This window comes from Tachysurus vachellii, chromosome 1 (assembly GCF_030014155.1).
Source record: "Tachysurus vachellii isolate PV-2020 chromosome 1, HZAU_Pvac_v1, whole genome shotgun sequence".
Classification (NCBI taxonomy): Eukaryota; Metazoa; Chordata; class Actinopteri; order Siluriformes; family Bagridae; genus Tachysurus; species Tachysurus vachellii.
Window position 1 is genome coordinate 7,789,848 of NC_083460.1, and position 72,089 is coordinate 7,861,936.

At 36.5% G+C, this 72,089-nt stretch overlaps 1 protein-coding gene, 2 long non-coding RNA genes and 2 pseudogenes across 3 annotated transcripts; all 5 read right to left on the reverse strand.

Moving 5' to 3' along the window:
* Positions 1-4,680: 4,680 nt before the first annotated feature.
* LOC132843151 (semaphorin-4E-like) lies at positions 4,681-17,541 on the reverse strand (annotated as a pseudogene).
* Positions 17,542-31,243: 13,702 nt separating this feature from the next.
* Positions 31,244-39,151, reverse strand: LOC132843158 (semaphorin-4E-like). Its single transcript, XM_060866294.1, has 14 exons — positions 39,052-39,151; positions 38,242-38,387; positions 37,602-37,661; positions 36,748-36,846; positions 36,496-36,595; positions 36,144-36,254; positions 35,838-35,989; positions 35,152-35,324; positions 33,697-33,850; positions 33,234-33,453; positions 33,025-33,140; positions 32,407-32,576; positions 31,869-31,921; positions 31,244-31,707 (listed from the first exon to the last, which is right to left on the reverse strand). Exons 1-14 carry the CDS (start codon positions 39,149-39,151, stop codon positions 31,244-31,246), a joined length of 2,118 nt encoding a protein of 705 aa, XP_060722277.1.
* Positions 39,152-52,802: 13,651 nt separating this feature from the next.
* LOC132846340 (uncharacterized) lies at positions 52,803-58,228 on the reverse strand. Its single transcript, XR_009648502.1, has 5 exons — positions 58,078-58,228; positions 57,554-57,634; positions 55,557-56,587; positions 53,275-55,053; positions 52,803-53,182 (listed from the first exon to the last, which is right to left on the reverse strand). It is a non-coding gene; the product is annotated as an uncharacterized LOC132846340 (long non-coding RNA).
* Positions 58,229-59,185: 957 nt separating this feature from the next.
* Positions 59,186-61,835, reverse strand: LOC132863017 (uncharacterized). Its single transcript, XR_009650088.1, has 3 exons — positions 61,726-61,835; positions 60,888-60,965; positions 59,186-59,311 (listed from the first exon to the last, which is right to left on the reverse strand). It is a non-coding gene; the product is annotated as an uncharacterized LOC132863017 (long non-coding RNA).
* A 3,049-nt stretch (positions 61,836-64,884) lies between these two features.
* The window catches only part of LOC132843163 (semaphorin-4E-like), an 8,091-nt pseudogene continuing 886 nt past the window's right edge, over positions 64,885-72,089 (reverse strand).

Below are 72,089 nucleotides of genomic sequence, written 5' to 3' on the forward strand. Positions count from 1 at the left end.
TTAACAAAAGAACAATCCCGATATCTTCTCAATATTATTTATTTGTTTGTTCTCATCACAACGCACTGGCACAACATCAGCGCACGAGGGAGAAGTGATACTTCCGTATAATTAAGTTTTTCCGTATGCGTTAATCATGTTTCAAAATAAAAGTTCCATTTGTTTACACATGCGCACAATGAACTCTTGCACATTTTTAGCATACAACAGTCAGTATTATAATCTAAAATAGGATAAACAGTATAACATAATATAAATTATATGATCAATGAGAACATATAACTCAACAGATACAATGATAAAACAGATGCAAAATTGTTTCTTTTTCCTGACCACAAAATTCGCAAGCATAAGAAATATTAAGCTTAAATCTTTCCAAAACATGTTTAACAGGATAAATTCTATGTAGAATTTTGTAAGACACCTCCTTAATTTTATTGTTGACACAAAACTTCTTCAGTATTTTCCATGTTTTATCCCAGTATATATTACCAAATAAGGAAGACCAAAAAAACCTTGCTGCAGGAAAAGAAACACTACAAATTATTTCTTATAATATTATTGCTACACTTTTGTTTCAAGATATTAACAATGCCGATGTATAAACTACCACAAAAGTCATCTATATTCATTTTCAATGATTTAGAATTCTTTGAAAAAGACAATACAACACTCTTTGGAATTGCATCAAGAACAATAGCAAAATCTCTTGGTTTAACTGGTAATTGGATTTTTTTCAAGAAACTGTGTAAGACAACAAATACCCATCAGAATTTAACAACTGTTTTACCAAAATAACCCCTTCATTAAGCGTCTCTCAGACTGATCGATTAGCCAATGGAGGGCTACCTATAACGTCACAAAAGCGCGCACGCTCTCCTGAGCAAACACGCGTACACGCGCAGGGCCGTCGTTAGTGGGGTGAAAGGTGGTGACAATTACAGGGGCCCAGTGGTGTAGTCGGGGCCATACGCACGTATACGGAGTATGCTTACTTTTTCCCTAGGGCTGTTTGCGTATAACGACTTTTATGGCTTAATATTAGCGTATACCCTCGGTATACCCACTTGTTTTGCTGCTTAAAGCATCCATAATTTTGCCCTCGTCTTTTCTTCCCCTTTAACGGCATCGCATTTTTTATCTCGGAAAACTTCGTTGTAATTGGTTAATTTTTATTTGAGTTCCGGCCCCTTTCCCCTTCACTTCACCGGGCGTTTACAGGGAGGAGTTAACTTCATCATCAACAGAAGCTGGTGTCATGCTGAAGCACACTTAAGTTGGCTGCATATTCACAGATTCGAGATTCCCGAGTCAATAACTCCTGAGCTAAACGCTGTTACTACACAAATAACACCTCTTTTCTATCGTAGTAATGTAGAGAGGCAGCCACAACCCAATTTTCCTCAAAATCAGCTTTCCGGTGGACAAAATACACAAGTCTCTATGTGCGGACAACTGAGAGACATATTCCAAGGGACCGTCTGCAAAGTGCAAAACCCGAAAAGTAGAGATGAGCCGGATAGTCAGCTGAAACGAGTATCCGGTACGGATAAAGCACTTCTGCTGAGTACGAGTATTATACGAGTAATACGAGTCAATATCTGTGCTCGGATTGAATGAAAATCATCATTGGGTAGCTGATTGTGTCAGCGTTCTGTGATAGGCCAGTCACAGCGCCCCTCCCCTACACACATACAGATGTATTGTGTTGCTGTGTCTCGCTCTGCTCACTCAGTCACACACAGAACAGCTCTCTGTCTCTCCCTCAGTCACTCTGGTTCGCGGGTCTTTTCCGTTAACGTTTAGTGTTTCTTCAGCTTTTTACTTCGGGTTGTAACGTTAATAGTACGTACTTACTAACCAGTAGAGTTCTGGTAAACGTGTGTTCGTTCAGACGTGGTGCTTGCTTGGTAGAATGCGACTCGCATTGCGTCTCTGCCTGTCGGAGATTTTTTTTCTTTTTTAAACCTTCAGCTGTCTCTAACCAGTAACCAGACACTGTGTGTCTGACACGTTTTTGCTGTATTTCATAAAAACATAAAGGTAGTAAGCTAGTGTTATAAATATTACAAATTAATTATTACCGGTTAAAGCCCCGCCCATTTCAAGGCAAGCCCCGCCTACCGGGTTAGGCCCCACCCACTCCGAGTACAGATACAGATACGGATAATTCATATGATTAACAGATACAGATAATGCTGTACTACAACACTTACTTGGGAGAAATGTCTTTTTGTATCATTTTTATGATTTTTCATAATAAAAAAAACTAACTTCACTGTAATACACTGTGCTGTCACCAAATTCAGCTCACACATCACTGATGTCCTGGTAGTTATACTATAACACTTATTTTGAGAAACCTTGCTTTTTGATTATTTTTATTGTTTGCATTATAAACAATATACATTTCACTGTGATGTAAACTTCAATGTGTAAATCAGCTTTTGTCAAACATATGTAATCCTGCTGTTTATATAAGAGCTATTACAGATATTGGTAAACTCTATGGTCCCTGTACTTGCTTTAGCTCAATACACAATGCACAATACCAAGGGCTATATCCGCTCGGTATTTGTGCTTCTGTCATCCCAAGGCATTTTATGTGGAACCATTTTGTGCAGGTTACACTGAATCTATAAGGGGGAAATATGTAAATTATATCTATAAAATATTTGCTTTAGGAATCCTGTAATGCATAAACATATTGAAATATTTAATTACTTTAAATTTATCCATACACTCCCTGACAAAAGCGTTGTCACCTATCCAAGTTGTAGAAACAACAGATAATAACTTGACTTCTAGTTGATCATTTGGAATCAGAAGTGGCACATATGAAAGGCAAAGGCCTCTAGATTAAGTGTATTTTACCGAAATAAAATCCAATCATGCCTTGATTTTTAATTATTTAATTAGGACAGAAAGGTGGAGGCTGAAGTAGGCCTATGAGAAGGAGCACCATCCTGCTGAAGAATTTGCCCTTTCCTGTGGTATGTAATGGGCAACAAGAATGTCTTGATGCCTCCCTAAAAATGGTTTAGTCCGATACGAGGTATTTATTAATTATTCAGTCAATGACAAACATCTGAGGGACCCAATAAATAGTAAGTCCTACTCTAGCTTGTGAAAAGGACCAATCAGTGTTGACGCGGCAGCTGAAGTTTGAGATGAACTTGGTGGAAGAGACGGAGACTGACCGATTGAAAATTATATGAAAACATAAATCAGGGTACCAGAAACGCCATGGAAAGAAGGAGAGGAAGGCCAAAAGAGCTGCTGTATCCCAGTCGATCAAGACATTCTTTATGACAGGTTAGTGTTGTCATTTCGGTGCCCGATTTACTTTTGTGGGAAAACTGCTGCCGGGCGGGTGGGTAATGTCAGGTTTTTTTTATTACCGGCGCGCAAAAGAAAAACTGGATACGAGTCATGACGCATGTTGCAAGCATTATATTGTATAAAGTGCTTATACATATAAAAATAACTATATGTCACGGTCCATCCAAGAGCATATATTTAAAATATATTATGCAGTACCAAATTATCTTTATTAAAAATTAAGACAATGAGTAATTTTAGTGGTTTTATTTAATGAATTAATTTATTTCTTTATGTTTACTTTTTGATTTATGAGTTATATCAGACTGATGAGAAACTTTTAAATTGCTGGTCTTTATAAAATTTTTATATTGGTATTTTTATATTGGTATTATATCTTTATATTGGTTTTACTATTTAATAATTTCTTGACTTTTGTTAGTTTTTTTTGTTTAGTTAGGGTTTTTTTTTTTTTTTTTTTTTTTTTGGATTAGTTCAGTGCGCATCTTCTGCAGTCTACCTGTCTCTGTTTCTGGTGTCGAAAGAGCTTTCAGCAAGTTGAAGCTTGTCAAAAAGTTGAAGCTCATCTCAGGGCTACGCAAACTCAAGAAAGGTTTAAGAGCCTTGCCCAACTTTCAATTGAAAGCCAACTAAGCAGACAGCTGGACTTCAAAGTCCTCATAAGTGACTTTGCCAAATAAAAGGTCAGACAATGGGATTTTGGTTCATCCTAGGTGAAGTGACGTAAAAGGTCATGAAGGGTTTATGATCAAACCGATATACGTATAATTTTCATAGTTGTTTTCAAAGTTCATTACTGATTGAAATTTGTTTGTTTTTATATATAATGTTATATTTGAATATTTTGCTTTATCTGATGTTCAGTAAAAACCTTTTATTTATATTATTTATTTATATTTATTTATCTGTTTAGTGCAGCATTTTGTTGTTGCGTAAACAGTAATCTTTGCACCAGGCCTCATGGGAACAAAAGTCATTTGAAAGATATGTGGATGAGGTTACCCTGTAATTAAAATGATAGTAAAGCAATTTCTGGATATTTTTGTATAACTGAATTGTTGACTCTCCTCAAATGATTAGATTTTAATGGTTGTCTTCCTATTATTTTGCAACAATACAAATCTTTTTTTAACAACTTAAACTTATTTGATTTTCCTCATGTAGACTGTAAATAATGGTTCTGTACACAGAAGACATTACAAAAACACATTCACAGTTTATTTTACAGTAAAAAAAATTCTCACAAAGTTAGAATTAAAAAAAAATACATTTAGAGAGCAGTAAAAAAAAAAAATCCTGCAAATTTCAGTGAGCTACTGCCCTGGAACCACAGTGCTGAATCTGGAAATGTATAATGCTCTTCAGTAGTCCATATACAATCTTCAATACATCTTCACATCTATATTGGCCTAAACAAGCCTCCAGGTTTTTTTTTTATTTCTTTGTTTTTAATTGACAAACAATGTACTGTGCTTAAACCCATTTCAGTGCTTTAAAGTTTTACGAAATACTGAAGTCTAATAATAACACAATTATAAAGTCTAATAAAACTGTAAAACAGTCTTAGTCTGTTTTTAAATCTCCAATCAGTTCAGATTGTGTGGTTTGAGCTATGAAACTGGATTATGTTGGATTTGTCATTGAGGTGTCTGCAAAATAAAAAATAAACTTCACTGGAGCAATTTGTCTCCATTATGCTAGTTTGTCATATCAGGGGATTCAGCTACTCTGTTGATTGTTATTTCTGTTGAACTTTCTTGAACAATTTGCAGTGGCCCCCGACAGCCAGACACACTCTGTGGACTTTCCTCAGCTTTTTTCGAGCTTCTCTGGACAGCAAAATGCCCTTTGTAGAAGTTCCATACCACAAGAACTAATAATATCAGTGTTGGTATGATGACCAGGATCTTGAGGGCCAAGAGAATGTTCTGCTGTTCCTGGACTTGCAGCTGAACTGAAGGATGCTCCATGAAGTCCGCCAGCCTCAGCTCATATGTAGCATTTCGGATGACATAGTCTTTACCATTGGAGGACTCTACAGAGGTGCAGGTGTAGAATCCGGCATCGCTGTCCGAGGCATTGAGGATCAACAGGTTGTTGTGATGAATGTTGTATTTGTTGGAGTTTTGAATTGTGTGATTGTTTACGCTCCACTGCACTCGGGCCAGGTTTGATCCTGGCTGGCACAGCAACCTGACCTCGTTACCAGGATAGAAGGTTTTAATGATCGTAGTACTTTCTGTAACACAAAAACAACAGTCCTTGAGAGTCTTATTTACTTTTCGTGACAAGCCATAATGGACTTAAACCATTTCTGCACATATATTTACCCATACAAATATTGCCACACTTGACTTGACAAGACATATCAGTAAACACTGTACTATCTGAACCAGTGGGCATAAAAAGCCACCTGTTCACATACCAACTGCAGGACAACGTGCAGCATTTCCATCTCTCAGACTCTGAACCACCTCACTGCAGGAGAAAAAAATAGATGGACATGACTGAAAATTCAATATATCTAACATTCCCACATGTGCACAGTCTATAGTTGTCATGAACACGGAACAGAGCGGACCCAAACGCAGGATAGCTAAAACAAACGGTTTAATAACTGAAAACACGAAACATGACATGGACTAGAGACAGGACAAAACCACAGTAGATGCCGCGCTGCACGAGGCAACGCGGCACAGTTAAATACAAAAAGACAATGATAACACAATAAGGATCAGGTGTGACGACAGGGAGGAGCAGACGAAGGTGGGGCAGACACGTGACGAGAAACGTAAATAAATGCACATGGCCAGAGTCCGGGCAAAGACCTGACAATAGTACAGTCTCTAGAGTAGTCAATTCAATATATTAGACCACAGTGATGTTTGATTCTTGATTCTGATTGGTCAGAAGGTGATTAAGTGAAATTTTCATGCCCTATAAAATTTTTTTAAAAAGTGTTAAATGTTTTTCTATAGTATGCGTTTTATTTATTTTCATTGGTGTAATGTCCGCAAAATTGCAAAATTTGTTAGTTTTGAACTGGAGTACCCTCAAAAAGTCACTTAAAAATTAGCTTAAAACAGCTGGGACCAGCTCTACAAATATTGCTAGGCTTTTGTTGAAGGACAACACATCTGATTTGTTACAAGCATTAGTGACATAAAAATAAACCAATCAAATTTTGACATTTATTGACAGCACGTCCTCGGGTCTAGCTACATGCCCAGCCCTACCCCTAACGTCTGTCGAAAATTTCTCAACTATTTCTCTTTTGTCTGCAAAAGTGCACCTTGAAAAAGCCGTTTTCAGTAGATCGGCAACAAGATCGGGTGTATCTGCAACAGCGGATGTCATTTTCTTTGAAATTGCTTTTTCAAGGCGCACTTTTGCAGACAAAAGAGAAATAGTTGAGAAAGGAAAACCTACACCCAAACTGGATTCACTAACAAAGGCCGGCAAAGGTTTTGTGTGCCATTTTAAAGATTGCAATTATGAGCGCTATGAGTGCCTAACAGCTAGCACCCAGCACAACAAGTTATTTTGTTGGTCGTGTTTACTTTTTAATGTGAGTAAAGGGACATGGAATGATTCTGGCTTTGACAGTCTGAACAGCTTCACAAAGGCAGCTCTTAAACACCAAGGCTCCGAGCGCCATATACTGTCAGTCGTGCATTTAAAAACTTTTAGCACAACTGGACAATGAAGGCTGTCTTCTTTGGCCTCTCTCTCCATTGAGAAAGAATTGCTCAATCAGCTGAAGCAAAGAAGAGGAAAGGACAACTGCACGATGACGTTATTGAGCGCTATGTCAAAAAAGACAGACGCATGGATTTTATTTACAAGGTGACAGGTGAGTGCTTTACTATTTGACGAGCATTGTATCATGCAGATTGTGGCTCGCATCTGATAATAAGCATTATTAATGGCTTATGCACATTGTTATTGAGTGGTTCATGTTGCATTGATAGTAGCCTACTGTGGCATGTGGATGTGAATGTGACACTATGCACACAGTGTGCATAGGGGGATTACATTTATTGATACATGCAGGGAAATTTAGTCTGAATTCAGCCCACCCTTACCTAGCATACTGTTTTAGGCTAATTGTTGATCAGCTGTCATGTTGCTGAGTGCCTGTATGTGCAGCCAAATATGCGCATTATTTGCATATGGCTGCGTTAGCTGTAACAGATGAGTATGTATGTGGTCTACATGCTTACTGAAGGCCCTGACTGAAACCCCATGGCACGCCAATGGTAAATAATACTGAAAAATACTGATGAATGAATAGGTTAATGTGTTATTTAATTAAAAAAATCTAATAATTAATCAAAGTTAATAATTAAAAGTTATTAATAATTACTAAAAGATAAACTTCAGGTCACATCACACCTATTGTATTTTTGCCTGTTTTCCTACAACAGCACACCACATCATGATTTTTTCCTTACAGCACTATATTACAGCAGCTGAGAAGTATATGCTGAGTACCTGTGTGTATCTGGATGAATGTTTTTTATAGCAATGCAGTGTTCAGTGCTGAGGTCCCAGCCACAGTACGGGTCTCTGGCCAGCACACAGTCCATACAGGAAGCGTAATGGTCACATGTACTAAGTGGCATCTGCACCGTTGCTTCCTCTGAGACGGCATACAGCTGACCCTGAAACAATATGTGCAGCAGTTATTAAAAAGATGGTCAAACTATAACAGAATCAAATAACTGATGGTCAAACTATAACAGATGGTCAAACTATAACAGAATAAAAATAAAACTGAATCACAAGTAGAAATAATGAAATGAATTAGATGGTTACTGGGATAGCCATGATGGGAAAGTTTTACTAGTGTGAATGATGAGGGAAAAAAATGTTAGATTTGCATGTTCCCTAAAATGTGTTAAAAGCAGTAGGAGTATTTTATTTATAAAATATTTTTTAAAATTATCAAAAAAATAAAAACAATTCACTCAGGTGAAAATGCATTTTATTATTTTCCCAAAGTAAACAGATAACTATTTTTCCCCTTAATAAATCAATTAATTAGTGTAATATAACACACAGTTAAAAAAAAAAAAAAAAAAAACTTAGACACGGCAGTCTCTGACTGATTTTCACTAATGTCATAAAAATGAGCAAGTATTGACATTGTCAAATTTTGCTTTAGTTTGTTGCTTGTGCCAAAAGCAGCTAAAGTCCATAACTTACCCATCAGCTCCATATACTACATACTATAATGTAAAAAGAGCAGCTACACATTTTCCACAGCACAGAGGCATTAGCAGCCTAGCTAATAACTTGCAAACAACATATTTCACATCAACTTCAAGAGCTAAGACAAATATTTGCTAAGTGAATTTAAATAAATAGGCTAAACATCAGCAGAACATCAATAAATGGCTTTCCACATGCAAGTATACTGCTGTTCAAATTTTCATTACATTGTTGAATGCTTCGAACATGCCTTGCTGATCGGTCACAGCTGCTAGCTGGAAAACTTACTGAAAAATAACTGAGTGAAAGAATGGTTATAATAATAATGGATAAAACTGGTGACTATCACACTGGGCAAAATAAAGTTCAGGCTTGTTTGGAAACAAGTCATATTTCTAATCTCTTGGGAAACATAAACCTCCCACAACAGTAGCAGTTAGGTGCAAAATGTTTGTTGAAATTAGCTTAGAGATAACTGCTAAACTAGCTTACCTATCATTAGAGGGATTTAAGGCATTTTTTTTTTACAGGATTGCAGCAAGGTGAGTCCTAGTTGCTTACTTATATACAAATAATATGAGCCACTTTCATTGTACAATACAAGCAGGAGGCACTCTGACAATATCTATAATATCTATATCAATATCTATATATCTATCTGCTATAATGAACGTTAAAACAGGACGTAGGATGATTAACCGCTTAAACCACTTTAAACATCATCCGGCCCTGAAGCAAAGTTTAGTCCACCATTCCGTTTGACCAGGGTTCAATTCTGGAACTGCACTCAAAGAAAAATAAATAAAAAATATAATATAATAAAAATAACCTATAATCTTTTGGTGTAGCTTCAAGGAGGAAAAGAAATCTAATGTAAATGTGCTCTGAGGCTTACCAGGGTAACGGAGAGCTGCAATATCTTCACTGGGTCAGACTGCTTAAAGAGCTGCACCTCCTCTATTATCACCATCTTTCCATCATAGTTGACTGCTTTCAGCACTGAACCGCTTGCTGTTACAAAGATTGTACAGTTGATTGAACACTAACACATACATGCATAAGTCTGTATAATGATGTAAACTGTACACTAAATATTTATCTACCTGTGCCAATAAACATGACCTGATGGCTGCTCCCATCCAGGGCAGCAGTGCTGGCCACCACTATACGAGTAAACGCAGCTCCTTTCTTCACCAGTAGGGGCTGCTCAGAAGGCTTCACTGTCTGATCCATCAGTGGGTGGTCTCGGATGAACATGAGGGTTTTATCAGGGAGGTCCAAAGACTTTGAAAACCCTTTCTCCCTTGTCTTACTGTTAATACACTACACACACACACATAGAGAGAGCAACACAAAGCGAATAATTAACTACTGCATAGGTGCTGTTTTTGGAGACAAAATATACAAATTAAAATGTCATTCCCCATGCACATCACTATGTAAGTTATTACTCAGGAAATGATAACAAGAGCATTAATAGTAACTGGGAACATAGTTTCTTGCACCTGGAACTACAGTCAAAAATTAATCAAGACCCTCTGAGTATTCAGCTGCAGTATAATTCTGTCTATTATATTCTGATGTAATTAAGTAATTTTTCCATCACTTATTTTTTCATCAGCTAACAAATAAAAATGATTGTTGTAGAATATTTTGGTAAATGTTGAACTCACAGCTCCGGGACGAGGGTCAGGCACAGGTCCATAGTATGTCACCCATTTATTAAGTGAAGTATCATCGTGTAGAGTTTTGAATTTGCCTTCAGAGAAGACTTCCCTAATGTCCTGTATCCTGTAAGCACACACTGCTGAGTACTCCGGCATGTCCTTTTTGGTAAATTCACAGCTATGAAATGAGCATCAAGTTGGTTGTTAATAAAACGTCTAATTAATGTTTGAATATGCTACAATTATGATTTTTTACAATTTTTTTTAAATGGATGTCACAGCCTTACTCATATGAAAATAGGAAGAAAAAACAGGAAGAAGCATTAACCTGATTTACATGATTTGACTCCCTTAGGTAATTTTTGAGTACACCTTATTGCATCATGTAACCTCCTAAAGTTAATTCATTTCATATCAGAGTAAAAACATTTTACACAAAAATAAAGTAGTTTCTGAGGCAGTTGTATGCATGATTAAATTTGACTGAGGTTTTCTATGAGTGTGTAGTACTAAATAATAATTCTCATATTATAATAATGCATATTATGAAGATACTGGTGTATGCAATATAAAGACCACAAGGTGGTGCAGCATTGCCACCTCATACTGCCAGGGTCACCAGGTTGATCCTGTGCATTTGTGTGGAGATTCTCTCCATATGTTCTCTCTATGTGCCTGTTTCCATCCATAAACATGCCGGTACTTGGATGGGCTGCACTAAATTGCCCGTAGATGAGAACAAGTGTGTGAATCTGCGTTTGTATGGTGCTCTTTGGTCTATGGGTACATTATTTATCCTCAATTACATTAAACAAATCATATGTAATGTCTGAATCAGACATAAAAGGCTAGTGCAATTTAAAATGCTTTATAATGAGAACATATTGCAAATACATCCATTGTTTATAGCACTTACCCTACATAGGGTTGTGGGGAACCTGGAGCCTATCCATTTATAGATACTATTCATCAGCCTACAAAATTTAGATATACTATTTAGAAATGGGCAAAATTTAGAGATACTATTCCTCAGCCTACAATGTTTTGGACTGCAGGAGGAAACGAGAGTACCTGGAGGATATCCCCAAAGCACAGGGAGAACATTCAAGCTCCCTCTACACAAGGCAGAAGAGAGAATCTTACCACAAACATTTGAGGTGTGAGGCAAGTGTGCTAACCACTAAACCACTGTGACAATCAAACTGTGTAATGTGTAATTCTGAAGTTAATGGCAAACAATTATTGACTATAAATACCATGGAGTTGTTAACCTAAAGCCTGTTAGGTTTCCCATTTGACCTAACCATATTGATCTTCACATGCCTTTGAGCTCAGGCTGATCTAACACAAATGGTAAGGTTTAAGTCCTCTGCCTTAAGGTTTGACTGTATTGTTGGTCTGGTATTCAACCTCAATCCTGATTACATTCAAAATCACAACTTGTCTTCTTCACTGCAGTTATTTAAACATATTCTGCTGGCATTGTTGAACTGAACATTACTCACCCCTGAGGAGTGAAGACACCGTAGAACATACAGGTTTTCCAAGTGTCTGGGCAGAAGAGGAACACATCTTGTATGAGAAGTGGTAGTCTGGTTTGAAGGACAGGACAGTCCAGGTGAGTCTTTAGAAATGACGTCCACTTCTTCTGCAATGTCCTCTGTCCTCCCACATCCCCCTAGCAAGGAGAGATTAGAGGGTATGAGAACAATGCTGCAAAGTTTTCTATTCATGTATAAAAGCATCAAAAGCAGGCTGGTAAAGCTTATAATATTTGATATATAATAGTTTCTCATCTTGATGATTAGCCAATCTTTTGCATTTCTTTAGTAACACCTGGTTTGTTAAGTCCTGATGTGGAAGTAGGAAGCATGTGCTTATATTTCCCCACCCAGGTATTTTGTCGTCACCTGAGGTTCTTTGTTTGAACAAATAAGTGGTGAGGACCACACAACCATTATTTAGGTCCTGATGAATAAAAACATAGAGATGTAGAATGGTGTACTGTAATATCAGCAACATCCTTTTATAAGGAAGAGTACCTTACAAATGCGAGCCACCCTTGACACCTCCATCTTACTGTAGGCATCGTACTCCACAGCTTTTTCATTAAAGAAAATGTAAATCTTGTCATCATCCCCCTCTGGGTTGTCATCTCCCTCAGCCACATGTTTCATGCCAATGAAATTGGGCTCTGAAATAACAAAACTAATCAGTGACTCTCAACTACTCAATCACATGATCCAAAATTAAAGAAAGGTATGAGATGTAAAGTTGAGTTTTAAATTATATCCAATATCAGAAGACTCATCTTAGTCCCTTACTTAATGTAATAAAATTTACACATTCTAGAATACATTCTTACCATTAAGCCATGAAGTCTTGTCTTCAGTTCTTATGGTGCCATTTGAGTTGCGCATCACAGTTGGTTGTGAGCCCAGGAAATTTTTATATGTAGCAGAGTACAGCTTTCCATCTAAACAACAATCAGAATTATATTATTAAAGCATAATGATGGTATCATTGGGTTACTTTCCTTTAAAGCATTCAGAATATCATATGAGATATCATAAGTATCACCTATGACTAAAGAATTGACCTTCAAAAAGAATATAATGCATGAACTAAACTGGAAAAGAAAAAAAAAAAATAATAGTAAAAACTAGGGCTGTGCAATTAATCGCAATCGCAAAAAAATCGCGATTTAAGAACATGCGATTTCTAAACCGCATAAGGCTGTGATTTTATCTATTAAGATGTTAACCAATCAGAGCTCACGCAGTGCACGACAAAGCTGAGCCGAAGAATCGAACAGGCAAGCGGGAGGAAAGAACATAAAATATGGATGCAGGTCAAAATAAAAATGATTTGGTGCCAAAGAGAAATTCAACGTCAGTCGTTTGGGAGTATTTTGGATTCGGGAGAGAGGATGTGTCACAGAGCAAGGTAATTTGCAAGACTTGTGAAATGATTATTCCAACGAAACGGAGCAATACAACAAATCTGTTCCAACACTTAAAACAGTGCCATAAAATCTGCATGATCAATGCATGTCGACAAAGTCCATCGAAACAAACAAAAGCACACATCAAAGCCAGCCCGAACAGATTGAACAAGTATCCATTGTTCAAGCATTTGCAAGCGCCATGCCTTATGAGAAAGGATCAAAACGGCACAAAGAAATCACCGACGCGGTCACCTATCATCTATGCAAAGATATGATGCCTGTGCACATCATCAGTAAAGACGGCTTCCGAAGACTAATACAAACACTCGACAAAAGATACCAGCTGCCATCTCGCACTCATTTCACACGATTTGCTATTCCCGAAATGTATGAGAAATGTAAGGCGGGTGTTGAATACGAGCTCAAGCAGGTGAAATACTATGCCACGACCACAGATATGTGGTCCAGCAGAACGATGGAGCTGTACATGAGTTTAACGGTCCACTATATTAATGACAACTTTGAAATGAAAAGTCAATGTTTGCAAACAGCATTCTTCCCAGAAGATCACACTAGAGAAAATATATCTGAAGGGTTAAAAGAAGCTTCAGCATCTTGGGGACTTTGTGAAGAGCAACAAGTGTCTATCACAACAGACAATGGAACTAACATAGTGAAGGCTGTCACTTTGAACAACTGGACACGATTGCAGTGCGTCGGACACAGACTGCATTTGGCAATTCGTAAGTTAGATTTTATTATACATTTATTCTACTTTACATTAAGTAATGTATACTTTACATTAGGGCACTTTGTAGGGCATACTTTTTTTATTAAGAAACAAATTGCACAAAGATGTTTAATATGAAAACGTATTATAATGTTTTGTAATAGTATTTTCAACTTGTACCATAGTTGGTAACATTTTACAATAAGGTACTATTTGTTAACAGTAATAAATTGCAGTGTTTTCCTTACATTTAATTATTTGTGGAGTTATTTCTGAAGAAAAAATTTTTGGATGTCATTTTCTTTTTATTTTGCATGTAATGCCTGATAAAGCAGCCGAGCGTTGCTTTGTATACAGCGTTACCAAGAAAAAAGCTCTCTGTCCCGCTCTAAGCACCTCCTACTGGCGGAGAATGAATTTGCATATATGTCGCCACAAATACTAATCCATTAGCTAACAATAAACAATTTTTTCCAGCATTTATTCATTCTTGTTAATGTTAGTTCATGTCAATACAGCTATTCATGTTAGTTCATGGTGCATTATCTAATGTTAACAATGACAACGTTTGATTTTAATAATGTATTAATAAATGCTAAAATTAACATGAGCTAACATTAATACTATATTAGTATTGTTCATTGTCAGTTCATTTTAGCTAATGTATTAACTAGTTGTTAACAAATAGCACCTTATTGTAAAGTGTTACTCAATAATTTTATATTTAAATGAATGAAATACACATTCATCATGTTTTGCGATTTTTTATTTTTTTGGAAATTGCAATCAAGTATGAACCTCTCATTTCCCGCGCTAACGGATTATGCAAAAAGCTAGTGGGACATTTTTCCCACAGTTGGAAAAAAAAGATAGCTGAAGCCCAGGAAGAACTCCAGCTTCCCCAACATGCCCTCATAAAATCATGCCCAACAAGATGGGGCTAATGCAACAAATGATAGACAGGGTTTTGGAGCAACAGAGGGCATTGTCTCAGGTCCTTTCAGCTGACCGTAAAACAAGACACCTAATACACCAATGGCAAGACACAGATGTTCTAGAATCTGTAAGTAAGGCATTGGGTCCACTTCAGGAGTTCAGGGATGCCCTTTCCAGTGAAAACTACATCAATATCTCGTAGTGAAACCGGTTCTTCACCTTCTGAACACCAAGATTCTTGCAGTTGATGATGAAGATACTGACTTGACAAAGACTATAAAATCAAAAATTCTGAACTACATCAATAAACATTATGAGGATGAAACTACCCAAGAGCTTCTGGATACAACAACATTTTTGGATCCCAGATTCAAAACCAGCTACACTGATGAGGATAAACTTCCAAACATTAAGGCCAGTGTCATGTCTGACATGGAAATGAGTTCACACAAGGTGAGTTAATTTATGTAATCTGGATGAAACTGTCATCTCCTTAGATAAACACTCTTTTATATGGCTTTTTAATCTTTTCTTTCTGTTCTGTATGTCAAAGGATACATCTGAATCTGTGAGTAACACATGCAGAGAGAATCCTGGCATCAATCTACCTCCACCATGAAAAAAAGCACGGAAGTCCTTAGGAAGCTTCTTCAAAACGACATCAGCCATGCCAGCAGCTCTGCGACTTGAAGAAGCCATAGCCTCTGAGTTAAACAGCTACCTGCTTTCTCCATCCATTGACAGTGAGGAACATCCTCTGAAATGGTGGAGACTCCATCAGATAAATATCTTTGTATTCCTGCCACCAGCTCATCTTCAGAGAGAGTGTTTAGTACTGGGGAGAATGTGGTGACGTCACCGTTCATGCTTAAAACCAGAAATGGTGGACATGCTGGTTTTTCTTGCAAAAATCCTTTAAGAGAGCAATCTGTTTTTTGGTTTTGATTTCTGTTAGTTTTTATTTATTGTTATGACTGGAGTTCACTCACTCACTCACTCACTCATCTTCTACCGCTTATCCGAACTACCTCGGGTCACGGGGAGCCTGTGCCCCCGTGGTCTCAGGCGTCATCGGGCATCAAGGCAGGATACACCCTGGATGGAGTGCCAACCCATCGCAGGGCACACACACACTCTCATTCACTCACGCAATCACACATTACGGACAATTTTCCAGAGATGCCAATCAACCTACCATGCATGTCTTTGGACCGGGGGAGGAAACCGGAGTACCCGGAGGAAACCCCCGAGGCACGGGGAGAACATGCAAACTCCACACACACAAGGCGGAGGCGGGAATCGACCCCCCGACCATGGAGGTGTGAGGCGAACATGCTAACCACTAAGCCACTGTGCCCCCATGACTGGAGTTGAGGTTAGTTAATCTTAATTTATTTCATGTTGTCTGTTTTTAAGACAATTTATTAGTTTTGTTTATCAAGCAGTTAGTACAACTGTACAGTATGTTATTTCATTGTGAAATGTGTGCACTGAAAAACAGTTTAGAAATTAATTTTTTATGACTGGAATTTAGTTTAGTTAATCTTAATTTATTTTATGTCATCTGTTTTAAAGACAATTTTACTACAGTTTTGTTTATTAAACTATTAATACTATGTTATTTCATTGTGAAATGTTTTGTTATGCACTTCTTGTGCACTGAATACATTTAGAAAAAGCATGTTTGAAAAAGTTTGAAAAAGCAAAAACAATTGCCAAAATCGCAAATAAAATCGCAATCGCAATATTCATTCAGAAAATCGCAATATGATTATTTTGTTCATATTGCACAGCCCTAGTAAAAACTTTAAAACTTAAAGTGACTTAAAACTTTTAATCAATCACTAACTACACATTGTTTGCTTTGTCTGTTACGTCATGGAGAAGTTTTCCTAAAGAGAGATGAAGCACCCACCGACAAATTCAGAGGCACATCTCTGGAAAGGATCAAATGGACACATTCCTCTCCCATCTTCTTGTTTACCTTTGAGAGTCAGCTTGCCATCTTTATAAGACTGGAAGAAAGAACACAGCTACATTAAAATATCTACATGGTGTGATATAATACAACAAAACATGCACAAAGGCTGAAACTCATGTTAACAAATGTCTACAATATCATAGCAAGGACATTTTACAGTAAAATACAATACTTTGTCAGTCAGGTTTAATTTAAGTGATTTCTTGAATGCGAACACGTGTGGCAGTAATCAGGCCTGAGTGTGGTTAGAGAAACTGATCTCAGGTATGAAAAACCACAGTTATGTTTTAACAGCTTTTTCACTCAGGGCCATGTAGGTTTGCATTTTGTTTTCCCTTAGTATTAAAAACTGTCATTTAAAAACTGCATGTTATGTTTACTTGTGTTGTCTTTGACTAATATTTAAATTCGTTTGATGATCTGAAACATTAAAGTGTGACAAACATGCAAAAAAATAAAATCCAGAAATGGGCCAACACTTTTTCACACCACTGTATGTGGAGGAATTTTTACTCACCATAATATCACAGGTTGGATTAAAAGCGTTGGTACCACAAACGAACATGGTGTCGCTCGACATTTTATGAAGAATCCGGATGTAGTTATGACAATCAGTCTGGAAAGGAAAATTACAGGTAATACAAAGTCCAAGGAAATTATTCGGAAGCCAATCAGGAAGAGACAGAAAAAAGATCTGTTCACAGAACAACACAAGACAGAAGAATAATGGGGAATAATTTCATAGGCTAGGTGAGGACTCAAAGGGGATAAGTTGCAGATCAGGGCTTTGTATAATAGCATACCTGTTCCTAATCATATGATATATTTACTGCACAAAACTGTTGAATCTAACCAGGGTTTGAAAGTTAGACATGGCTTAGGGGTGTAACATCTATGTCTGGTTCTTTACTGTATTAGGAAATAATTTTTTTTTTTTTTTTTTTACCCTTATTTGAGAATTTACATATTTACATATAAAGACAAAGATATACATATACATTTCTCGTTTTTACTCTTTAGACTTTCCTGTACTGAAATTAGTGTCTTATTTGTACACCAGTCATAAGTACAGCACGTACAGTCTTCATCTTATTATGATTTTAAAGTCTAGTTACTACCGAAGTGAAAGAGCAAATGAGGAAATCATCTTTAAGTAATTAATTTCAGTTCCACTGAAAGATATCCCACTTCTCTTTGTGTTTAAAGCCTAATTTATGTACTGTACATAAAAAAACATGATTACCAAAGTCAACTTTAGAAATAGGTTCCCAACTGGAAGCAAGTTTATTATTATTAAATATCTTGTTATTAATCAATAATCAATTATTATTAATCGATAATTATTAATAATAATGTATCAAGTTTAAACTTTCATCATATTTACAGTGTGTGTAAGAAGACTATTCAGTAATCTGAGGATGATGTAACAATTTGGGAGTAGTGATATCATTTCGACAGCTATTGTCTGATTACGGCCCAAAGTGATTAGGTCCATTAAGTTGTTTTAATGTTGCTGCAATTTTATATGAAGCTGTTGGATGGTAAATAAAAATATTGTTTTATTATTTTGTATATATTTTTGAAGTAGAGATGACAAAGTATATTACTGGTAATAAAACATTTGTTTCTGATTTTTGGCTGTTTTCCAGAATTAAGTCACAGCATCTTCCAGTGGATTTCCTCTTGAACGCAGCATCAACATCATTAAACTCAGATTGGAGGTTCTCCAAGAACAACACTGTTAAGAGGCTTGTCCATGATTAGCCAAGATAAAGCTTCAACCTCATTCAAGGACCAAGCTGTATTGTAACCCAAATGAGTTGTCTAGAGTGCAATAATCACAGTGTAGTGTCTTCAAACCTCTGGCTGGATTTTACAGATACAGTAGAGGTAAAAGTTTCAGTTAATGTTTGCATCAAATATAAAGAAAATGTATAATCTCTGTGATCAGAGAGCTGGTCTGACAAACTGTCACTCAACGGTACAGTTTTCTGTTTAAACTGTAAATTGTGGTTACCTAAAGCTCTTGACCTATTCCTTTTTTCCACATTGTGTAGGTGCGACATTATTAGGTAACATCATGTGCTGGTGTACACTTGTTCCTAATATAGTGGAGAGCAAGTTTATTTCTTAGATTCCTTTATTCATTCCTTCATCAACATAAACCACTTCATCCTAGTCAGAGTGTTGGTGATGGTGGTGTGGTCTCTTGGTTTGTGAAAGGATTTTAATTACTAGATGGGCAGCTTAGAGCATTTATGAAACTGCTGCTCTCCTGTCAGTCACACACATAACAGTCTCTGGATTTTACACAGAATGGTCACACACAACACCCCTCACCTGTGTTTTTCCTTTGAAAATACAAGTACGCTGCATCTCTGAAGTCACTGCCCACTTAACCTACAAAAAAGAGAAGAGAAGAGAATATATTTCTTCACTGATGTACAATTAAATAAGTACAGTGCAGGTGAAAACTTACTTTATTTTAACTATTTAAAACTATTATTTATTTTAACAGTTATTACTATCTGAAATGTAAACAAACTAATAACAGAATGAATGTTTGAAACTAGAATAAAAGTACAATCATTAAAATAATATAAATAGGTAAAATGTAAAAATGATAGAATATAAGCAAATAACCCTAGTTATAAGTTATATTGAAACAAAAAAACAACCAAAAAAGTTGAGGCTGTGAAAAACAAACAAACAAACAAACAAATAAATAAATAAATCTATTATTATTATTATTATTATTATTATTATTATTATTATTATTATTATTATTCAAATGAAATCTTTTCCCTGACCATAGCCTTCTTGTATGTGATGTTCTTGAGGTCCAGGGCAAAGATGGCCTCTCGAGCTCCCAGGATGAGCACACCCTCATCTTCCATCAGGAGCATGGTGGTGTAATTCCACACTCCCTCCTCTTGAAAGACATGTCCTCTGTTACCTAGCAACAGCAGAATAGGCTTTTAGTGTCCACTGTGTTGGAGTAGTTATAAGACCTTTGGTGCTCATAATAAAGAAAAGTACAGAGAAGTGAAGTAGAAGAAAGACAACACAACTGTAACTTTTGACCTCAGTAACTCAACAATTATTTGGTTATTTGTATCAATGCCCTAAAATGGTTTATTTCTATTATTTTTTATGTATGTATTTATTTACATACTGTGGATCTTTGATATTAAGCTGTGAGCAATTTTGACAGAAGTAAGAATTTAAATCAGCACTTTTTAACCATTCAGCTGCAACAACACATCAACATGCTTTTAATATTTGCAAGGCTTACCACAGTAACATTAAACAGCAATGCTGTGCAGCCAAGTCACAAACTATATATATATTTAAGAAAAAAAAAAAACAACAAAAAATAAAGCAACAAAAACAGCTCACTTACCCAGAGTAACTGTTTTCCGTGGTGTGCTGTTCAATGGCCAAACCTGACCCGAAGTCAATACAGCTGGAACCCAAAAATACAGGACAAGGAAGAACAGCATGTCCTAAAGTTCTTCAAGTCTCTTCTACAGAGCAACGTCAGTCTCAGTCTCTCAAACAGTCACACTGTAAAACATTAAAAATATATTTTTTCAGCATGAAGAAAAAAACGTAACATTTTTCTTATAATAACAGATTATGTTTAAATTGCTGTACTTCAGAAGAGCAAAGTGAAATAAGACATACTGCACATGAGCTGGATTTTTAATTGAAACCTTTTAGTTTTCCATACAATTACCTTGTAGAAATATTGAGAAAAATCTGTCATTCACGCTGAAAAATTGTTCATTTAAAGATAATAAATTCATTAAGAACAGCATAGATCACACACTACAATATTATAGAGAACAAAGTCACAGTTTCCTGTCTTAACATTACAGTAAAACAAAGAGTAAAACTTATGAAGACATATTCATGTTGTTCAAAAGAAGAACTGAATATGTTATAATAATTTCAGAATCTCCGTTTAAAGGTCATGGATCGAGTTGTCATTTTTTTTAGATCGATGCAGCACTGAGGATAACTGAAGCAAAACTCACATCCTTCCTCATAACAGCATCGACTGCCAATTATCCAGTGGAGTTGCAAATTTATCACATGCATCATGTCATTAAACGCCATTTCCATTAGTTTATTTTGTTCATATGCATATTTGAACAACACATAACAACACGGTGGGGGCACGGTGGCTTAGTGGTTAGCACGTTCGCCTCACACCTCCAGGGTCGGGGTTTGATTCCCGCCTCCACCTTGTGTGTGTGGAGTTTGTATGTTCTCCCCGTGCCTCCGGGGTTTCCTCCGGGTACTCCAGTTTCCTCCCCCGGTCCAAAGACATGCATGGTAGGTTGATTGGCATCTCTGGAAAATTGTCCCTAGTGTGTGATTGTGTGAGTGAATGAGAGTGTGTGTGTGCCCTGCGATGGGTTGGCACTCCGTCCAGGGTGTATCCTGCCTTGATGCCCGATGACGCCTGAGATAGGCACAGGCTCCCCGTGACCCGAGGTAGTTCGGATAAGCGGTAGAAGATGAATGGATGAATAACAACACAGGGCATGTGCACCTCTTGCGGTGAAGTTTATATTTGAGAACATTTTGAACATAACAGAATTTCTGCATTAATTACACTTATAACACAGTGCTGTTACAGGCCTGACTGTGCTTGGTGTTGTTTATTGTCTATAACAGCAGCTACAGGGAAAACAATTGTTGATACATTCATTCATTCATTTTCTACCACTTATCCGAACTACCTCGGGTCACGGGGTGCCTATCTCAGGCGTCATCGGGCATCAAGGCAGGATACACCCTGGACGGAATGCCAACCCATCGCAGGGCACACGCACACTCTCATTCACTCACACAATCACACACTACAGACAATTTTCCAGAGATGCCAATCAACCTACCATGCATGTCTTTGGACCGGGGGAGGAAACCGGAGTACCCGGAGGAAACCCCCGAGGCACGGGGAGAACATGCAAACTCCACACACACAAGGCGGAGGCGGGAATCGAACCCCCAACCCTGGAGGTGTGAGGCGAACGTGCTAACCACTAAGCCACCGTGCCCCCCTACACAATTGTTGATGATTTTATCAATTGTACAAATGTGCAAGTTTAAATATCTTATCATGTCTGTAGTCGACATTATAGTAGACGTCACAGTGACCTTTATGGAAGATGCTCCACATGATTAAATACTACTACCAACAATAATAAACAGATTTAAACATGTTCTTTTACAAAGTATAATTGCTGATTGTGCTTTGTTTAAGATATGTATTTAATATTTAGGAATATTAAAATTTCCCAGTGTTAGCAATTTTCTTTTTAATGAGCTGATGTAAAGCTGTTGATTTGTTGTTATCTATAACAAGATGCGTTTTTTCCCACTTAGTAACAGGAAGGTGAAGGAATGATAGTTATAAGGTACAGTAAGTGCTAAGTTTGACTTGTTTGACTTGTCGCCGCCGCTGTGGAGTAGCATAGGACCTGAGTGACTCGTCCATAGTCATAAACGGAGAGAAGTAGCGCCGGTTACAATGTTCTTCCGCAAGACGCATGCAGTTCTGTTTATTAACTGCTAGAGCATGAAACAAAAACAGCAGCGCGACAAATAAACTGCGTACCTGTGTAGTGTGTACGTGTGTCTCTGTTGTTAAAGTTTATCATTAATTTGATACTCATTTTAACAATCGGGAGTCATGTAAACATGACGTCACGTGCGTCTTTTCTGGTCAGTCGTCATGGAAACATGAAGCCCAGAGTGGACCAGAGTGAAAACAAACGCCATATCACTGTATACCACCAGTATGTGTGAAAACACTCACTGTGGCTTTTTAAATGAATTGTTATTCATTCCTAGATTTAGATCTGTTATTTTTCAGTTGTGGGTGACTATCAAACTAGACAATAAAAGAAAGTTTAATGTTTTTCTTTTGCTGTATTTATTCATTCCTCACACACACAGGATTGAACGCCTAGCATTACTTACTCTCTCTCTCTCTCTCTCTCTCTCTCTCTCTCTATCTATCTCTCTGTGTGCGTGTGTGTGGCCTGCCAGTGAGTAATGGACATACGGCAGTTCTTTAAAAGAAAAAAGACAGATTCAGGTTAGAGACTAGAGACAGTCCATAATGATCTTGTGAAAGGAATTTGTAATTTAATAAAAAGTTAAAAGCCCAATAATAATAAAGACATTTAAAATGACACGCCTCTGTGTGCCTTTTGATCATATCCTTAGCTTCAGCACCCCTTAAAAGGAGCTCAGCAGCCCTAAAGCTCTGACCCTAGAATCGGCCCTGGAGAAGAATATAGGAAACAAAGGCCATAAAAGTTGACAGAAACGGTGACATTCCAGATAAAGGGACTAAAGCCTGTGTTTATTATTATGCTAATACGCTAAATGTAGCCTAATCTGGACACAGAGCAACCTTTTGTTTTATAAATAGATTAATAAATAAATAAATAAATAAATAAATAAATAAACAAACTTTCGATTAAAAGCAGCATCTATCCAGAGTATTATGTTACGTGTTGATCGCTCTAACTGCACAGAATGAGGTTTTAAAGAACCATCCATTGCCCATATCATGATGCTGAAAACTAAAAATTAGTATAATTGGAATGGGACGATCGGGTGTGGAGATTTTATACAGAGAAAATGATGGTGCTGGTGGATTCGGATGATGTTTGAGCTGATCAGTGCATCTCTATTGTAGATCATCTAAATGATAGCAGATGACATTAAATATTGAATGTGTCAATAAATGCTTAAAATTATGACACGATGCGCTTTGATTAATATATCATTCAAACCATTGGTGGTTTAAGAGGAATAAAAACTCTTCAGGATGTTCAGTTATGAAAAACTAATCCACTTCACCAGCCCACTGTTGAGTATTTTCTGTTACTTAAACCTAACACACTTAAAATCAATTACACATTTTTTTAGCCTAATAAATATTTGTAATACTCCATCTAATATAAATTAGCAGGCCAGGAAAGTTTAAGGTATACAGTGTATCAACTATATCTAGAAATATCTGGAGCACCAGATTGTACAGAAACACAGAACACACTGTTCTGAGTTGTAACTTACACATCAGACACTTCATCACTGTTATTATTTTGTACTAACACAAGCATAAGCTTTGAAGATGAACTTACCTGCTGCAGCTCCTGACAAAATGCTTTGAATAATAATGTAATGGCTGTCTTTCAAACAGAAACATATGACAAGAGATTCCGGAACTTTCATGGCAGTTCCAGATTCAGAGTAGAAGTAGAGTATTTAGTGGAGCTGCAGCTTCTTTGAAAAAGTCCAGGATCACAATAAAGTCATTATGGCTTTTGTGGAGAAAATCGATTATTAGTATGGAAGGGTCTCTGCTTTAACAGTGGGATTATGCAAAGACTAAAACACAACAGATTGTGCATATATGAAATTACTGTGGATGGTACCACTGAGAAACCATGAAGATCGCTTGGACTGTAAGTAATACAATCCCTTTGGCTATGATGGTTTAGGACTAAAATTGCTGTGATAGCATTAAGACTGCAATTACCAAAAGAAGTGAAATGCTGATAATTTCAACAAAATACACTTTATGTTAAAACTATATTTTTTCTGGTTGCATAAGTAGAATTCTTTAAATAAGGGAAATTATATATAATTGCACTATTACATGTTACCCAGATGAAGATTTCAAAGATGAGGTTTCAAATTTTGATCCTGGTTCCTCTCAGTGTTACTTCCTTATATCATCTCAGTCAGTTTTTCCTTATTGCTGTTATGCCAAGCTTGCTAACTGTGGATAATTTTATACCTTTAAAACTGTTAAAGGCACTATATGGAGAAAACTGAATTGACTTGAGCTGTAAAACCAAAATAAGGAGTGATTCAAAATAGGGAAACCTGACATAGTAACTATGCTACATTTTTCTAACACATGTGTGGGTGGTGTTAGTAGTGACCTGTAACTTTGTTATTGTTTATTTCCTGCAGTGAAATGAGAAACTTTTTATATCGGTCACACCTGTGTTACATAAAATTAGGTTCAAACACATTTATAGTGCAGCTTTTCATGTACAGTTCTCATGCCTTCACCAATGAATTGTTTTATGTCTGACAAATAGTGAAAATAGTACCAACAGAATCACTCTTGTCTGTCTAATTAGCTCAATGCTTGATGACCATGGTAGAAAAAACACAATAAGAAGAGTCAAAAGAAGGAGAAATCAGAGCACAGGCAGAGCAGGAGTTCATCTTGTTCTAGCACATGCTCCAGTGCAGAGAGACGGCATGTGAGAGACAGAGACAGCAGCGACAGAAATAGGAGAAGGAGACAGACGAGTGCTGAGCACAGGAGCAAGAGCTCCAGCAAAGAGAGAAGGCGGAAGCAAGATGAAGAGTGGAGGAGGACCAGAGGGAGGGAAAGGAAGAGCGAGGACAGGAGCAGGAAGAAGAACGATCGTGTTGACAGCAGTAAAGAGTAAAGCTCAGTTCTTACTGGTCTCCGAGCAGCATTGCTCAATAACATAGGATAGAAGTCAACATTTGCAGAGAAAAGTTTTTGTTTTAATCACATGTTAAATGTGGACTGATCTCCGTCCCAGTCATAATATAAACACAGGCCTATACTAAAAAACAATTCTGACTTTTTTCACTTTATTGAATACATAAAGTCTCTTTAGACGCACTATAGATTTTTATCTGAACGGATAAAGAGTACATGGGATAGACTAATGCAGACAACCTGCTGGGCACCTTCAAATGGCATAATTTGGAAAATGTCTTATAACACCTGGTAATGATAGATATTGCAATTTAAACATTAATGGCATTTAAACATTAAATAATACAAGATGGGGAAATAGTAAATGACATAGCAACAAAGGCATCTCATCACACTGTGCATTTATTGTGGTAGCTCAGTGGTTAAGGCGTTCGACTCCTGATCGGAAGGTCATTGGTTCGAATCCCAGGTCCACCAAGTTGCTACTGCAGGGCCCCTGAGCAAGGCCCTTAACCCTCAATTGCTCAGGTGTATAAACTGAAAAATGTAAGTCACTCTGGATAAGAGTGTCTGCTAAATGCTGTAAATGTAAATGTAAAAGAATCAGCATTAATATGAGTTTCACAGTAAAAACCTTAACATGAATGAATAACTCCTCAAGCCATAATAATGCCTGGGAAAAGTTATGCTACTGTTCATTTTGTTTCACTTTAAAAATGACTGTTTCATAATAATGGGCCATATTATCCTTGCCAGTCTTGGTGTAAGTTGTTACTATAGAAACAATAAGGTATTAGATCCTTACAGCTGGCACTAGTGTAATGACGGAGCTGTTCTAATAGAAAATTAACAGCTTCTGACCAATCAGAATTATGTGTTCCGTCATAAGCAAATAGAACTTTAAATTCTGTGAAATAAACATTTTGCAGAGAGAGAGGGAAGCTGTCCATAAATATCACTGATCGTTATAGACAAAGTTACTTGATGTTTCATCTTAGAGACATCAGTCCACCAAAAAAAAGAAATAAGAATAATGGAATAATTATAAATATATTGAGTACCTTCCAGAGCTGCTAATTCCCGATTCAAAGTTACTACAGCTGCTTGAAACGTGTCAATTACGGGTTGTAATTTGTTGCTTTACACGTGCAGGTTGTTACGAACTCAAATTGTCTAGGGGTTATTGAGAACAGTCATTCATTCATTCATCTTCTACCGCTTATCCGAACTACCTCGGGTCACGGGGAGCCTGTGCCTATCTCAGGCGTCATCGGGCATCAAGGCAGGATACACCCTGGACGGAGTGCCAACCCATCGCAGGGCACACACACGCTCATTCACTCACGCAATCACACAATATGGACAATTTTTCAGAGAACGTGCTAACCACTAAGCCACCGTGTTTGTGTTCAGGTGACGCCAACAAGAGCGCAGAGGACGCGTTTGCACCAGTGGTGTAGTCGGGGCAATACGCACGTATACACAGTATGCTTACTTTTTCCCCAGGGCTGTTTGCGTATAACGACTTCTATGGCTTAATATTAGAGAATACCCTCGGTATACCCACTTGTTTTGCTGCTTAAACGTCCATAATTTACCCTCGTCTTTTCTTCCCCTTTAACTGCATCGCAAAACTTCGTTGTAATTGGTTCATTTTTATTTGAATTCCGCCCCCCTTCCCCGCCCCCGACAGCTGTCGTGTGCCAACTTCACCGAGCGTTTACAGGGAGCAGCGTTTACTTCATCAACAGAAGCTGGTGTCATGCTGAAGCAGACTTAAGTAAAGTTGGCCGCATATTCACAGATTCGAGTTTCCCGAGTCAATAACTCCTGAGCTAAACGCTCTTATTACACAAATAACACCTTCTTTTCTATCGTAGTAATGTAGAGAGGCAGCTACAACCCAATTTTCCTCAATATCATCTTTCCTCCGCGGTGGACAAAATACATAAGTCTCTATGTGCAGACGACTGAGAAACAGATTGCAAGGGACCGTCTGAAAAGTGCAAACCCCGAAAACTTCACTGTAATACACTGCACTGTCACCAAACTCAGCTCACACGTCACTGATAGTTATACTACAACACTTACTGGGGAGAAATGTCTTTTTGTATCATTTTTATGATTTTTCATAATTAAAAAAAAACAATAACTTCACTGTAATACACTGTACTGTCACCAAATTCAGCTCACACATCATTATTTTGGGGAAATGTCTTTTTGTACAATTTTTTATGATTTTTTTTATATGAAAATAATTCCATAACTTTACTATTATGGAAATTATATTCAATAACTTCACTGTAATACACTGTGCTGTCACCAAATTCAGCTCACACATCACTGATGTCCTGATAGTTATACTACAACACTTATTTTGAGAAACCTTGCTTTTAGATTATTTTTATTGTTTGCATTATAAACAATATACAACAATATACAATATATAACAATATATATATTTAATTGTGATGTAAACTTCAATGTGTAAATCAGCTTTTGTCAAACATATGTAATCCTGCTGCTTATATAAGAGCTATTACAGATATTGTTAAGCTCTATGGTCCCTGTACTAGCTTTAGCTCAATGCACAATACCAAGGGCTTTATCCGCTCGGTATTTGTGCTTCTGTCATCCCAAGGCATTTTATGTGGAACCATTTTGTGAAGGTTCCACACTGAATCTATAAGGGGGGAAATATGTAAATTATATCTATAAAATATTTGCTTTAGGAATCCTGTAATGCATAAACATATTTAAATATTTAATTACTTTAAATTTATCCATACACTCCCTGACAAAAGTCTCGTTGCCTATCTAAGTTGTAGGAACAACAGATAATAACTTGACTTCTAGTTGATCATTTGGAATCAGAAGTGGCACATATGAAAGGCAAAGGCCTCTAGATTAAGCTTATTTTACCAAAATAAATTCTTATCAAGCCTTGATTTTTAATTACTTAATTAGGACAGAAAGGTGGAGGCTGAAGTATGAGAAGGAGCACCATCCTGCTGAAGAATTTGCCCTCTCCTGTGGTATGTAATGGGCAGCAAGAATGTCTTGATACCTCACTCTATTGATGTTGCCATCCACTCTGCAGATCTCTCGCACGCCCCCCTACTGAATGTAACCCCAAACCATGATTTTTCCTCCACCAAACTTGACTGTTTTCTGTGTGAATCTTGGGTCTATGTGGGTTCCAATAGGTCTTCTGCAGTATTTGCGATGATTGGGATGCAGTTCAATAGATGATTCATCAAAAAATCAACATGCCACTTTTCCACAGTCCATGTTAGATAGAAAAAATGTTTGGAACATACTGTAACTGAACAAACAATGCATAATTGAATGACAAAATATTTTTTATATAAGTGTATGAGTGCATTATGGTAGAGCATTACGTTAGCATCGCAAAGGTTGTGAGTTTGATTCCCAGGGAACACAGAAACTGATAAAATGTATGTAACTCAAATGCACTTTGAGTTTCTTTGGATAAAGGTGTCTGCTAAAGGCATTAATGTTAATGTCATGTAAATGCAAACATTGACTTCTGTGTGTTGTTTTTGCTTTTCTTGTTTTGGCAGCGTGGCAGGGAACAGGGGGTTTAAGAGGTCGGTGGGTGTAGTAGTATACCACTTTTTTGAAGACTACACCACTGGTTTGCACGACGCGCAAAAGATGGAATGGGGTGACGAGGCCAAGTTCAGCGTCAAGATGCCCCTGACTGGGTACATGTGGGCTGACAAGTACCAGCAAGGCTCGCTTATTTAACCGTGTGCACACAGGCTTTGGAAGGAACAAGCACAGACAGATGCACTGCGATTATGGAAAACTCGCCCTGCAAAATTGTCCAGGGTTATTAGTTAAACATATTCAGAAGCACTTCCTGTTAAATTTTTGTGTTTATTTCACTCATATAATTAAGATTTAAAGATGTTTGTTTAATTTTCAGTTCAATTCTAAATGTTCTGTTGATTGTGTTTTGTTCAATTGTTTGTGTATGTTTCTAGTGTTTCTAGTGTTATTTACATCCTGCAAAATGGTTTATATTCCTGAAAGTTGTCTTGATAAATAGTTGGTGCTCATAAAGGAGCTGTTGTATTTTTTTTTTTGTGGTGATTGTCTAGCAATAAGTTAGTATTTTTATCTATTTACAGATAAAGGAGGAATTTATGTCCAAATTAGACGGCTATAAACCAGGAAAACATTGTTTTCTACATTTGAACAGTGAAGAATTTTTTTAGCTAAAACTGCAGTCCCCAGTGATTCAGATAATGCAAGTTCTCAGGTTCTGCCTCCTGAGTGTTCAAAAAGCAGATAGATTTATCACAAAAGTTAATCGCTGCTAGTGTTGGGTGATAGACTCCATAGTGAGCTCTTACTTTCATCAGCCTATGAAATCACTGATACATGATTTTATCGGGGCGTAATTTCCCATATTTATTCATTTGCTTCTTTTTTGTACTCGTTTATCTATGACCAGCCACAAAAACAGAAGCAGCTATACTTTAAGAGCACCTGGCAACACTTCTGAATACAACCTTCTAAAACATGATGCCACTAATCAGAAGGTATCATTGATGCCCAGTGCTTTTCTCTGCATTACACCGGGTGTCCTGTAAATGACTTGCAAAGGCTTTATGCCAAGCTGTGAAGATTACTTTTACAGTATGTTGCAACTAAATGATTTTTGGACAAACCACAGGGTGTGCATTTCATGGACCACCTAGGAGTGTGGTCTTAGCAAAAAATCTGTTCTACTGAAGAAACACCTACATCTTGGAGGATGTAAAGTGAATAAATAAACAGCAGATGTCCACGTTTGGGTGAACTATACCTTTAAGCTATAACATTTCTGCCACATAAGTAATTTAAAGAGTCAGCAAATGAAATATTCAGATTTAAAGATATTTACTCAGCTCACTGTCATTCCAACACTTCTATGGCAGTGGATACCAATTCAGATCATGCATTTAACTTAACTTCTCATCCCTCTTGTAAAGATGACAATCAAGAAGACTTGATGGTAGTATGGTATTTAAAAACTGTTTTCTCTATTAATAAAATTTTATTTGTTTTATTAAGTGTTGTTAATTATTTTAAGGTAAATAAAACAAGTCACTGTTACGATATGACAGATCAGTACTGTGACAGTAAATGTGCAATCAAGAGTATTTATTAAGAGCTTCAATGTAAGAAATTACAAAAACTTACAGAAACCTGCTTAAGATCAATGCTTAAAAATAAGAATAAGAATTTAACAGCTCAAGAAAAAGTAAAGTCCAATGACATTTTTTGATTATAAATGATTATAAATCTTTTGCTTAATCAAGCCATCTAAACTTGCATGTCTATGCAGAGACTGGACAGAATCAACAAAGTGATATTAACAGACTGCTGTTACAAATAAATCCTGTCTTCTAAGTAAATTAAGCAAGTCCATGTCCAAGTGCTCTTTTTTTAAAAATAGTTTAAACTTAAAAAAAAAAAAAAAACAAGTTTCATTAACAAACTGCTTATTTTAAAATACTCTCTAACACAGCATTTGAAAATATTAAAACCATTACATGAAACCAGTAAAATGTAAATGATAACAGAAACAATCATTCTGAATGTTTCAGGGTCTACATTTTCTCATAATGTGACAATGTTTAAACAAAGTTGGGTAAACAAGACAGATTAATGTCTATGAACATCCAGAGAACAAAAACATTTCAAGTGTGCAGCTTGGTTTTACTTAATTATATCAATTAATTACATCAGATCAGTATGTTATGTGTACTTATTTGCTTTGTTAATTTTACTCAACCTCAGAAATTTATAGATTTTACTTAATATCACAAGTGTACATTTTATTAGAAAAATATGAGTGCAAAAACTTGCAAAAGACAAATTTTGTAAATTTTACTTATTCCATGTAAAACACACTCTGTGGACTTCCCTCAGCTTTTTCCAAGCATCTCAGGATGGCAAAATGTCCTTTGTAGACGTCCCACACCACAAGAGCAAATATCATCAGTGTTAGTATGATGACCAGGATCTTGAGGGCCAAGAGAGTGTTCTGATCTTCCTCTGCCTGAGGCTGGACCAAACTATGCTCAGTGAAGTTTCCCAGCCTCAGCTCGTATGTAGCATTTTGGATGACATAGTCGTTACCATTGGAGGACTCTACAGAGGTGCAGGTGTAGAATCCGGCGTCGCTGTCAGAGGCATTGAGGATCAACAGGTTGTTGTGATGAATGTTGTACTTGTTGGAGTTTTGAAGTGTGTGATTGTTTACGCTCCACTGCACTCGGGCCAGGTTTGATCCTGGCTGGCACAGCAACCTGACCTCGATACCAAGATTGAAGGTTTCAATGATCGTAGTACTTTCTGTAACACAAAAACAACAGTCTTTGAGAGTCTTATTTACTTTTAGTGACAAGTCACAATGGACTTAAACCATTTCTGCACATATATTTACCCATACAAGACACTTTTATCTGAATTTACTATCTGAACCAGTGGGCATAAAAAGCCACCTGTTCACATACCGACTGCAGGACAACGTGCAGCATTTCCATCTCTCAGACTCTGAACCACCTCACTGCAGGAGAAAAAATAGATGAACATGACTGAAAATGTAATGTATCTAACATTCCCACATGTGCACAGTCTATAGTACAGTCTCTAGAGCAGTCGATTCAATATTTTAAACCACAGTGATGTTTGAGTCTTGATTCTGATTGGTGCTGTGGATTAAGTGAAATTTTCTATAACAAAGACTTACAATAGATCTAGCTGGAAGGCACATCAGGTTTACATGTGTGTTCATTTTAATACGCTACTGTTAGCTCCAGATAATTTAGGTCAATAAAGAGTAAAAAAAATACTGTAAAATACTGTGATGAATAAACTTTTAATGTGTTGTTATTTAATAAAAAAATCAAAGTTAATAATTAAAAGTAATGAATAATTACTTAAAGGTAAACTTCAAGTCACGTCACACCCATTGTCTTTTTGCAGCACACCACATCATGATTTTTCCTTACAACACTATATTACAGCAGCTGAGAAGTATATGCTGAGTACCTGTGTGTATCTGGATGAATGTTTTTTATAGCAATGCAGCGTTCAGTGCTGAGGTCCCAGCCGCAGTACGGGTCTCTGGCCAGCACACAGTCCATACAGGAAGCGTAATGGTCACATGTACTAAGTGGCATCTGCACCGTTGCTTCCTCTGAGCCTGCATACAGCTGACCCTGAAACAATATGTACAGCAGTTATTAAAAAGATGGTCAAACTATAACAGAATCAAACTAAAACTGAATCACAAGTAGGAATAATAAAATGAATCAGATGAGTACTGGGATAGCCATGATGGGAAAGTCATTAACTATTATTTTATTTTAGATCTACTCGTGTGAATGATGAGGGCAAAAAAAATTAATATCTTAGATTTGCATGTTCCCTAAAATGTGTTAAAAGAAGTAGAAAAAAAAAATATTTCTATAATATTTTGTAAATTTATCAAAAGAATAAAAACAATTCACTCAATGAAAATACATTTTATCATTCTCCCTAAGTAAATAGATAACTATTTCGTCCCCTTAATAAATCAATTAATTAGTGTAATATTACACAAAAAAAAATATAATATTTTGTTGTAGCTTCAGGGAGGAAAAAATGTAAATGTGCTCTGAGGCTTACCAGGGTGACGGAGAGCCGCAATATCTTTACTGGCTCGGACTGCTTAAAGAGCTGCACCTCCTCTATTATCACCATCTTTCCATCATAGTTGACTGCTTTCAGCACTGAACCGCTTGCTGTTACAAAGATTGTACAATTGATTGAACACTAACACATACATACATAAGTCTGTATAAGTTATGTAAACTGTACACTAAATATTTATCTACCTGTGCCAATAAACATGACCTGATGGCTGCTCCCATCCAGGGCAGTAGTGCTGGCCACCACTATACGAGTAAACACAGCTCCTTTCTTCACCAGTAGGGGCTGCTCAGAAGGCTTCACTGCCTGATCCATCAGTGGGTTGTCTCGGATGAACTGAAGGGTTTCATCAGGAAGGTCCAAAGACATTGAAATCCCTTTCTCCCTTGTTTTACTGTTAATACACTACACACATGCACACATAGAGAGAGCAACACAAAGCAAATAATTAACTACTGCATAGGTGGTGGTTTTGGAGACAAAAGATACAAATTAAAACGTTACTATGCACATCACTATGTACGTTATTACTCAGTAAATGATAATATTTCTGTCTATTATACTGACTTAATTAAGTCATTTTTCCACCACTGTAGCTAACAAATAAAAAGGATTGTTGTAGAATATGTTGGTAAATGTTGAACTCACAGCTCCCGGACGAGGGTCAGGCACAGGTCCTTTGTATGTCACCCATCTTTCAAATGAATGATGTATGTATTGCGCTTTGAATCGGCCTTTAGAGAACACATCCCTGATGTCCTGTATACTGTACGCACACACTGCTGAGTACTCCGGCATTTCACTGTCAGATGAAACAAGTGTCATAGGTCGGTGGTTAATAAAACTATGTCTAATTAATGTTTGAACCAGCAACAGTTATGAATATTTTCTACATTTTTTCTTTGTTTTTAACTGGATGTCACAGCCTTACACCTATGCAAATAGGAAGAAAAAAACAGGAAGAAACCTGTTTTCTTTTTAAGCATTTTCTTTGATTTACAGGTTTTGACTCCCTTAGATAATATTTGAGTACACCTCATTGCAGCATGTAACCTCCTAAAATGTATTCATTTCATATTAGAGTAAAAATATTTAAAAAAAATAGTAATTAGTTTCGTAGGCAATTGTATGCATAATTGAATTTGTCTGAGGTTTTTATATGAGTGTGTAGTACTAAATAATAAGGTGTATGCATACAGGTGTATGCAATATAAAGACCACAAGGTGGTGCAGCATTGCCATCTCATACTGCCAGGGTCCCCAGGTTGATCCTGTGAATTTGTGTGGAGATTTTCTCCATAAGTTCTCTCCATGTTCCTGTTTCCATCCATAAACATGCAGCACTTGGATGGGCTGTACTTAATTGCCCGAAGGTGTGAATAAGTGTGTAAATATGCGTTTGTATGGTGCTCTTTGGTGTATGGGTACATTATGTATCCTTTATTACATTAAACAAATCATATGTAATGTCTGAATCAGAAACAAATAAATAAATAGTGTGATTTAAAATACATTATAATGGGAACACATTGCATATACATCCTTCGTTTATAAACCTTACCCTACACAGGGTTGTGGAGAACCGGGAGCCTATCCCTTGGGGCAAAATTTAGAGATACTATCCAACAGCCTACAATGTTTTTGGACTGCAGGAGGAAACCAGAGTACCTGGACGATATCCCGAAAGCAAAGCAACATGGAAGCTCCCTTTACACAAGGCAGCAGTGGGAATCAAATCCCAAACATTTGAGGTGTGAGGCAAGCATGCTAACCACTAAAGCACTGTGCCAATCAAACTAATACCATAATGTTTAATTCTGAAGTTAATGGCAAACGATGATTGAACATAAATAACAGTGAGATGTTAACCTAAAGCCTGTTAGGTTTCCCATTTGACCTAACCATTTTGACCTTTGCATGCCCTTGAGCTCAGGCTGATCTAACACAAATGGTAATGTTTAAGTCCTCTGGCTTAAGGTTTGACTGTATTGTTGGTCTGGTATTCAACCTCAATCCTGATTACATTCAAAATCACAACTTGTCTTCTTCACTGCAGTTATTTAAACATATTCTGCTGGCATTTTTGAACTGAACATTACTCACCCCTCAAGAGTGAAGACACCGTAGAACATACAGGTTTTCCAGGTGTCTGGGCAGAAGAGGAACACATCCTGTATGAGAAGTGGTAGAAAGGTTTGAGGGACAGGACAGTCCAGGTGAGTCTTTTGAAATGACGTCCACTTCTTCTGCAATGTCCGCTGTCCTCCCACATCCCCCTAGCAAGGAGAGAACAGAGGGTATGAGAACAATGCTGCAGAAAATGACAGCAAGTGACAATAGTTATATTTATTTACTAATTAACAATATATAATCCAAAAAAATATTTTTTGGTAAAAGTATTGTTCTATAAGCAGATAACATCTCTCATTTTAAGCATTTATTACGTAAGCAAAAAAACAAACAAAAAAAACTTGCAAATAGGAAAAAAGTTTTCTATTCATGTATAAAAGCAACAAAAGCAGGGTGATTAATCTTATAATATTTGATTTATAATCATTTCACATCTTAATGATTAGCTAATCTTTTGCATTTCTTTAGTAACATCTGGCTTGTTAAGTACTGATTCAGAATTAGGAAGCATGTGCTTATATTTCCACACCCAGATATTTTGTCATCACCTGAGGTTCTTTGTTTGAACAAAGAAGTGGTGAGGACCACACAACCGTTATTTAGGCCCTGAAGAATGGTGTACTGTAATATCAACAACATCCTTTTATAAGGAAGAGTACCTTACAAACGCGGGCCACCCTTGACACCTCCAACGGTCTGTAGGTATCGTACTCCACAGCTATTTCATTAAAGAAAAGGTAAATCTTGTCATCATCCCCCTCTGGGTTGTCATCTCCCTCAGCCACATGCTTCATGCCAATGAAATTGGGCTCTGAAATAACAAAACTAATCAGTGACTCTAAACTACTCAATCACATGATCCAAGAATTAAAGTTACGAGATGTAAAGTTGAGTTTTAAATTATATATGAAACCAGAAGACTCATCTCAGTCCCTTACTTAGTGTAATAAAATTTACATTCGTACCATTAAGCCATGAAGTCAGGAATTCAGTTCGTATGGTGTCATCTAAGCTTCGCATCACAACCGGTTCTGAGCCAAAGAAATTCGAAGATGTAGCAGAGTACAGCTGTCCATCTAAACGACAATCAGAATTATATTATTAAAGCATAATGACGGGCTCATTGGGTTACTTTTCTTTAAAGCATTCAGAATATCATATCAGTTATCATAAGTAGTACCTGTGACTAATGAACTGACCTTAAAAATGAATATAATGCGTGAACTAAAAACTTTTAATTAATCACTAACTAAACATTGTGCTCTTTGGCCTGTTACGTCATGGAGCAGTTTGCCTTAAGAGAGATGAAGCACCTACCGACAAATTCAGAGGCGCATCTCTGGAAAGGATCAAATGGACACTTTCCTTTCCCATCTTGTTGTTTACCTTCGAGAGTCAGCTTGCCGTCTTTATAAGACTGGAAGACAGAACACAGCTACATGAAATGTCTACATGTTGTGGTATAATACAACAAAACATGCACACAGGCTGAAACTCATGTTAACAAATGTCTACAATATCATAGCAAGGACATTTTACAGTAAAATATGGGGAGGAATTTTTACTCACCATAATATCACAGGTTGGATTAAAAGCATTGGTACCACAAACAAACATGGTGTCGCTCGACATTTTATGAAGGATCCGGATGTAGTTATGACACTCAGTCTGGAAAGGAAAATTACAGGGAATACAGAGTCCAAGGAAATTTTTAGGAAGTCACTCAGGAAGAGACAGAAAAAAGATCCGTTAACAGAAAAACACAAGACAGACGAATAATAGGTAATACTTTCATAGGCTAGGTGAAGACTCAAAGAAGATTAGTTACAGATCAGGGCTTTGTATAATAGCATACCTGTTCCTAATCATATTATACATTTACTACACAAAACTGTTAAATCTAACCAGGGTTTGAAAGAGACATGGCTTAGGGGTGTAAAGTCTAGTTCTTAATATTCACAAAACTCAGACTATGTTTGGTTCTTTACTGTATTAGGAAATGTATTCTTTTTTACACTCATTTGAGCATTTACATATATACACATAAAAACGAAGATACACAATGGGATACATTTTCAGTAACCACGGAGGGTGCATGAAAACACACACACACACACACACACACACACACACACACACACACACACACACACACATCAATATCAATCGCAGGAGAACAGCAGTTTTGAAGACACTCAGAACAGCCCATCTAGTACTAATCTAGTTCCTTTTTTCCAAATTGTGTAGTTGCCACATTATTATTTAACATCAGTAATGTGCAGGTGTACAGATGTTCCTAATATACTTCATTTTTATTTTATTTCTTCCATTCCTTTATTCATTCATTCATCATTATGAACAACTTAATCCTAGTCAGAGTGGTGGTGATGGTGGTGTGATCTCTTGGGTTGTGGCAGGATCACCTGTGTGTTCCCTTCGAACGTACAATTACGCTGCATCTCTGATGTCACCGACCACTTAACCTAAAATAAAAGAGAATATATTTCTTCACTGATCTAGAATTAAGTACAGTACAAGAGAAAATTTACTACTAAAGCAAGGAATTTTAACAACAAATAAAAGATATTGTTATTGTTATTATTTTTTATGTTGCAATTATTTAGCATTCACAATCTAAATTATTATTATTATTATTATTATTATTATTATTATTATTATTATTATTATTATTATTATTATAATACAATAACAACAATTATTATTATTATCAACAATAATAATAATAATAATAATAATAATAATAATAATAATAATAATAATAATGAACTACTTAATTTGTATTAAAGTACTTCACAGTGTACAAGTTTAAATAAAAAAATGCAAAAATAAAATTGGTGACAAAAATAAAATCACAGTGACAAAAAAATATAAACATGTAAAATTAAAAAATGATAGAATATAAGAAAATAAACCTAAGTAATAAGTAAAATTGAAATGAGGCTTAAATAAATAAAGAAAGAAATGCAGCTATTATTATTATTATTATTATTATTATTATTATTATTATTATTATTATTATTCAAATGAAATCTTTTTCCTGACCATAGCCTTCTTGTGTGTGATGTTGTTGAGGTCCAGGGCAAAGATGGCCTCTCGAGCTCCCAGGATGAGCACACCCTCATCTTCCATCAGGAGCATGGTGGTGTAATTCCACACTCCCTCCTCTTGGAAGACATGTCCTCTGTTACCTAGCAACAGCAGAATAGGCTTTTAGTGTCCACTGTGTTGGAGTAATTATAAGACCTTTGGTGCTCATAATAAAGAAAAGTACAAAGAAGTGAAGTAGAAGAAAGACTTAACACAACTGTAACTTTTGACCTCAGTAGCTCAATAATGCTTTGTGTTATTTGTATTTGTAATACTGATATTATAAAGTCTGCAATGTTCCAATGCCCTAAAATGATTATTATTATTTATGTATGTATTTATTTTACATACTGTGTGGATCTTTTATATTAAACTGTGAGCAATTTTAGCAGAAGTAAGAATTTAAATCAGCACTTTTTACCCATCCAGCTGCAAAAACACATCAACATGCTTTTAATATCAAATCAAATCAAATCAAATCAAAATTTTTATTTGTCACATACACATACATACAGAGTACGACATGCAGTGAAATACTTTTTACGTCTGTCCGGTATTCAAGCATAAAAAGGAATGAAGTTAAGGATAAAAATAAAACCAAAAGGAGGTAGATAAATAAAACAAATAAAATATATTGCAAGGCTTATCACAGTAACATTAAACAGCAATGCTGTGCAGCCAAGTCGCAAACTAATATCTATTCAAGAAAAATACTACAAAAAAAAACAACAACAACAAAAAAAGCAACAAAGACAGCTCACTTACTCAGAGTAACTGTTTTCCGTGGTGTGCTGTTCAATGGCCAAACCTGGCCCGAAATCAATACAGCTGGAGCCCAAAAAGACAGTACAAGGAAGAACAGCATGGCCTAAAGTTCTTCAAGTCTCTGCTACAGAGCAAAGGCAGTATTTGTCTCTCAAACAGTCACACTCTTAAAATATTTTTTTTTTCAGCATGAATAAAAAATATTGAACATTTTACTTATAATAACAGATTATGTTTAGATTGATGTACTTTAGAGGAGCAGGGTGCAATAACACATACTACACATGAGCTGGAGTTTTAATTGTAATCTTTTACAGTTTTACAGTTGCGTTCCATATAATTACCTTGTAGAAACTGGACTCGGTTGATAAAATTGTTCATTTTAAGATAATAAATTAAATAAGAACAGCATAGATCACACTCTACATCATTATAGAGAACAAAGTCACAGTTTCCTGTCTTAACATTACAGTAAAACAAAGAGCTTAGATTATGAAGACATATTCATGAAAGACAAAAAACACTTAATATCATATACCAGTTGTTCAAAAGATGAACCAAATATAATATAATAATATCAGAATCATTTTTTTTTAGCTGTATATGATGCAGCACTGAGAATAACTAAAGCAAAATACATCCTTCCTCTTAACAGCTGTGGTCTCAGTGTTGATCTAGATGTATAAAATACACTCAGACATACAGATGGTAAAAGCAAAAAGTAAAGAAAGGATTTTACTTTGCTGCAGCAAAAGGCGTATTCCATACAGTGCAACGTCTACACAGTGAAGAGCCAAATTCAAGTGTTTTAGCGCTCCTCTTGTACCACAGGTATATGTGTGTGTGAACATGTGCGTGTGCGCATGTGCGTGTGTGTGTGTGTGTGTGTGTGTGTGTGTGTGTCTGTGTGCATGTGTGTGTATGTGTGTATGTGTGTGTGTGCGTGTGTGTGTGTGTGTGTGTGTGTGTGTGTGTGTGTGCGTGTGTGTTTTCATGCACCCTCCATGGTTACTGAAGATGTATCCCATTTAAATTATCACATCAACAAGGTCACATTCCAATTTAATTTCTTATCAAACACATGAGCACATACAATGTTAACAGTTGGAACAAGGGCCTCTTGTTCTTTCTCCCTAGTCTGAAAAAATATAGGGAAGTTGTGGCCTAATGGTTAGAGTTTGGCTCCTAACCCTAAGGTTGTGGGTTCGAATCTCGGGCCAGCCTGAGGTGCCCTTGAGCAAGGCACCGAACCCCCCTCAACTGCTCCCCGGGCGCCGCAACATAAATAGCTGCCCACTGCTCCGGGTGTGTGTTCACGGTGTGTGTGTTCACTGCTGTGTGTGTGCACTTTGGATGGGTTAAATGCAGAGAATGAATTCTGAGTATGGGTCACCATACTTAACCGTATGTCACTTCACTTCACTTCACTTCACTTCACTTCACTTCACACTTATATAAAAAGACTCATTTAATATTTCCACTACACAGCATCGAGTTTCCAGCAAAGTAGCAAATTTATCACATGCATTATGTCATTAAATGCCATTTCCATTAGTTTATTTTTTCGTTTGCAAATATACGAGTCACAACGCATAACAACACAGGGCATGTGCACCTCATGCAGTGAAGTTTAAAAATATTTGAGAACTTTTTGAACATAACAGAATTTTTGCATTAATTACACTTATAACACAGTGCTGTTACAGGCCTGAATGTGCTTGGTGTTGTTAACAGCAGCTACAGGGAAAACAACTGTTGATGATTTTATCAGTTGTACAAACGTGCAAGTTTAAATATGTTATCATGTCTGTAGTAGACGTTTGTAATGAGTCTGTCTGTGTTTCTGTCCTGTTTCTGTCTGCTGTCTTTCCCGGTTGTTAATTGTTTGCTCCGCCCACTCTTTGGTTTCCATGGACATTAATTGTACTCCTTCTCTCCTTCAGGTGTGTTGTCTTTGTCTCTGATTGTTTCTGCGCTGTGATTGGTTCCTGTCTGTTATTTATACTCTGTTTGTTCACTTCCCTGGTGTTGGTCGTTTTTGCATGTTGGATGTTGGTGTGCCTGTTCTTGTTTCCTGTTAGCCCTTTTTGCTGCCTTGTTCTGTCTGTTCAGCTGCATTTGTGTGTTGTACGATTAAAACTTTAATATCTGCATTTGGATCCTCACTCGCCTTTGTCCTGCATCGTGACAACGTTATAGTAGAAGTCACAGTGACCTTTATGGAAAATGCTCTACATTATTAAATACTACTACCAACTATAATAAACAGATTAAAAAAGTGTTCTTTTACAAAGTAGAAAAATGTAAATTGTCCTTTGTTTAAGATATGTATTTAATATTTAGGAATATTAAAATTTCCCAGTGTTAGCAATTTTCTTTTTAATGATCAGATGTAAAGCTGTTGCTTTGTTGTTGTCTACAACAAGATGCATTTTTTCCCACTTAGTAACAGGAAGGTGAAGGAATGATAGTTATTAGGTAAGTGCTAAGTTTGACTTGTTTCAGTTATTCCAACAAACTGTTAACAGATAAAACATATGACATTTCATTCATAAACAAGGAAAATTTGCTAAAAAGTAGTTAATAGATGTGGAATTCGGGTAATACAGCATGTACTGTCATTTAAAAAATAATAATCTTGAAGTAACTAATTTTGTTTGACATCCGTTCAGATAAAAATCTATAGTGCGTCTAACGAGACTTTATGTATTCCATAAATACATAAAAGTCAGAATTGTTTTTATTAGTATAGGCCTGTGTTTATATTATGACTTGGACGGAGATCAGTCCACATTTAATATGTGATTAAAACAAAAACTTTTCTCTGCAAATGTTGAGTTCCATCCTATAGCCATTGAGCAATGCTGCTCGGAGACCAGCAAGTACTGAGCGGAACGTGCACAAGCGCACTTGGTAATAAAGCTCCTTCTGATCCTGAGTCAGTAGGACATACTGCATTGTTAGTTACTTACGCTGGGTCCAAATATAATGGGGCTGTCAACTGACTTATTCTTAAAAAAAAATAAAATACATAGTTTGAGTACAAATGGGGAGGCACGGTGGCTTAGTGGTTAGCACGTTCGCCTCATACCTACAGGGTCGGGGTTCGATTCCCGCCTCCACCTTGTGTGTGTGGAGTTTGCATGTTCTCCCCGTGCCTCGGGGGTTTCCTCCGGGTACTCCGGTTTCCTGGTAGGTTGATTGGCATCTCTGGAAAATTGTCCGTAGTGTGTGATTGTGTGAGTGAATGAGAGTGTGTGTGTGCCCTGCGATGGGTTGGCACTCCGTCCAGGGTGTATCCTGCCTTGATGCCCGATGACGCCTGAGATAGGCACAGGCTCCCCGTGACCCGAGGTAGTTCGGATAAGCGGTAGAAGATGAATGAATGAATGAGTACAAATGTTTGTACCCAATCTTTCTCATTAGTTTATGTGTGAAAAAGGCAGTTTGGAAAGTAGAAAAAGAAAATGGAATGTGACCTTGTCGATGTGATAATTTAAATGGGATACATCTTCAGTAACCATGGAGGGTGGATGAAAACACACACACACACACACACACACACACACACAAACACACACGCACACACACACACGCACAAACACACGCACACACACACACACACACACAAACACACACACACATATAATATGTGTATATAATATATATATATTATATATATATGTCTGCAGATTTTCAGATTCAGAGTAGAAGCAGAGTATTTAGTTGAGCTGCGGCTTCTTTGAAAAAGTCCAGGATTACAATAGTCATTATGGCTTTTGTGGAGAAAGAAAATTGATTAGTATGGAAGGGTCTCTGCTTTAACAGTGTGATTACCTAAAGACTAAAACACAACAGATTGTGCATACATGAGATTACTGTGGATGGTACCACTGAGAAACTTCATTAAAACTATTTTTTTTTCTGGTTGCACAAGTAGAATTCTTTAAAAAAGGGAAATTATATATAACTGCACTATTAGGTGTTACCAAGATGAGGATGGGTTCCATTTTTCATTCTGGTTCCTCTCACAGTTACTTCCTTATATCGTCTCAGGGAGTTTTTCCTTACCGCTGTCATGCCAAGCTTGCTAACTGTGGATAATTTTATACCTTTAAAATTTACACTTGTACATGCAGCTTTGCAAGTTCAGTTCTCACGTCTTTACCATAAATTGTTTAACAAATAAAAAAATTACCTAATATGAATAGAAATGATCTGTTTCATAATAATGGGCCACATTATCCTTCCCTGTCTTGGTTTAAGTTGTTAATATAGAAACAATAAGGTATTAGATCAGTACAGCTGGCACTAGTGTAATGAAGGAGCTGTTCTTAAAGAAAATAAATTAACAGCATTTGACCAATCAGAATCAAGCATTCTGTCATAAGCAAATAGAACTGTCATTCATTCATTCATTCATCTTTTACCGCTTATCCGAACTACCTCGGGTCACGGGGAGCCTGTGCCTATCTCAGGCGTCATCGGGCATCAAGGCAGGATACAGCCTGGACGGAGTGCCAACCCATCGCAGGGCACACACACACTCCCATTCACACACTAGGGACAATTTTCCAGAGATGCCAATCAACCTACTATGCATGTCTTTGGACCGGGGGAGGAAACCGGAGTACCCGGAGGAAACCCACGAGGCACGGGGAGAACATGCAAACTCCACACACACAAGGTGGAGGCGGGAATCGAACCCCAACCCTGGAGGTGTAAGGCGAACGTGCTAACCACTAAGCCACCGTGCCCCCAAATAGAACTGTCAATTCTGTGAAATAATCCTGTTGCCATTTTAAAAGTGTCCATGATGTGTGTTTGCTCTGTAGGCTCTTGAGTTGAAGGGAATTGGGCACTTGGGTGAAAAGGAGCTGAAGGAAAGAAACAAGCTTATCCAGGAGGAGAATCACAGGGAGCTGCAGAAGGTAAATGCCAGAAAGGTCCTTGTGTTTGTAAGCATTAAAAAAAAAAGACTGAATATATTTACGATGTGGGGAAGGGAACATGTTTTAGGTGAAGTAGTTACGTCTGGCGCGAGAATGGTATAAGTATATATATATATATATACAGGGCTGTCAAGTGTCACGCATTGAGAGTGACAGTCATGCATTTGGGTCATTTGTCACGCTCTCCCGCCACACATCGTATTTCTCACGCAGAAAAACTTTTTGACTATTTATCATATATTTAATATGCCACATTTAATATATTCTCTTTTAAATCTATGCTTTTTTAACCACATTTCTTTTACAGTTTTTTCAATCGCTAACAAGCGCTTACCTATACTTAAGATAATTTTTTTAGACTCTTAACACAGACTTACACCTACAAAACACAATTGGCCAAATTGATAATTTTCCTCTCAGAAACACATTTTGTTAAATATATACTAACTCTCCATTTCAAAACAGAACACATCTTCCTCTGCACACACTAACTTTACCGAAACACTGGAAATCTGACTCAAAATGAAATTAATGTGTCAAAGAATAACACTTGTTTTCACTTCACAAGGTATATGCAGTCAATCAAAGTACACCAGGTTTCAAAATACTGGCTATTGTTGACATTAGAAAAACTGAATAGACTTTTATGTTTCAGGTAACATGCAATCCACCTTTTACACAAAATTTCTTAGTTGGGAACTGTATGTCCACATGTACAGAAATGTTCATATTCAAAGGCATTCCAGTAAAAAGCAAATCAGTTATTTTTTTCTTTACTGTTTACTAAAGGAGGTACAGTAGAAACACAATATAATAGAACAGAAAAAGTTGTACAGTATTGCTTACAATGAACAAAATATCATATATAAGAGCATTCTGAAAAACAAAAAACAAAACAAAAAACAAAACAGCAAAAAGCCCAGATAAGAAGGGGGGAACTAAAAATAGCACAAAATTAATGTATCTAATCCCTGCGATCTTCAGGGTTAGGCCACATGTTTTCGTCAATATCACATCTGATACAGTATCATCCAAGGTGATGCACCTGGGATAAAACCGCTTGGTATTTCGGATCCACCCTTGGCAATCTTGAACTGTGATGTCCCTGCTGCCAGCATCCATGGCTTCAAGGAGGGACATCTGGTCATGTGGCTGATGGTCATAAACCTTCCACCTCCATGCAGAAAAGAACTCCTCTATGGGGTTGAGGAAAGGTGAATAGGGTGGAAGAAAGAGACTTACAGTACCAGTCTTGGGTGGACTTCAAACCATGCTGTTATTGCTTGCGAATGATGGAAAGCAACATTGTCCCAGGTAATTACAAAGGTCCTCATGTTTTCACCCTCCTGATCCTGCTCTGGTACCAGGCGCTGGTGGAGATCATTGAGAAAGGCAAGGAGGCGCTCGGTATTATAGGGTCCAACCTGACATCTGTGAAGGAGTAATCCTGCATTTGCCATTGCTGCACACATGGTAATGTTTGCCCCTCTCTGTCCTGGCACATCAACTGTGGCCCTTTTTCCAATTATATTTCGTCCACGTCGACGCCTTTTGGATAGATTGAATCCTGCCTCATCTATGTAAATGAATTCATGAGGGGCCTGGTTGGCCTTCAATTCCATAACTCTCTGAAACAAAGTTTATGTATATCATGTCATTACTGCATACCATACTGTACTGTAACCTATTACTGTGTAGGCTACCTACTTGCAAAGTGCAAAGCTTATAGAACTGGACATTGAATTGAATATACACTATACCTGGACATATTGTCATCGTAGCTCCTTGACTCTCTCACTGTGCCTCTCAAAGGGAACAGTGTAGAGCTGCTTCATCCGCACTCTGTGTTTGGACAATGTCCGTGTAATGGTTGTGAGGCTGATGCTTTCTATATTGCCAAATATCTCATGGTCCTGCACAATTCTAGTTTTAATTTCATGCAGTTTTATTGCATTATTTGCAACAACCATTTCTACAATGGCAAGCTCTTGATCATTATTGAGGAGCTTTCCTCTTCCCCCAGAGGGTGGAAGACATTGCATTCTTTAGAGGGGAAAATTATCAACACATGCATTACTGTATGTCCTTATTGACATATCAAGTGAGAATAGAAACAATCCATGTAAAATGCAATACTTACCTGCTGGTTTGTTGAAAGATGCGAATAATGGAGGCAACCGTTGACCGCCTAAAATTGGGTTGCACTCTTTCACCAGCCTCTCTTAGTGAGAGACCGTGGTTGTACATGGTCAATGATAGTGGCACGAATTTCATCACTGACTACTGTTCTTGCAGCCCTTGGAATGCCACCACCACGCATTCTTACACCTCTACCTTGCCCTCTCCTTGGGCCTGCTCCTCTTCCTGCACCTGCACCTCTCACTGCACCTGCACCTCCTACTGCACCTCTCACTGCACCTCTCACTGCACCTCTCCCTGGCCCTGCATCTCTCACTGGAGCTGGTCTTCTCCCTGGGCCCCTTGCTCTTCCTCTTCCATGTCCAGACATTACAGTGTTTGTCTTTTTCTGTTTCTGTTTCCAAAAACATCACTCCTCAAAGTCCTCATTTTATAGTAATATAAAAAAATAACCCCTGCCACTGAGTCTAAGCCAGACTGGAATCAGCTGTGGTTGGCCCAATTCACCCAACATAAATCAGCTGTGTGTCAATTATTCAATTGTTTGTTTATTATCAGCTGAGATATATTGTTTTTGAACTGATATCATTGCAGAAGCAGAGGTTTTTATACTGTATCTAAGGTTTGGAATATTGTTTTTGCTATTGTGGGATGATGTGTGTTAACATTCGTGAATACTACAAAAACAATCTATAATTTTGTTGGGAGGTATAGCTTGTCTGTTAAAAAAATGTAAGCATTGTGGAAATGTGTTCACTGATTGCATATTGTGTGAAAATGACATGAAATGTGTGAATGGTATGGCCACAAAAGACTGATGCTGTGCTAATTGTGTTTAGAGTTTTGAAAATGTGACAACTGTTTGGACAAACGCTTGTTAGCGACTGAAAAAAACTGTAAACCATAATGCTTTATTTGACTTACGCTTTATCTGTTTATTTATTTGTGTCGGTATGTAATGTGTATTTATACAGTATAATTCCTTTAATTCATTAATGGAATAATTTCTATTATTTATTTGGTCATTTTCTATTTTAATGATTGTTTGTTTGTTTGTTTTTTTGTTTTTTTGTTTTTGTTTTTTTAAGTGTAAAAAAATCTATCCAAGATATACTTGATTTTATTACCTTTTTTCCATGACCTTTTCTTCTTACTCTCCCTGACAGGCCACTGCAGAGTTGCCGATAGAGAGATATAAAGGGCGACTTTCCTTACCCTATATTTTGACAGTTTCATGACCCCAATAAAACAATAAAACCATAAACCATAATCGATAAAATCATAAAATCATAAATAAAGTTTATGACTGTAATTATATAATGTTTACTGATAGGAATAGGTCAAAGGTCAGACCTTTGATCTGACAGATGTATGTCATGATTTTATTATGTTAGGTTTAGGTTAAAAGTTCATAACAATAAAGTTAATGGTTGTATTGATATATTGCTTACCGATAGGATTTATTTCTGTTGACTCCAAGTAGTTAAAGACCCCCCTTTCCCTTCCACCACCCCCTCTTTCATATTGGTTAGCCCCAATATATCTGCTTCAAGTAGATAGGTGACAAGTAATTAAAACCATGTTTTTTATAGGAGACCAGTATTTTTTTTAAAAAGGGTGGGTTTTATGACCTCAGATGAAACATTATTGTAAAAAAAAGGCCATGTGTTTGTACCAATGAGACAGGAGATTTTTTCTCTTTTTTTTCTTTATGTATTCAATAAAGACATAGAAGTCAGAATTGTTTTTATTAGTATAGGCCTGTGTTTATATTATGACTGGGATGGAGATCAGTCCACATTTAATATGTGATTAAAACAAAAATCTGCAAATGTTGAGTTCCATCCTATGCCATTGAGCAATGCTGCTCGGAGACCAGTAAGTACTGAGCTGAACGTGCACAAGCGCACTTGGTAATAAAGCTCCTTCTGATCCTGAGTCAGTAGGACATACTGTATTGTTAGTTACTTACACTGAGTCCAAATATAATGAGGCTGTCAACTGACTTTGTCTTTAAAAAAAAACCAACTAAAAAAAATAGAATACATAGTTTGAGTACAAATGTTTGTACCCAATATTTCTCATTAGTTTCTGTGTGAAAAAGTAGAAAAAGAAAATGGAATGTGACCTTGTTGATAATTTAAATGAGATACATCTTCAGTAACCACGGAGGGTGGATGAAAACACACACACACACACACACACACACACATACACATAGGAGATTTTTTTTTTTAAAGGGGGGTTTAATGACCTCAGATGATACAGTATTGTAAAAAAGGCCATGTGTTTGTACCAATGAGATAGGGGATTTTTTCTTTTTTTTTTTTCTTTTTTTTTTTTTAAAGGGGGGTTTATGACCTCAGATGAAACAGTATTGTAAAAAAAAAAAAGGCCATGTGTGTTTGTTCCAAGGTGATAGGAGACAAGTAATTAAAACTCATCTTTGATCCGGGGTGATAGGATCTAGGGGTGATAGTGCGTAATTCTTAAATTGGTGTGTTTTGTTGAATAAAGAATTGTTAAGACATTTTTACATTAGACATGGCACATGGCACACGTTCAAATAATTCTCCCACTTCAGAAGCTAAAAAATTAGAATTGAAAATAATCCTACAAAAAATAGATTGAGTAGTGTCAACTTATTTTTATAAAACAATTCAACTATCTTAAGTATTTTGAGTTTCTAGTTCTTTTTTTCACTTTTGATTTTATTAAACTAAATAGTAAGACTGAGTACATGTGTGTGAATGAAAGTGAGGGAAGTGGAACAGTAAGGTTACAGGGTGAAGAGGTGAAGAAGGTACAGGAGTTTAAGTGGAGAGAGATGATTCGCTGTGGCGACCCCTGAAGGGAAAAGCCGAAAGAAGAAGAAGATAAATTATTTTTGATTAACTTAAACTATTAGCAGTATGTGTTAAGTAAGTGACCCTTAAGGGTATAATTTCATTGTATTTATTTCTGTTGTTTCAACATTAGAATTTCAAAAGTTTTTGAAAAATTGAGGTAAAATGAGCTGCAAGCAAACTATTATACAACTCTCCAAATGTATAATGATAAAATATTTAAAATGAAAAAATCAAATAAACATTTTAAATTAATCAGGATTATTGGTGACACAGTAAGTGTTCAATGTGTTTTTTACAATCTATTATAAGTATGTCTTTTTTATGTAGTGAATTTCCATAGTCAACAGTTACACCGGTTTAATCTAAACAAAACTTTATAAACACTGTTCATCCGTGTATTCACAGTTCATAGTTGTGTCTAAAGGAATAATTAAACAATGATAATGAACAACCCATGTGGTAATGATGTCACTATGCAAAGTGAAGTGCATGCTACAAAAGCGATAGATTATTTTTCAAGACATTTGTTCATCTCAAACCTCCGTAAATGAGCTTGTAATGCACACCAATGCTACATGTGACTTTTAAAAACAACAAAAGCAATCTTTACCAGTATAAAAGCTATATTAACTGCTACGGACAAAAACTAAATAAAATGGAAAAGATTTTTCTAATGTGTTGTCGTGCTTGGTGCCCATTGATACACAGTTATAGGAGAGTGAGAAAGCAAGTGCGATTGCAGGAATGTACTGTATGTAGGAAAGCAACTATACAATTTAAGATGCTTTAAAACTAAGTTGGCAAAGTGATGTAGAACTATATTGTGGTCAAGTTCTGACAGAATGATATTTGCACATCTGAGAATGTCTGTTCAGAATCTAAAGTATAAAGCAGTGCTCCAGTATAAGTCCAGAACTACTACCATATTCCTACTTGATATTGAACCACTAACACTACACCAATGATGTAGTACCCGCCTTATACTGTTATAACATAAAATATTAATATACAATTATCTATCTCTACACATGGTATGAAACAAACACATTACTATGAAAACAGTATTAGTTGTATTCCATTTTCATGATTTTATAACTTTATAGTAATTAACTTTGTGTTAAGCATAAGGAATTCTAAGAACCTATAAAGAACCTACCCCTCATTAGAAAGATGATGCAGACCACATTTGCCCTGTGACGACAGACCACTGTGAACCAGTGAAAGAGCTAATGGAACTCTGGCCTGCTCTTAAAATGGAGTCTGAGGTAATGTGTAGTAACACTTTTTCTGTTATTCATTTGCTGATAACATACACCACATTCGGTGTAGTTGGGTTCTTTACTTTATATAGGGCTCTTTTTTGCTCAATGGGATGGAAGTAGATTTACCAAATTCATCTATAAATATGCTTTTGTTTTCTGTCATGTCTTTTTAAAAACTTAAGTGTATGCAGAGTTCCAACTGATTACAAACCAGAACCTGCCCAACACATTTTACTCAGTGCTTGACCGACATCTTCCTCGATTATGACCTTGTGCAGACAGAAGGCATCCAGAACTGGAAAGACAGCAGATTATTTGGTTAAAATCTTAAAAATCCAAGATGAACAGGTTCAAACTGTTCAAATACATGTTATACATTTATTGGTAGAATTTTGTATTGGAAGAGGAAAGTTTCTAATGAGTCCAAACACTACAATTTGTCTCTGGATTTTGTTTGATTCCATTAAAGATGCTTTAAAGTTATTTTTGTATATATGTTTGGAATCTATCTTAGTATCTTAGTAATATGTGATAAAACAATCAACTGAAAACACAAATCTAAGAGTTAGAATGGAATTCCCCTTGAGGGCCGCGTTTTCGCGTTTGCTTAGGGGGCGTGTGCGCGTTTTCGCGTGTGCGCGTGTTTGCTCAGGGGGCGTGTGCGCGTTTTTGCTCATGCGCGTTTGCTCAGGCGGGCGTGTGCGCGTTTGTGTGTTCTCTATGCCTGCTTTTGCTCATGCGCGTTTGCTCAGGGGGCGTGTGCGCGTTTTTGTTCATGTGTGTTTATCTCAGGGGGACGTATGCGCGTTTGCGCGTGTTTGCTCAGGGGGCGTGTGCCCGTTTTTGCTCATGCGCGTTTGCGCGTGTGCTGGTGTTTTGTCAGTGGGCGTGTGCGCGTTTTTGCTCATGCGCGTTTGCTCATGGGGGCGTGTGCGCGTGTTTGCTCAGAGGGACGTCTGCGCGTTTGCGCGTGTGCGCGCGTTTGCTCACATTGTGTGACGTTATAGGTCGTCGTCGTCGTCGTCCCCCCCCCCCCCCCCCCTTGGCTAACGATCAGTCTGAGAGACGCTCCTAACTATTTCCTAACTATGCGGGGTGGCATACAGAGAATTTTGTGAGAAATACCAACTGCAGTGCTCTGTTAATGTTTACAATAGAATAATTAGAGCTATTCCAATTGTTGTAAGATTAATGGTTAGAGAAGACATTTTGTTCTCCAAGGTCTCCCCAGAATAGAGGCAGCTCTCCTTAGAAGGTTGTGACTTTTGTGACAAAAATGCACAAACAGAGTCATTAGAAAATTTTACATGCTTATTATCCAAACCCTATTAAACGGGACTACATGCTTAAGGATTTTGATAACTCTGAAATTAAAAAAATAAGAAAAAAAATATTTGTCTTTCCCCCTCCCTCCTAAAGCTAAAGAGGTGAATTTCAAAATTTTAAATGAGATTTAGTCCACCAACGAATTTTTAAGATTGAAATTTAATCTTGATGTGAATAACTGTGTTTTTTGTGAAACAAATACAGCATGTGTTCTTCTTTTGTGATATGGTGCAACCTTTTTGGAGAGATATGCAAAACTGGTTACAGTCTAGGGAGGTTGAAATTGTAATTGGTTGTAATTTCTTGTTATGTCTTGGGAAGTTTTTCATTCATAAGTGCAGATGGTTTAAATCTAGACCTAACTTTAACCAGTGGATGAATGAGTTTAAACTCTTGTGCGAATCCTTAAAATTAGTTAAACACACAAAAGCCCTCAAATTGATTTCTCTGTTAGACAGAAATGAACTAATTTGAAATAAAGCCCTTTTGATTTATTTTGATACATATATATTTATTTACTAATTTGTATTTTTTTTTATTTATTTTATTTTTATTCATTTTATTTTTTTTGTCAGTTTGTTTTATTGTGATCTCTGTTTGTTATTGGCTATGCTCAACCTATGGCTGATTATTGTAATGTTACTTTGTGATTTGATTATGTACCTTGTTTGTTTGTTTGCTTATGATTGGTTACAATATAAAAAAATAAAAAATAAATAAAAAGACTGCGGAGTGGCATAATCATGATTTGATTACCACCTAGTCTGAGGGGAGGGGGTAACCCTATCACCCCGGATCAAACATGAGTTTTAATTACTTGTCTCCTATCACCTTGGAACAAACACACATGGCCTTTTTTTACAATACTGTTTCATCTGAGGTCATAAACAAACCTTTAAAAAAAGGTGAATCAAACACATGGTTTTAATTACTTGTTACCTATCTACTTGAAGCAGACACATTGGGGCTAACCAATATGAAATAGGGGGTGGTGGGAGGGAAAGGGGGGTCTTTAACTACTTGGAGTCAACACAAATAAATCCTATCGGTAAGCAATATATCAATACAATCATTAAATTTATTATGAACTTTTAACCTAAACCTAACATAAAATCATGACATACATATGTCAGATAAAAGGTCTGACCTTTGACCTATTCCTATCAGTAAACATGATATAATTAGTCATAAACTTTATGATTTTATCGATTATGGGTTATGATTTTATTGTTTTATTGGGGTCATAATACTGTCAAAATATAGGGTAAGGAAAGCCGCCCTTTATACCTGTCTGCCGATGCAGGCAGAGGAAAGTAAATACAAAGAGGAAGAAAGTGGAGATGAGAGGCAGGGCCGAGCTCCAGAGCCTCTGCAGAGAAGGGGGGGAGGTGAGAAGGAGATGCAGAAGAGGGTGAGGAGGGAGAGAAAAGTGGAGCAGCGGAGTCTGTGCTGACGGACAAGGATCTGATGGAGGCAGAACCAGGCTGAGTACGACTTGGGTCGTTACAGTCCCGTGCTCCTGCAGCCCGCCGAGCTCTCGCTCGACACACATGTCGTTGATACAGAAGAAGGCATCCAGCACCTCCAGCTCGCTCGCAGACATCTGCAGGTCACAGTTGTGTTCATGGGAAATGAAAGTTAGCATGGAAATATGAAGTGGTCAGCTGTTTGTCATGTCAAATTCTCTGTTGTCACCTCATTGCTGTAGTTGTCATTGCCTCCAAAGTCACCCCCCAAAATTGTCCAGGGTTACTAGTTAAACATCTTCTACCCGGACCTGATCGACAAATGTTCCATGCCTCAGTACTTCCTTGATCCGAGTCTGGACAACAAGGAAATTAGCATTATGCGTTTTCACGCCAGGCCGCCCTACGAGGACATTGTATTTAAGATGGTCATCCATGAATGGGAGTGCTCACATCGACACGGCTTCTGCTGCCAGTTCTCCAAGGGAATCTTCAGCTGTGGTTTCATTTCAAGCGCTATTGCTACAGGAGATGAGAAGCTGATGCTCAAGACATCTGTACAAACAGTTATCTTGTACTTAAGTTTAAACTTCAACGTGAATATGTAAGTTACTTAAGATGCTTTCACATTGCAGTGCAGCATTTCATTGTTGAGTAAACAATAAACTTTACACCAGGTCTTTACTCATGGGAACAAAAGTAATTTAAAAGATATGTGGATGAGGTTAACCTGTAATTAAAATGATAGTAAAGCAAATTCTGGATATTTTTATATAACTGAATTGACTCTCCTCAAATGATTAGATTTTAATGGTTATGTTTTCATATTATTTTGCAACAATAAAAATCTTTTTTAAACAACAACTTAATTTTCCTTACAAGTCACGTAGACTGAAAATAATGGTTCTGTACACAAGACATTACACAAACATTTATTTTACATTAAAAAAAAAAAATGCTCACAAAATGTTAGAATTTAAAAAAAAAAAAAAGATACATTGAGAGAGAGGTAAAAAAGTCCTGCAAATTTCATTGAGCTACTGCCCTGGAAACACAGTGCTGAATCTGGAAGCTTCAACAGCTACAGGTTTTTAAAAAATGTGTTCAGTGTAGATGTCTAGACGTGCCAAAGGTGTTATCTGACATGGATTTTGAAAGAATCTTTTGTGTATCCTGTCTGGAAAGACGAGCACAGGCTCTAATGCACAGAGACCTCCGCAAAACCATTTAACACTAGCTTGAATAATCAAAAAAAAATTTTTTAAAAAAGAAAAAACATAACTGGTGGTCACTCTCATTCAATGAATCCCCCAGAATACAGATTTATGAAGGAAATATGAATTATGCTGCCATCCCATGGATGACTGGTTGTATAATCCTCTTCAGTAGTCCATATACAATCTTCAATACATCACATCTATTTTGGCCTTTGTTTTTAATTGGCAAACAATATACTGTGCTTAAACCTGTTTCACTGCTTTAGGGTTTTAAGCAATACTGAGGTCTACAAATAACATGAAATAATAAAGTGTAATAAAACTGTTTTTAAATCTCCAATCAGTTCAGATTGTGTGACTTGAGCTATGAAACTGGATTATGTTGGATTTGTCATTGAGGTGTCTGCAAAATAAAAAATAAACTTCACTGGAGCAATTTGTCTCAATTATGCTGGTTTGTCATATCAGGGGATTCAGCTATTCTGTTGATTGTTATTTCTGTTGAACTTTCTTGAACAATTTGCAGTGGCTCCTGACAGACAAACACACTCTGTGGACTTTCCTCAGCTTTTTCCAAGCATCTCTGGACAGCAAAATGCCCTTTGTAGAAGTTCCATACCACAAGAGCTAATAATAGTGTTCTTATAATGACCAGGATATTGAGGGCCAAGAGAGATTTCTGCTGGTCCTGGACCTGCGGCTGAACCAAAGAATGTAAAAGGCCACCTGTTTACATACTGACAACAGGAAAACATGCAGCATTTCCATCTCTCAGACTCTGAACCACCTAACTGGAGAAAAAAAAAAAAATAGATGGACATGACTGGAAATTCAATGTATCTAACCTTCCCTCTCTAGAGTAGAGTCTAGAGCAATATTTTAGACCACAGTGATGTTTGAATCTTGATTCTGATTGGTCAGAAGGTGATTAAGTGAATTTTTTATAACAAGGACTTGCAGTAGATCTAGCTGGAAGGCACATAAAATGAACACATTAATATAAACCTTAATACGTTACTGTTAGCTCCAGATAATCTACTGTAGGTCAATAAAGAGTAAAATAAATACTGTAAAATACTGAGATGAATAGATTTATAATGTTTTGTAATGTAATTAAAATAAAATAATTATTTAAAGTTAATAATTAAAAAGTAAATAATTACTAAAAGTTAAACTTCAGGTCACATCACACCCATTGTTCCTTTTTGCCGGTTTTCCTACAACAGCACACCACATCATGATTTTTTTCCTTACAGCACTATATTACAGCAGCTGAGAAGTATATGCTGAGTACCTGTGTGTATCTGGATGAATGTTTTTTATAGCAATGCAGCGTTCAGCGCTGAGGTCCCAGCCGCAGTACGGGTCTCTGGCCAGCACACAGTCTATAAAGGAAGCGTAATGGTCACATGTACTCAGTGGCATCTGCACCGTTGCTTCCTCTGAGCCTGCATACAGCTGACCCTGAAACAATATGTGCAGCAATTATTAAAAAGATGGTCAAACTATAACAGAATCAAACTAAAACTGAATCACAAGTAGAAATAATTAAATGAACCAGAAGAGTACTGGTATAGCCATGATGGGAAAGTCATTAAGTATTATTTTATATTAGTTCTACTCGTGCGAATGATGAGGGCAAAAAAAAGATAGATTTGCATGTAAATAAAATGTGTTAATAGCAGTAGGAAAATTTTATTTCTAAAATATTTTGTAAAATTATTAAAAGAATAAAAACAATTCACTCAAGTGAAAATGCATTTCGATCATTCTCCAAAACTAAAAACAGATAACTATTTCTTCGCCTTTATAAAATCAATTAATTAGTCTAATGTCATACAAAGTTCCAATTTAAAAAAAAAAAAAAAAAAAAAAAAAAAACACTTGATTCTTAGACACAGCCGTCTCTGCATGATTTTCACTAATATCACTAATGCTAATGGCAAGTATTGACACGGTCACATTTTGCTTTATTTTTTTTTCTTGTGACAAAAGTCAATAACTATCCCATCAGCTCCATATACTACATACTATAAAACAAAAAGAAAAGCAGCTACCACTTGCTGTTACAAAGATTGTACAGTTGATTGAACACTAACACATACATGGATAAGTCTGTATAAATTATGTAACCTGTACACTAAATTTACATTTATGTATCTGTGCCAATAAACATGACCTGATGGCTGCTCCCATTCAGGGCAGTAGTGCTGGCCACCACTATACGAGTAAACACAGCTCCTTTCTTCACCAGTAGGGGCTGCTCAGAAGGCTTCACTGTCTGATCCATCAGTGGGTGGTCTCGGATGAGCTGAAGGGTAACTACTGCATAGGTGGTATTTTTGGAGAGAAAATGCCCGTCATTACGTAAGCTATTACTCAGGAAATTATAAGAGCATCAATAGGAACTGGGACCATAATTTCCTTGGATCTGGAAATACACTCCAAAAAAAAAATAAATAAATAAATTTCAGTATGCAGTATAATACTATATTATATTCTGACTTAATTATTCTGACACACTGCTGAGTACTCCGGCATTTACCGGTCAGTAAAATTACAGCTATGAAACAAGTGTCATAAGTCAGTGGTTAATAAAACTACAGTATGTCTAATTAATGTTTGAATATGCTACAATTGTGATTCATTTCTGCACATTTTTGTTTTTAACTGGATGTCTCAGCATTACTCATATGCAAGTAGGAAGAAAAAACAGAAATAAAATTATATTTAAGCATTTCCTTGATTTACATTGATTTATAGGTTGACACCCTTAGATAATTTGAACACACCTTATAGCATCATGTAAACTCCTACAATTTATTAATTTCATATCAGAATAAAAATAAAGTTGTTTGAGGCAATTGTATCCATGATTAAATTTGAGTCAGGTTTTCATACGAGTGTGTAGTACTAAATAATTCTCATATCATAATGCACATTATGAAATAGTATATGCAATACAAAGACAGCAAGGTCTTTGCAGCATTGCCACCTCATAATGCCAGGGTCCCCAGGTTGATCCTGTGCATTTGTGTGGAGATTTTCTCCATAAGTTCTCTCCATGTGCCCGTTTCCATCCAGCACTTTCTATGGGCTGCACTTAATTGTCCAAAGGTTTGAACAAGTGTGTAAATGTGCATTTGTATGGAGTTCTTTGGTGTACAGGTACATTATGTATCCTTTATTACATTAAACAAATCATACGTAATGTCTGAATCAGAAATAAAATGCTAGTGCGATTTAAAATGGGAACACATTGCAAATACATCCAACATTTATAGAGCTTACCCTACAGAGGGTTGTGAGGAACCTGGAGCCTATCCCTTGGAAATTTAGAGATCCTATCCAACAGACTACGAGGCTTTTGGACTGCAGGAGGAAACAAGAGTACAGGGAGAACATGCAAGCTCCCTTTACACAAGGCAGTTTAGGGAATCAAATCCCAAACATTTGAGGTGTGAGGCAAGCGTGCTAACCATTAAACCACTGTGCCATCCAAACTAATGTGTGTACCATAATCTGTAATTCTGAAGTTAATGGCAAACCATTATTGACTATAAAATACCAGTGAGTTGTTAAAATATAGTCTGTTAGGTCAAATGGGAAACCTAACCATGATGATCTTCACATGCCTTTGAGCTCAGGCTGATCTAACACAAATGGTAACGTTTAAGTCCTCTGCCTTAAGGTGTGACTATTGTTGGTCTGGTATTCAACCACAATCCTGATTACATTCAAAATCACAACTTGTCTTCTTCACTGCAGTTATTTAAACATATTCTGCTGGCATTTTTGAACTGAACATTACTCACCCCTGAGGAGTGAAGACACCATAGAATATACAGGTTTTCCAGGTGTCTGGACAGAAGAGGAACACATCCTGTATGAGAAGTGGTAGTCTGGTTTGAGGGACAGGACAGTCCAGGTGAGTCTTTAGAAATGACGTCCACTTTTTCTGCAATGTCCGCTGTCCTCTCACATCCCCCTAGCAAGGAGAGATCAGAGGGTATGAGAACAATGCTTCAAAAAAGTGACAGCAAGTGACAATAGTTATATTTATTTACTAATTAACATTATAAAATCCAACCAAAAATTTTTTTGGTAAAAGTATTGTTCTATAAGCAGATAATCTGTCATTTTAAGCATTTATTACTTTAAAAAAAAAAAAAAAAAAAAAAAAAAAAAAACGCGCAAATAGGAAAAAAGATCTATTCATGTATAAAAGCATCAAATGCAGGGTGATTAATCTTATATTTGATTTATAATCGTTTCCCATCTTGATGATTAGCTATTCTTGTGCATTTTTTAGTTACATCCAGTTTAAGTACTGATGCAGAATTAGGAACTATGTGCTTATATTTCCCCACCCAGGTATTTTGTCATCACCTAAGGTCTTTGTTTGAACTGGGTTGTCATCTGCCTCAGCCACATGCAATAACTATTCAGTGACTCTAAACTACTCAGTCACAATCTCAAAGAATTAAAGAAAGTTACGAGATGTAAAGTTGAGTTTTAAATTATATATGAAACCAGAAGACTCATCAGTCCCTTACTTAGTGTAATAAAATTTACATTCATACCATTAAGCCATGAAGTCAGGAATTCAGTTGATCTAAGCTCCGCATCACAACTGGTTCTGAGCCCAAGAAATTCGAAGATGTAGCAGAGTACAGCTGTCCATCTAAACGGAAATCAGAATTATATTATTAAAAGCATAATGATGGTATCATTGAGTTACTTTCTTTTAAAGCATTCAGAAGATCATATCAGCCATCATAAGTAGCAGCTGTGACTAAAGAATTGACCTTCAAAATTAATATAATGCATGAACTAAATACTTTTAATCAATCACTAACTAAACATTGTGCTCTTTGTCTGTTACATCATGAAACAGTTTGCCTTAAGAGATGAAGCACCTACCGACAAATTCAGAGGCGCATCTCTGGAAAGGATCAAATGTACACTTTCCATTCCAAACTTCTTGTTGTTTTGTTGCAGATCAGGATGAGTTGCAGATCAGGGCTTTGCATAATAGCATACCTGTTCCTATTCATATGATATATTTACTGCACAAAACTGTTGAATCTAACCAGGGTTTGAAAGAGACACGGCTTAGGGGTGTAAATTCTAGTTCTCAATATTCTCAAAACTCAGACTATGTTTGGTTCTTTACTGTATTAGGAAATGATCATTTTTTTTTATACATATTTGAGCATTTACATATATACACATAAATTTCTGTGGATGTTTTAGAAATTTTTTTTAGAAAGTTTTTATTCTTTAGACTTTCCTGTACTGAAATTAGAGTCTTATTTGTACACCAGTCATAAGTATGTACAGTCTTCATCTCATTATTTTAAAATCTGGTTACTAGCAAAGTGAAAGAGCAAAGGAGGAAATCATGTTCAAGTACTTAATTTCAGTTCCACTGAAAGATCTCAGATTTTTTTGTTTTTGATTTTTGTCTGTTTGCCAGAATTCAGTCACAGCATCGTCCAGTTGACTTCCTCTTAAACGCAGCATCAACATCATTAAACTCAAACTGGAGTTTCTACAAGAAGAACAAGAAGTTTGTCCATGAGCCAAGATAAGGCTTCAACCTCGTTCAAGGACCAAGCTTTATTGTAACCCAATGAGTTGTCTAAAGTGCATTAATCAGTGTAGTTGTCTTCAAACCCCTGGCTGGATTTTACAGATACAGGTCAAAAGTTTCAGTTAATGTTTACATCAAATATAAAGAAAAAGTATGATCTCCTTCATCAGAGAGCTGGTCTGATAAATTTCTAAACCGAACGGTCACTCACTCCGTTTTTGTTTTCAATGATCAATAATAATCAATAATGTGTAATCAATAATGTACAGATGTTCCTAATGTACCGGATTTTTAGTGCATTTCTTCCGTTCCTTCATCATCATAAACCACTTTCAGAGTGTTGGTGATGGTGGTGTGATCTCAGGTTGTGGCAGGATTTTTAGTACTAGATGGGCAGCTTAGATTTATGAAACTGCTGATCTCCTGTGAGTCACACATTTTACTCTCAATTTTACAATGAATGGTCACAAAAAAAAACCCTCACCTGTGTTTTCCCTTTGAAAATACATATTAGCATTATTATTATTATTATTATTATTATTATTATTATTATTAATAATAATATTTTAAAGTACTTTAGTGTTTAAAAAATGCATTCAAAAATAAAAATTGTGAAATCACAGTGACAAAGAGATGATATCTGAAATTTAAACAATCTAATATATAGAAATAATGTTTGAAACTAGAATAAAAGTACAATCATTAAAATAATAAGCAGGAAGAATGTAAAAATGATAGAATATAAGCAAATATACCCCAGTTATAAGGCAAGTTGAAATTGAAACAAAAAAAATAAAAAATAAAAAAAAAAAAAATAAAAAAAAAAAAAATAAAAGTTGAGGTTGAGATAAATATAAATAAATAAATCTATTAGATAGAATAATAATTGTATTATTATTATTCATTCATTCATTCATTTTCTACCGCTTATCCGAACTACCTCGGGTCACGGGGAGCCTGTGCCTATCTCAGGCGTCATTGGGCATCAAGGCATTATTATTATTATTTAAATGAAATATTTTTCCTTACCATAGCCTCCTTGTGTGTGATGTTCTTGAGTTCCAGGGCAAAGATGGCTTCTCGAGCTCCCAGGATGAGCAAACCCTCCTCAAAAAACAACAACAAAAGCAACAAAAACAGCTCACTTACTCAGAGTAACTGTTTTTCGTGGTGTGCTGTTCAATGGCCAAACCTGACCCGAAGTCAATACAGCTGGAACCCAAAAAAGACAAGACAAGGAAGAACAGCATGTCCTAAAGTTCTTCAAATCTCTGTATTAGGACCCAATTATGGTCTAGGGGTATTTAGGGAAGTAACACTCAAGAAAAAAAAAGGATTTATTCCCAGGAGTATGTGTGAAATGGAGGAAGGCAAGACAACAACTTCAATCGATAAGGGTGTTTATTAATCCCAATAGTAGTGAGTGTCAGAAGAAGAAAAATAAATAAATAAATAAAATAAAAATAATAATAATAATAATAATAATAATAATAATAATAATAATAATAATAATAATAATAATAATAATAACAACAACAATAACAATAATAATAATAATAATGAAGGTGAAACTATATACAGACCAATTAACGAAATGAGAGGTGGGGGGGGGGGAGTGGTGCTAAAGGAACAAAACAATACTAACTAATTTGATTGGACCCCATAGCCTGACTAATAAATCAAAATGTACAAACAAAAAAAAAAAGGTCTTCGGCGTAAAAACGAAGAAAAAAAAAAATCTAAACTACTCTAAACTAAATCCAAAACACAAAACGTACAAGAGGTGGCACTCACTCCTAAACTAGTGTGTCTAATACAAAGTTAAGGTAACCTACGTGTACACAATGTATGTCGCTCGACCTCTTACCTGTCCACTTTTCCCCTCTAACCGGAAAACGAGTCACCCACAATATACACAAATAGTGACAGAACAGAACAAACGGACGGGTATGACACACAGTACGCAAACTCACAAACAGTCGGCTTTGACAAAGCGTAACAACAAGGATGAATGAGACGCTCCAGAGCAACCTGCACTCCTCCGGTGGCGTTTCTTAAAGTACCGGGATGATTGTGATTGGAGAAGAGACTCGTGACGTCACTTTTGAATCCGGGAGATTGACGGTTCAATGGACCAATAGAAAACTGCGGATGGACCTGAAGCGAGATAGCGCGAGAGAGCAAAAAAAGGAGCAAACAGGCACAGCCACATAGACGTAACACTCTGCTACAGAACAACGTCAGTCTCAGTCTCTCAAACAGTCACACTGTAAAATATTATAATATCTTTTTTCAGCATGAAGAAAAAATTGTAACATTTTACTTATAATAACAGATTATGTTTAGATTGATGTACTTTAGAAGAGCAGGGTGAAATAAGACATACTGCACATGAGCTGGATTTTTAATTGTAACCTTTTACAGTTGCGCCCCATATAATTACCTTGTAGAAATACAACTCGACTCGGTTGAAAAAAAATGTTATTTTAAGATAATTTCATCAAGAACAGCATAGCTCACACTACATTATTGTAGAGAACAAAGTCACAGTTTCCTGTCTTAACATTACAGTAAAACAAAGAGCTTAGATTATGAAGACATATTCATGAAAGACAAAAAACTCTTTATATTATATACCAGTTGTTCAAAAGATGAACTGAATATAATATAATATCAGAATCTCATTTTAAAGGTCATGGATCGAATTGTCTTTTTTAGATCTGTATATGACTCAGCACAGAATAACTAAAGCAAAGCTCACATCCTTCCACTTAACAGCATCGACCGCCGATTATCCAGTGGAGTCGCAAATTTATCACATGCACCGTAATTAAACGCAATTTCCATTAGTTTATTTTCCCGTTTGCAAATGTTGTACGATCCACAACACATAACAACACAGGGCATGTGCACCTCATGCAGTGAAGTTTAAACATATTTGAGAACTTTTTGAACATAACAGAATTTCTGCATTAATTACACTTATAACACAGTGCTGTTACAGGCCTGAATGTGCTTGGTGTTGTTTATTATCTATAACAGCAGCTACAGGGAAAACAATTGTTGATGATTTTATCAACTGTACAAACGTGCAAGTTTAAATGTTATCATGTCTGTAGTAGACTTTATAGTAGAAGTCACAGTGACGTTTATGGAAGATGCTCCACATGATTAAATACTACTGTAAGGCGTGGGGGTTTAACTGTTCATGGGTTGATTTCAATAAAGACGATGGACTTGAAATATTACCCGCTAATAACTTTTATTGAGCAGAGAGTTAGAACTGGAAAAAAAAAAACAACACCTCACTTCGTGCCCGAACACACACTCCTCAAGCTCCTCTCCTTTACATTACATCCTCCTCCTCGAGGACTCAACATCAAAATAAAAGTCCTTGATAGAAAATTACGTAAAGCAAAAAAACCGATAGAGTACAATGAACGTTAAACAAGCAACCTCACACTACTACCAACAATAATAAACAGATTTAAACATGTTCTTTTACAAAGTATAACTGGTAACTGGTGCTTTGTTTAAGATATGTATTTAATATTTAGTAATAATCTTGCAGTAAATAATTTTGTTTGGCATCCGTACAGATAAAAACCTATAGTGCGTCTAAAGAGACTTTATGTATTCAATAAAGACATAAAAGTCAGAATTGTTTTTATTAGTATCGGCCTGTGTTTATATTATGACTGGAACGGAGATCAGTCCACATTTAACATGTGATTAAAACAAAAACTTTTCTCTGCAAATGTTGAGTTCCATCCTATGCCATTGAGCAATGCTGCTCGGAGACCAGTAAGTACTGAGCTGAACGTGCACAAGCGCACTTGGTAATAAAGCTGCTTCTGATCCTGAGTCAGTAGGACATACTGTATTGTTAGTTACTTACGCTGGGTCCAAATATAATGGGGCTGTCAACTGACTTTGTCTTTAAAAAAATAAACAAGTAAAAAAAAAAGAATACATAGTTTGAGTACAAATGTTTTCACCGAATCTTTTTTACAGTTTCTGTGTGAAAATTCTCGGTGCAATTTGTAGAACAACACAAAAAAACGGAAAGAGAAAAAGCTGTTTGGAAAGTAGCAAAAGAAAATGTTGTAATGAAACGTTTTGCCTGGAAGAGGGCAGTGTATGACATCAGGTCAAACAGGTTTGTGAAGAGGGATGGCTAAAGACATATGTATAATGTGTATATATACACAGTATATACACACACAGGTGCTGGTCATATAATTAGAATGCCATCAATATAAAAAGTTGATTTATTTCACTAATTCCATTCAGAAAGTGAAACTTGTATATTATTTTCATTCATTACACACACTGATATATTTCAAATGTTTATTTCTTTTAATTTTGATGATTATAACTGAGATTCTGATAACTGAGTGGAGATGAGAGTCCAGAGCCTCTGCAGAGGAGGGATGCAGAGGAGGGTGAGGAGGGAGAAAAAAGCAGAGCAGTGGAGTCCCCTGCTGACAGAGGTGGATCTGATCCAGCAGAGCCAGGCCGAGTATGACTCGGGCAGTCATCTATAAATGGGAGTGCTCACATCGACACGGCTGCATCTTCAGCTGTGGTTTCATTTTAAGTGCTATCACTACAGGAGATGAGAAGCTGATGCTCAAGACATCTATACAAACAGTTATCTTGTATTTAAGTTTAAACTTCTACGTGAATACGTAAGTTACTTAAGATGCTTTCACATTGCAGTGCAGAATTTCATTGTTGAGTAAAAATTTTAATTACCGTGTAATTAAAATGATAGTAAAGCAGATTCTGGATAAAAAAATAATGGTTCTGTACACAGAAGACATTACACAAACACATTCAAAGTTTATTTTACAGTAAAAAATTCTCACAAAATGTTAGAAGTTAAAAAAAAACAAATTGAGAGAGGTAAAAAAGTCCTTAAAAACCATTTAACACTAGCTCGAATTGAGGTGTCTGCAGAATGAAAAATAAACTTCACTAGAGCAATTTGTCTACATTATGCTGGTTTGTCATATCAGGGGATTCAGATTTTCTGTTGATTGTTATTTCTGTTGAACCTTCTTGAAATATTTGCAGTGGCTCCTGACAGACAGACACACTGTGGACTTTCCTCAGCTTTTTTCGAGCTTCTCTGGACAGCAAAATGCCCATTGTAGAAGTTCCATACCACAAGAGCTAATAATATCAGTGATGGTATAATGACCAGGCTCTCGAGGGCCAAGAGAGTTTTCTGCTGTTCCTGGGCCTGCGGCTGGACTGAACAATTCTCCATTAAGTCCCCCAACCTCAGCTCATATATAGCATTTCGGATGACATAGTCTTTACCATTGGAGGACTCTACAGAGGTGCAGGTGTAGAATCCAGCGTCGCTGTCCGAGGCATTGAGGATCAACAGGTTGTTGTGATGAATGTGGTACTTGTTGGAGTTTTGAATTGTGTGATTGTTTACGCTCCACTGCACCCGGGCCAGGTTTGATCCTGGCTGGCACAGCAACCTGACCTCGTTACCAGGTTAGAAGGTTTTAATGATCGTAGTACTTTCTGTAACACAAAAACAACAGTCTTTGATAGTCTTATTTACTTTTAGTGATAAGTCACAATGGACTTAAACCATTTCTGCTGCATATATATTTACCCATACAAGACACTTTTATCAGTAAAAATTGTACTATCTGAATCATTGGGCATAAAAAGCCACCTGTTCACATACCAACTGCAGGACAACGTGCAGCATTTCCTTCTCTCAGACTCTGAACCATCTCACTGCAGGAGAAAAAAAATACATGGACATGACTGAAAATGTAATGTATCTAAAATTCCCACTTGTGCACAGTCTATAGTACAGTCTCTAGAGCAGTCAATTCAATATATTACACCACAGTGATGTTTGAGTCTTGATTCTGATTGGTCAGAAGGTGATTAAGTGAAATTTTCAATAACGACTTACAGTAGATCTAGCTGGAAGGCACAACAGGTTTATATTAATGTGTTCATTTTAATGTTATGCTATATGCTACAGATAATCTAGGTCAATAAAGAGTAAAAAATACTGTAAAATACTGTGATGAATAGGTTTATGTGTTATTTCATTTTTAAAAAATCAAATAATTAAAAGTAATTAATAATTACTAAAAGGTAAACTTCAGGTCACATCACACCCATTGTCTTTTTGCCCGTTTTCCTACAACAGCACACCACATGATTTTTTCCTTACAGCACTATATTACAGCAGCTGAGAAGTATATGCTGAGTACCTGTGTGTATCTGGATGAATGTTTTTTATAGCAATGCAGCATTCAGCGCCGAGGTCCCAGCCGCAGTATGGGTCTCTGGCCAGCACAGTCCATACAGGAAGCGTAATGGTCACATGTACTAAGTGGCATCTGCACCGTTGCTTCCTCTGAGCCTGCATACAGCTGACCCTGAAACAATATGTACAGCAGTTATTAAAAAGATGGTCAAACTATAACAGAATCAAACTAAAACTGAATCACAAGTAGGAATAATAAAATGAGTACTGGGATAGCCATGATGGGAAAGTCATTAAGTATCATTTTATTTTAGTTCTACTACTGTGAATGATGAGAGCAAAAAAAAAAATTAATATCTTAGATTTGCATGTTCACTAAAATGTGTTAATAGCAGTAAGCTAATTTTATTTTTATAATATTTTGTAAAATTATCAAAACAATAAAAACAATTCACTCAAGTGAAAATGCATTTTATTATTTTCCCAAAGTAAATAGATAACTATTTATTCCCCTTAATAAATCAATTAATTGGTGTAATGTTACACAAACAAAAAGAATAAATAAATAAATAAAAAAATTTGCCTTGATTCTTAGACACAGGAGTCTCTGACTGATAAGATTTTGCTTTAGTTTGTTGTTTGTGCCATAAGCAGCTGAAGTCCATAACTTACCCATCAGCTCCATATACTACATACTATAATATAAAAAGAGCAGCTACACATTTTCCATAGCACAGAGGCATTAGCAGCCTAGCTAATAACTTGCAAACATAGTTCACATCAACTTCAAGAGCTAAGACAAATATTTGTGCACTGAATTTAAATAAATGGGCTAAACATCAGCAGAACATCAATAAATGGCTTTCCACATGCAAGTATACTGCTGATCAAATTTGCATTACATTGTTGAATGCTTCGAACATGGCTTGCTGATCAGTCACAGCTGCTAGCTGGAAAACTTTAACCTCCTAAAAAAAGTTAACCTCCTAAAGTTTCATTTCATTTTCATATCAGAGTAAAAACATTTTACACAAAAAATAAAGCAGTTTCTGAGGCAAGTGTATGCATGATTCAACATAAAAGGTTTTCTATGAGTGTGTAGTGTAAAATAATAATTCTCACATTATAATAATGCATATTATGAAATAGTATGCAATATAAAGACCGCAAGGTGGTGCAGCATTACCACCTCTTACTGCCAGGGTCCCCAGGTTGATCCTGTGTATTTGTGTGGAGATTCTCTCCATAAGTTCTCTTTATGTGCCTGTTTCCATCCATAAACATGCCAGTACTAGGACGGGCTGCACTTAATTGCCCGAAGGTGTGAATAAGTGTGTGAATGTGCATTTGTATGGTGCTCTTTGGTGTATGGGTACATTATATATCCTCAATTACATTAAACAAATCATACGTAATGTCTGAATCAGATATAAAGGACTAGTGCAATTTAAAGTGCTTCATAATGGGAAAACATCCAAATACATCCATTATTTATAGTGCTTTACCTACACCGGGTTGTGGGGAACCTGGAGCCTACAGTATCCATTGGGGCAAAATGTAAAGATACTATTCCTCAGCCAGCCTACAATGTTTTGGACTGCAGGAGGAGACCAGAGTACCTAGATTATATCAAAGCACAGGGAGAACATGCAAGCTCCCTCTTCTCAATGCAGAGGAGAGAATCATACCTCAAACATTTGAGGTCTGAAGCAAGCATGCTAACCACTAAACCACCGTTCCATCCAAACTAATACCATAATCTGTAATTCTGAAGTTAATGGAAAACCAATATTGACTATAAATACCAGTGAGTTGTTAAACTAAAGTCTGTTAGGTTTCCTATTTGACCTAACCATATTGATCTTCACATGCCTTTGAACTCTGGCTGATCTAACACAAATGGTAACGTTTAAGTCCTCTACCTTAAGGTTTGACTGTATTGTTGGTCTGGTATTCAACCACAATCCTGATTACATTCAAAATCACAACTTGTCTTCTTCACTGCAGTTATCTAAACATATTCTGCTGGCATTGTTGAACTGAACATTACTCACCCCTGAGGGGTGAAGACACCGTAGAACATACAGGTTTTCCAGGTGTCTGGGCAGAAGAGGAACACATCCTGTATGAGAAGTGGTAGTCTGGTTTGAAGGACAGAACAGTCCAGGTGAGCCTTTAGAAATGACGTCCACTTATTATGCAGTGTCCGCTGTCCTCCCACATCGCCCGAGCAAGGAGACATCAGAGGGTATGAGAACAATGCTGCAAAAAATTACATCTTAGCAAGTGACAATAGTTAAATTTAGTTACTACTTCAAATTCTAAAATCCAACCAAATATTTTCTAGTAAAAGTATTGTTCTATAAGCAGATCTCCCATTTTAAGCATTTGTCTTAGGCAAAAAATACAAAACAAATAAAAAACCTGCAAATAGGAGAAAAGTTTTCTATTCATGTATAAAAGCAACAAAAGCAGGCTGATTAATCTTATAAATATTTTATATATAACCGTTTCACATCTTGATGATTAGCTAATCTTGTGCAATTCTTTAGTAACATCTGGGTTGTTAAGTACTGATGCAGAAGCATGTGCTTATATTTCCCCACTCAGGTATTTTATCATCACCTGAGGTTTCTTTGTTTGAACAAAGAAGTGATGAGGACCACACAACCATTATTTAGGTCCTGATGAATAAAAACATAGAAATGTAGAATGGTGTACTGTAATATCAGCAACATCCTTTTATAAGGAAGAGTACCTTACAAACGCGGGCCACCCTTGACACCTCCATCTTACTGTAGGCATCGTACTCCACAGCTCTTTCATTAAAGAAAAGGTAAATCTTGTCATCATCCCCCTCTGGGTTGTCATCTCCCTCAGCCACATGCTTCATGCCAATGAAATTGGGATCTGAAATAACACAACTAATCAGTGACTCTAAACTACTCAATCACAATCTCAAAGAATTAAAGAAAGTTACGAGATGTAAAGTTGAGTTTTAAATTATATATGAAACCAGAAGACTCATCTCAGTCCCTTACTTAGTGTAATAAAATTTACATTCTTACCCTTAAGCCATGAAGTCATGTATATAGTTCTTATGGTGCCATTTAAGCTGCGCATCACAACCGGTTCTGAGCCCAAGAAATTGTAAGACGTAGCTGAGTACAGTTTTCCATCTAAACGACAATCAGGATTATATTATTAAAGCATAATGATGGTATCATTGGGCTACTTTCTTTTTAAGCATTCAGAATATCATAACAGCTATGTAGTAGCAGCTGTGACTAAAGAATTTACCTTCAAAATATAAATCATGAAATAAACTTGGAAAGAAAAAATTATAGTAAAAACTTTAAAACTTAATAAAGTGACTGAAAACTTTTCTTGAAAACTTTTTTTGAAAATCTATCACTAACTAAACATTGTGCTCTTTGGTCTGTTACGTCATGAAGCAGTTTGCCTTGAAAGAGGAAACACCTACCCACAAATTCAGAGGCACATCTCTGGAAAGGATCAAATGGACACTTTCCTTTCCCACTTTGTTGTTTACCTTTGAGAGTCAGCTTGCCGTCTTTATAAGACTGGAAGACAGAACACTGCTACTGTACATGAAATGTCTACATGGTGAGATCTAATACAACAAAACATGCACACAGGCTGAAACCCATGTTAACAAATGTCTACAATATCATAGCAAGGACATTTTACAGCAAAACATATGGAATTTCTCACCATAATATCACAGGTCGGGTTAAAAGCATTGGTACCACAAACGAACATGGTGTCGTTCGACATTTTATGAAGGATCCGGATGTAGTTATGACACTCAGTCTGGAAAGGAAAATTAAAGGTAATACAGAGTCCAAGGAAGTCAATCAGAAAGAGACAGAAAACAGATCTGTTAACAGAACCCAAGACAGACGAATAATAGGGAATAATTTCATAGGCTAGGTGAGGATTCAGAAAGGATCAGGGCTTTGTATAATAGCATACCTGTTCCTAATCATATGGAATATTCACTGCACAAAACTGTTGAATCTAACCAGGGTTTGAAAGAAACATGGCTTAGGGGTGTAACATCTAGTTAATATTAATAAAATTTAATAATAAGCTTAATATTCTTAAAACTATGTTTCGTTCTTCACTGTATTAGAATCAGAATCAGGCTTATTAGCCAAGTGTGTTGACACACACAAGGAATTTGGTTCCAGCTGTTTGTGACTCTCAAAAGTACAGACATAAATAACACTATACTATACAACACAAGATAATACAGATAATCATCGCCATCCTGGATGAGACCGGTGAGTGTTAAACTCCTGAAATTTGCAGATGATACTAGTTTGGTCACTTGAAGTGCAGTCATTAGTATAGAGGGAGAATAGAAGTAGGGAGAGGACACATCCCTGTGGAGCGCCAGTGCTGATTGTCCGAATGCTGGAGGTGACACCTCCCAGTTTCACTTGTTGTTTCCTGCCTGTCAGGAAGCTGGTGATCCACTGACAGATGGAAGGGGTTATAGTGAGCCTTAGGAGTTTGGAGTGGATAATTTCCGGAATTATTGTATTAAAAGCCGAACTGAAGTTGACAAAGAGAATCCGGGCATATGTTCCTGGGCAGTCCAGGTGTTCCAGAATGTAATGCAGTCCAATGTTGACTGCTTGATCGTCCACTGATCTGTTTGCACGGTAGGCAAAATGTAGGGGATCCAGCATCTGTTTTGTTTCAGTCTTTAGAATGAATGAAGAGAATTCCCGGCATGAATAAAAGGGTTTACAGTTTAAGAACAGTGATTCCAGGTTTGGGCTGCAGTATTTGTTCAGCACTGTGACATCTGTATACACCAACATTCATTGTAGAAGCATATAGAAGAATGAAGAAGCCGATTCCGCTGCCTTTCATTTTACCCGATAGCTCAGTTAAACGGTCCGCTTGGTGTAAGTGGAAGCCCGAGAGAAGTAATCGTGTGTGGGATGGAGTGACTGAGCCAAGTGTTGGTAAAACAGAGAGCAGTGGAGCGGTAAATTAGGAAATCGTTTGAGTATTTACATATATACAAAGATATATGATTATCAAAATCAACTTTATAAAGTAGGTTAGCAACCGGAAGCGAGTTTCAACGTCATCCAGTAATGTCAGTCTGTGTGTCATCAGCGGTGAGAAATTCTCTCTAGAGTACATTAATCAGTGTAGTTGTCTTCAAACCCCTGGCTGGATTTTATATATACAGGTCAAAAGTTTCAGTTAATGTTTGCATAAAATATAAAGAAAAAAATTTCTCTGCGATCAGAGAGCTGGTCTGAGAAATTTCTAAACCTAACTGTCAGTCACTCACTCTGTTTTTGTTTTCAATTATTAATAATAATCAATAATGTGCAGGTGTAAAGATGTCCCTAATATACTAGATTTTTAGTGTATTTATTCCATTCCTTCATTCATTGCTTCATCATCATAAACCACTTTCAGAGTGGTGGTGATGCTGGTGTGATCTCTTGGGTTGTGGCAGGATTTTTAGTACTAGTTGGGCAGCTTAGAGCATTTATGAAACTGCTGATCTCCTGTCAGTCACACACATAACAGTCTGTCGATTTTACACAGAACGGTCACACACAAAAAAAACCTCACCTGTGTTTTCCCTTTGAAAATACACGTGCGCTGCATCTCTGAAGTCACCGCCCATTTAACCTACAAAAAAGAGAATATATTTCTTTACTTATCTAGAATTACAGTGCAGGTGAAAACGTACTACTAAAGCAAAAAATATTAACATTTACTTTAACTATTATTATTATTATTATTATTATTTTTTAATTAAAGTACTTTACAGTGTACAAGTTTAAAATGCAGTCAAAAATATAATTGTGAAATCACAGTGACAAAGAGAAAATTTAAACAATCTAATATATAGAAATAGAAAGAATGTTTGAAACTATAATAAAAGTACAATCATTAAAATAATATAAGCATGTAAAATG

Excerpts from the sequence above, each read along its gene's own strand:
- LOC132843158 (XM_060866294.1), bottom strand. The coding sequence starts at position 39,151 with ATGCTGTTCTTCCTTGTACTGTCTTTTTGGGCTCCAGCTGTATTGATT. Across the intron at positions 35,990-36,143 it reads CCTGACTTCATGGCTTAATG|AGCCCAATTTCATTGGCATG; the intron begins GTACGAATGTAA and ends TTGTTATTTCAG. Across the intron at positions 33,454-33,696 it reads CTGACCCTCGTCCGGGAGCT|TGTATTAACAGTAAAACAAG; the intron begins GTGAGTTCAACA and ends GCATGTGTGTAG.